General features: G+C 50.5%; 10 protein-coding genes and 1 long non-coding RNA gene across 11 annotated transcripts in view; 7 read left to right on the top strand and 4 right to left on the bottom strand.

The window, feature by feature from the left end:
* Positions 1-9,919: 9,919 nt before the first annotated feature.
* Positions 9,920-11,872, bottom strand: LOC112898843. The gene is made up of 4 exons (XM_025967147.1): positions 11,657-11,872; positions 11,131-11,184; positions 10,942-11,053; positions 9,920-10,260 (listed from the first exon to the last, which is right to left on the bottom strand). The coding sequence occupies exons 1-4, from the start codon at positions 11,870-11,872 to the stop codon at positions 9,920-9,922; spliced, it is 723 nt and encodes a 240-aa protein (XP_025822932.1).
* A 2,809-nt stretch (positions 11,873-14,681) lies between these two features.
* LOC112878989 (histone-lysine N-methyltransferase setd3) lies at positions 14,682-17,958 on the top strand. The gene is made up of 5 exons (XM_025943297.1): positions 14,682-15,131; positions 15,979-16,145; positions 16,221-16,493; positions 16,955-17,218; positions 17,375-17,958. Exons 1-5 carry the CDS (start codon positions 14,750-14,752, stop codon positions 17,741-17,743), a joined length of 1,455 nt encoding a protein of 484 aa, XP_025799082.1. The 5' UTR covers positions 14,682-14,749; the 3' UTR covers positions 17,744-17,958.
* A 222-nt stretch (positions 17,959-18,180) lies between these two features.
* On the bottom strand, positions 18,181-19,121 carry LOC112878990. The gene has a single exon (XM_025943298.1). It carries the CDS (start codon positions 18,842-18,844, stop codon positions 18,605-18,607), a length of 240 nt encoding a protein of 79 aa, XP_025799083.1. The 5' UTR covers positions 18,845-19,121; the 3' UTR covers positions 18,181-18,604.
* A 6,088-nt stretch (positions 19,122-25,209) lies between these two features.
* Positions 25,210-26,211, bottom strand: LOC112875525. Its single transcript, XR_003225195.1, has 2 exons — positions 25,529-26,211; positions 25,210-25,450 (listed from the first exon to the last, which is right to left on the bottom strand). It is a non-coding gene; the product is annotated as an uncharacterized LOC112875525 (long non-coding RNA).
* A 2,321-nt stretch (positions 26,212-28,532) lies between these two features.
* LOC112890203 (nudix hydrolase 18, mitochondrial-like) lies at positions 28,533-29,730 on the top strand. Its single transcript, XM_025957104.1, has 2 exons — positions 28,533-29,049; positions 29,182-29,730. The coding sequence occupies exons 1-2, from the start codon at positions 28,669-28,671 to the stop codon at positions 29,287-29,289; spliced, it is 489 nt and encodes a 162-aa protein (XP_025812889.1). The 5' UTR covers positions 28,533-28,668; the 3' UTR covers positions 29,290-29,730.
* Positions 29,731-35,047: 5,317 nt separating this feature from the next.
* Positions 35,048-39,893, top strand: LOC112898832. Its single transcript, XM_025967137.1, has 12 exons — positions 35,048-35,255; positions 35,409-35,494; positions 35,596-35,696; positions 35,794-35,919; positions 36,047-36,174; positions 37,693-37,838; positions 37,897-38,083; positions 38,181-38,288; positions 38,379-38,464; positions 39,020-39,114; positions 39,216-39,341; positions 39,432-39,893. Exons 1-12 carry the CDS (start codon positions 35,048-35,050, stop codon positions 39,655-39,657), a joined length of 1,623 nt encoding a protein of 540 aa, XP_025822922.1. The 3' UTR covers positions 39,658-39,893.
* Positions 39,894-40,685: 792 nt separating this feature from the next.
* On the top strand, positions 40,686-41,819 carry LOC112890198 (cysteine-rich repeat secretory protein 12-like). Its single transcript, XM_025957091.1, has one exon. The coding sequence runs from the start codon at positions 40,751-40,753 to the stop codon at positions 41,555-41,557; it is 807 nt and encodes a 268-aa protein (XP_025812876.1). The 5' UTR covers positions 40,686-40,750; the 3' UTR covers positions 41,558-41,819.
* Positions 41,820-46,080: 4,261 nt separating this feature from the next.
* Positions 46,081-46,933, top strand: LOC112903451. The gene has a single exon (XM_025972727.1). It carries the CDS (start codon positions 46,176-46,178, stop codon positions 46,572-46,574), a length of 399 nt encoding a protein of 132 aa, XP_025828512.1. The 5' UTR covers positions 46,081-46,175; the 3' UTR covers positions 46,575-46,933.
* Positions 46,934-48,777: 1,844 nt separating this feature from the next.
* Positions 48,778-57,988, top strand: LOC112903435 (mitochondrial metalloendopeptidase OMA1-like). The gene is made up of 3 exons (XM_025972707.1): positions 48,778-49,785; positions 49,876-50,027; positions 57,475-57,988. Exons 1-3 carry the CDS (start codon positions 48,853-48,855, stop codon positions 57,722-57,724), a joined length of 1,335 nt encoding a protein of 444 aa, XP_025828492.1. The 5' UTR covers positions 48,778-48,852; the 3' UTR covers positions 57,725-57,988.
* A 4,372-nt stretch (positions 57,989-62,360) lies between these two features.
* On the bottom strand, positions 62,361-67,579 carry LOC112898822. The gene is made up of 2 exons (XM_025967127.1): positions 66,519-67,579; positions 62,361-62,900 (listed from the first exon to the last, which is right to left on the bottom strand). Exons 1-2 carry the CDS (start codon positions 67,269-67,271, stop codon positions 62,361-62,363), a joined length of 1,293 nt encoding a protein of 430 aa, XP_025822912.1. The 5' UTR covers positions 67,272-67,579.
* Positions 67,580-67,611: 32 nt separating this feature from the next.
* The window catches only part of LOC112903442 (mitochondrial metalloendopeptidase OMA1-like), a 3,689-nt gene continuing 3,196 nt past the window's right edge, over positions 67,612-68,104 (top strand). Inside the window, exon 1 of the mRNA XM_025972718.1 lies at positions 67,612-68,104. This exon is cut by the window's right edge and continues 613 nt beyond it. Coding sequence (XP_025828503.1) covers positions 67,803-68,104 — 302 coding nt within the window. The 5' untranslated portion in view covers positions 67,612-67,802.

Raw genomic sequence — 68,104 nt, 5'->3', positions numbered from 1 at the left:
GGTTTGTCGATTAGAAAACTCTTCCGGATGACGTATTTAATGGAGAAGTTTGATGACATATCAGTACTCATTCCTATGTGGAATAGTCTTATTTTCCCAACAGTTGTTTGTAAAGACGTTGCATGGTCTGCTGCATGTATCTTCATGTTTTGAGAAGCTTGGTATGCATTACGCTCTACTAAATCTTCAGCTATGGAAGAGAAAGCTATTGCTTCTATGCTTCCTGTATCATCTGTAAGTGCAAGAGGAAGCTTGAACCTGCTGTACTGATACAATGTTAGCAATGTGACTAATATGTTGGTTTGGAATTTTTTGAAAACATATTTGAGAAATAAGGAAGTTACATAGGCATGGGCTATGAAGTAGCACAATCACATCTTGGAGTTTCTGAAATGCTGTTGTATCCTATTTTGCAAGTTAGGCAGGCTTTGTAGTACCATTTCATTGACGGTACTATGGCTGTTATCTTTGCGATGCAGCTATATGTAGCACCCCTCTGTTATTTGCATGGAAGAGAAAGGAATGAGAATATGCAGTAGTATAATTTGGTTTAGGACAAACTCATTGTCAGGACAGAATAGTAAAGAAAGAGCAGACTATGTTTGACTAAACAGTAAACAACTCAATGTACGAAAATTAGCTCAAAGTCATTGCTACAGAAGTAAGGTAGCAGTTCCAGAAATCGTTATGTGATGAGGAACATGTAGTGTTACCTGGAAAGAGGAAGGTTGCAGTGCAGTTAGCTGCTCAATCTTGTATATTTGACCAGCTGCTTCAATTGGTGATTTTTGTAGAATTTGAGGTAAATGTCGTTGTAAAGCTGGAGGTTCCCATTGGTAGCTTGAGAAAACATTGGTATGTATGTATTAATTTGTTTGCTATAGTTTTTTGTTTCACTAATATTGGAGATAGACATTTCTAGAAACATACCTTTCACGAAATTTGACGATTTCCTGAAGGTCCGAGTCAATGAATACTTGAGTTGCAGAACTTGATGATGCCTCTATTTGTCCTATAAAGTATGATGGTATTATAGAGGGCATATATGCATAAGGTTAGTTTTGAAAAAGAATTATTTAAATTACTAACCTGAAAAGTTTCCTACAGTTTAGCCTGCAAATATTGCCACCACAATTCCATTTTTGGATTGTTGAATGATGTTGTCCCCATCAAATGATTCACCATGTTCAGACCTGAGGAGCAATTGTTGCGTTTGTTCCCTATCATAGTACAAATATTCATAAGAAGGATAGTGGTCAGGTTGCTAGAAAATCATATCTTTGTGAAGATGCATACTCTAGGTCACAAATTTGGATTTTTCGCAGTTTTTTATTTGATGTAGGGCTAGCAAAGTTATATGGACCAACATCACTGATGACTCCAATTAAATCTGTAAAAAAGGAAGCTTTGTTAAGATATATCGGTACAAACAATTCTAGGTAAAGATAGAAGGGCATGAAATACCTATGAGGGGTTTTGAGCGGATGTTTTTTGATGGAAGTTGATCAAATGGGCATAAATTGAATGCAAATCTGGGGATGGTTCCTCCTCGTGTTTGAAGACGATTAACCGTCGAGGTGTGTTGGAACTGGAGCATGTAGTCCTGATGGTGATATATATATGCCTTTTGTTTTGTATCAATAGCAATGAGGTTTGCAAACATATAGACAGATCCTTGAGTGAGTGAAGGTCGAAACTGTTTTTCAAGTTTTTTGGGGACACTAATGTGAGCCATTTTTCCCTGGATCCAAAAGGAAATGGAGGTTTGATTATGCTTAATCCGTATAAATATGTGCAAATTAGCTGGAAAAAATAAAGTGAGCCAATAGAGAATGTACATCTTCGTCAAGAATGACACCATCAATGCTAATGAGGGGATCCGCAGCTCTAGAGTTCATATTTTTAGAATCCCATAGTCTTGTAATGCGGGCTAAGACCTTGCAGTTTTGCTGCCCTGAAGTAATGTCTGCAAGCTTGGTCATTGAGCTCATGTCTGAGGATCGTCTGAAAGAAGGGCGAAGATAAATTAGAGGAATTTATAATAAAATTACATAACAAAAATAGCAAGCAGCAACTGGGATGTAACTGAAGAAATACCTGTAATAATAGGTTATGATACTGGTCAAATTTGTGAGAAGACTTCACCATATACTATGTTATGAGTTCAATCTTCAAATAAAGGAGGGTTGTTTTCAATTACTATTCGCAAACCCTTAGGTGAAGTTACTCGGGAAAAGGCAACATATAATTGACCATGTGAGAAGACAGGAGATGGTAAATATGCACTGACTGTGTTTAGTGTTTGTCCTTGGCTTTTGTTGATGGTCATAGCATATGAAAGTCGTATCGAGAATTGGCGACGTTTCAATTTGAAGGGCCATTTGAATTGATTTGATGTAGTAATAATGCGAGGAATGTATGCTTTTGAACCCCTGGCTTTTCCTGTGATTATTTCACCTTCAATGACACGAGTTGTAAGCTGAGTGACAATTAGTCTGGTCCCATTGCAAAGGCCTCTGGAGGGATCAAGATTGCGTAGAAGCATTATAGGAACACCAATTTTCAATTTTAGGACATGCTCTGGAAGGCCATTGATTGTAATAGTATTCAGGAATTCAGTCGGGTATAGTGACTCCAAAGTAGAATGGTTGGCTGAGGTGTTGTCTATTAAATCTGAGCTATAGTATGACATCTCATATGTTGTCAGCTGAGAAATCATTTTATTATTTATTTCTGTCACAACTTCATTTGTAGGAGCTAAAATTGCACGATCACAGAAGTAAGATGGTATATCTGTAGGTTGACATCCAGATGAGTAAACAAAAGAAATCAATCCATCAAGATTTCTATAATCTGGGTGCAAAAGAAGCGATTGTGGTATTTGTATGTAAGTACTGCTGGGTTCATTTTGGATCTGAATAAAAGGCTCTGTGCCATTCCCAACACGTAGAAGCCATTCAGAAAACAGCCGAAGGTCTTCTCTGTCAGAGGGTGTAAGGAATGTTGATGTTAGTCTCATATTTTGAGTCAACTGTAGAACCATGCAGTGCCGCCATAAATAAGAATTAACTATGCAAGCTCTTAAGATTTGGTGTTTTGTTGCATTCTGGACAACAAGAAGAGTTTGTCGGAAGTCTCTACCAAGTGCAACAGTTATACCTCCAAATTGTTTATCTTGTGCATTAGGTCTGTTCTCTGAAAGTATATCCCTAAGTGAGCGATCCAATGCCTCAAAAAGATACTTATGGTTAACTGGTGCCTCATCCCACACAATTAGAGATGTTTGCTGAATAAGTTCAGCAAGATGTGTGTTTTTCTTAATATTGCACATAGAATTCTCACGTATGTCCAGAGGAAATTTAAATCGTGAGTGTGGTGTTCGACCACCTGGAAGTAGTAGGGATGCAATTCCTGATGATGCAACAGCTAGAGCCAATTTTCCTTTGCTCCTAACAAAGTTAAGCAAAGTTGTCCATAAGAAAGTTTTTCCTGTACCTCCGTATCCATAAACAAAGAATGTTCTGCCTTCATTATTCATAACAAAACTGGTAATGGCATCAAAGACATCCTTCTGATTGTTATTTAGCTTTGGAATATCATCAGCTACAGATGCTTCCAAGATAGGCATATCATAGCTAAGCTCATCTAATATAAGTCTATTGTCTGAGGATGCAGTACCAATATATTCAGGGATGGGTAAGTTAAAATGAGATAAAGAATATCCAGCATCTTTCAATAACTTATCCAATTCAAATAGGAGGGAAGAAGTAACGAAGGAGTCCAGAACAAAATTATTTGTTTGGGAAGAGTTGCGATTGATCTGGTATAAGATATCTTCACTCATATGTGATGCATGGTCGTCAAAAAGTTTTGAAGGATTTGTTACTTCACAAAATAGCAACAAAGTGACAAAAAGTTGTCGCAATTGTTTAGCTGTGGCCCACTGTGCAGCATCAGTGAGAGCATGGGACCACTCTTGATCATCTCCAAGAAGACCTAAAGCCTCACATGTTGCACAAAATGTAGGGTACTGGTGGCCGCCTATAGTTTGTATTTTAGAGAATGATTTTGCGCCTTTGACTATGTGGAGTAACATGCGCAAATAATAAGTTTCACCCTTTGCAGGATTGACATGTGCTATACGACCAATTTTGTTGGATCTTTTCGTGTATCCCAAAATTTTCCATTTGAATGCCATGTGAAGTACTCAGGAAATTCAATGTATGTGCGTTCTCTTGCTGCTGGGAATTGATTGTTGGCTTCAAACCATGCAGTGAGTTTAGTAATCAAATTGTTTGGATTTTCAATGACTTCTTCAAGATCATCTTCTTCTGTAAAGACAACACTATTTTCAAAAGGCAGGTGGACAGGGAGCCTCTCTACTGATGGATCTGTATGATGGATGTCATATTGAAGCAATCGCCAAGCAGCATCATGTGGTGTCACATAACGACACTCTAGATAATTCTGTTTTTCATTAATAGTGTCATTGGATGAGCCTTGGGTTGAAGAATTGCCATGAAATCCAACTCTAGCACAATCAAATCCTTTTGTTACATACTTGAAAAGGTACTTGTGCATACCATCATGGTTAACTCTCTCTACATTTATGTGAGCTTGATACTTAACTACCAGGTCAACATTGTGAGGAACAATAAATGTATTGTCAATATCAACATTGTTTTTGGTGACAACTAAACCATTTTTAGGGCGGGCATACTGGACAAAACCATTTTCAAGGATGGTTGTCTTCTCACAAAACTGTTTGGGGTAGAATTTGGAGCATTTTCCTTCAAACATGCATGGGGAAGATGTGTTTAGAGCACCGCAAGGACCATGGACCATGTGGGAAGAAACAGCCGCATATCCAATTGGATCAGTTGTAGGATCTGGCAGTTGGGCAGAGATGAAGTTATCTATCATTGCAGCATCAAAGGGCCCTTCTTTTGCTAACCATATAATAATATGCACATGGGGAAGACCACGTTTCTAGAATTCAATTGTGTAAACAACTGCACATAGATATCTTGTTTTTAGAGATAGGGAAATTAAGTAATGTGAACAAAGCATGGGTAGGGAAATTTTTACCTGCATTGATGGGGCCAAAGAATTTTCTCTTCTTTATATCATCCATTAGAATATTAAGTTTCATTTTGAAAATTCGATCGATAATATCTGGTCGGTCAGAAGGTTGGAGGCCTGGAGGTAGAGCCTCCATAATTTCGGGCCAAGCAGGATTAGAAGTAAATGTGATGAACAAATCTGGGCAACCATGCTTTCTGCAAATCCCTATGCAATCTTGGTATTTTTGATAGCGATAAATAGCGATGGCTTCCAGTAAATGAGGCTAGTAGAATAATTCTTTGGCCAACGGAGGAAGCAGATCTAATACCACTTGAAACAGAGTTTGCTAAACTGTTGTATGGTGCTGATCTATATTTTCGCTGGAAACTTGGGGTTCGATAGTGATCAATTCTTTCTCCCTCAACTGAGCAGTAAGCATCCACTTCATATGCTTGGGTTAATCTTCCACACCTTAATGGAGTGTTGAAATCTGATGGCCTATCATGTAGCCTATAAGCAAAGTATTCAGCCATAGTTGCCTTTGAACGCTTGAGAGAGAGAGAGAGCTTCCTATTTGACGATACATAAGTGATTCATGGTAACCATCCTCTCCATATGGAAATAATATTGGATATTGCATGGCCATGAACTTGCAATGTTGTTCATTTATTCGTTGCAACCTTGAAGAGCGATCCTCTATGATGATATCCCTACCAACATCAGTTTGGCCAATATCACCAACTATCAGACCAACAACTTCAGATGCGACTGGAGCACTATAGATATCTCCATGTGCGTCCGCTTTACCAAATAGCCTAATGTGGTACCGATCAGATGAATCACCTAATAATCTTTCTCTTGCTGTTCTAAATAGCTTGACAATTGGATTGTGCATGTCTAACATTTCTATGAGAGAAGCAACAATATTCTGATTGGCGTGAAATGGAGCGCGAGAAGAAGATGAAGCAACATTTATTCGATTGGAGACCTCATGCTCTGTATCAAATATGTAGAGCTGAGCATATTCTGGTCGATGGCCTTCAGATGGCATTAAAGAACCCACTCGATGGCAGACCTGACCACTTATCTTGAAAACATATGGAGCACGGCCATCATTTATGGATTCAATTACTTTAGCTCCCATTGATGTCATTGCAAACATGGTGTTGTACTGTCGGATATGGTCAAAGAAGTGTCTTGTAAGAGGGTTTCCATGTTGCGTTAACAAATCTAGGAGGGGTTGTGGGGGAGGCTGGTATGGTGGAAGAAGGATGCGGCCATCTTTACAACATAAATTATATTTTGGGTTTGGTGTGTTCCTATCACGCCGAAGACGCTCTTCATACCAAAACAAAGCACCACAATGTTGACAGGAACAACGGGGACCTCCAAGATTTAAAGCACTGAAGATTGTTCCTAGGAAAATATGCAGGTTAGAAGAATAAGATGTTGAGGTGTAGTAGGTCACCTAATTGAGTCTGTAATGAGAATTATTACTTTTGTGGTTAAATATTTGATTTGAAGTTGTTGGAATAGACTCTGATGAATGGGAGGCTGTGATGGTACCAATAATACGGTGCTGGGTGTGTGAGGCTGATGTTGATATTGGTGAAGGAGGTGTCCGAAAGGTGTCCAAACTTGTAGTGTTTGATGTTGACATCGTGGAATCTGTAGGCAATTTTATAGAAGATATTTATTTGCATAATGCTAAGGAGCAGATTGGATTGTGCGATGAAGCAAAAAAGGGTTAAGTAGAAAATATCTAGACAGACCTCCTGTTCTCTTAGCATACATAAGCATCCGTCGTTTAAGGCGATTTTGATGAGCAGCTGCAATGTCAGGTTGCGGAACCAAAATTTGTGATGCACGGCGGCGTGGACAGCCACGGGTAACTGGACGTCTTGAAGCACTTGGTCCTTCATCCATTATGAACTGATTTCACATGGTTTTTTTGTATTTGGGAATGAATAAGACTGAGGTAGGAATTTCTTTTTTTAAAAAAAAGCAAAGTAGCAGAATAACACTAAGTATAATATTTCAATTTCATCAAAGGTGTCACTGCAGTGTACACGAAGTAGTACTAACCTGATTGCATATGTTTTTTAGTATTTGGGAATGCATAAGACTCAGGTAGAAATTTTTTTGATTAAAATAAAGGAAAGTAGCAACATAAGACTGAGCACAATATTTAATCAGAGGAATGACTGCATTGTAAATGAACGATTACCAACCTGAGGCTTGCATATCCACGATCAGGAAGAGGTGGTGCACCTGTCCCAAAATGAGATCTAGAATGGTAGAGTAAACTAAATTAGAATGCAGTTAGAAATAATCAGAGAAATCATTAGTACGGTAGCAAGAATGGTTTATACATCAGTAATAACCTAAACCAAATAGGAAAATGTTGGATATGCTAGCTAAACATTTCAGCAAACATTTAAGAAGCATCAAAGCAAATAAAGAAGAACATTAGCAATTTAATGTATCGAGAAGGCAGGATTCAAAGAGACTGAACAAAAAGGAATAAGGGAAGGAATATGTCCCTGCTAGAGGCTGACAAAACGGAGGGGGATCTGTAGGCGGAAATGAAGACCAAGCCAGCACAACAGCCAATAGTAGAACACTCGTGGGAGCAGCAAGCTGGGAGTCGCGGCGGCAGCACAGAGGAAGAAGAGAATATCGACATAACGGAGGAAGAATAGAAGAATCGCAAAAGTAATTGCATCAATTGTTTGGGGGCTGGGTGCCGGGGTTGGAAAAGGGGTGCGGGTTTGGAGGGAGGCCGCGGCTAGCGGTCGGCAGTCGGCCCGACGGAGGCGAGAGCGTGGTTGCCATCCGGCAGGCGCTGGAGGTCGAGGCCGCGGCCGCGGCCGGCAGTTAGCCCGACGAGGGCGAGACAGCGGCCGACAGTTAGCCTGAACGGCGTGGGTGCCGTCTGCCGTCCGGCAGGCGCTGGATGCCGGTAGGGGCAAGGGTGCCAGCCGCCAGGCGCTGGATGCCGGTGGGGGTGGGGTAGGAGGAGGGCGAGCAACTAAATAGGGTCGGCATAGGAGGTAGCCTGAGCAAGTGGTGCAAGTGGTCGGCCCCGACGCTCGACGACGGTGCCGGCGGCGGGGGCATTGGCGGCGAGTAGGCGGTGGAAGTGGTCGGCTGCGACAGTGCCGTCGGCCCGCGACGCCCGGTAACGGTGCCAGCGGCCTAGGTGTTGGCGGCGAGGTGAAAAAATAAAGGGAATCAAAACAAAAGAAGAATCATCATCTCTTACCTCAACACACAGTAGACGGAGGAGACATATTGCTACACTGCCGGTAGCAGGAAAAAATGCAGGGGAACAGGAAGGATCCAGATGCGCTGGGGAAGAGAAATAGAGTAGTAAAATCTGTTGGGGAAATAAATGAATCATAATTTTGCATGAACAAACTCTTGGGCTCCTGGTAGATGAATGGCTTTTGCATGAACAAACTCTTGGGCTCGTGGTAGATGAATGGCCTTGTGTGAGATGGTGGATTAACGTACAGCAAAATAGACGTACAGGGTAACAGGGAGGATGAAATCAGACGGTGTAGACTTAATTGATGACGTGGCTTGATGTGGTTGCAGCAAAATAAGAGTTAATGATGTTTAGTGGGTTCCATCTATATAAGATATATAGATTCCTGCCTTAATTGGTCAGGTTGGCGACACCATTATACAGTTAGGTGGCCGAATACAACTCCACAAGCGGGCTTTGGCAGGCCCACTACCACCCACTTACTGTAGAGATACGGCCCATGACAGATGAGGATAAAAACGGGTGGGCAATCGATGGGCCGAAAGGCCCCAAAAAAATCGATGGGCCAAAATAATGGAGGGAAGAGAAAAGGCCCAAGGTGATCACGTGTTTATTTAGGGTCTGATTGGTTTGCACTTAGGCGCTTAAGTTCAGTTCCAATAAATCTTTAAAGTGCCAAACATGGTCATTTATTGGGACTAAAGGTTCATAAGTCCATAAATTCTAAAGTTGTAGCATATGGGAGCTAAAAGATGCTTTTGATAGGGTATCCTTCTTTCATTTATTGCTGCCTCAGTCCCCCCTCGCTCCGCACCCACGCTAAATGATCAGGGGTATAAGGATCTTTGCACAACTACATTAAATGACTTTAGTCCCTGCAACTAAATATGGTGGAACTTAAATTTAGTCTCTAGAGGAACCTAACAGAACCAAATAGAGCCTTACATTCTAGAGTGTGATTGGATGGTTGCATCAGTTTTCTCAACCAGGCTTTGGTGAGACAGGCCGGCTTGAGCCAAAAGTGTAAAAGTTTGTTATGTTTGGTTGCACGCATTAGTTGAGCCAGGTTCGAGGCATGCATGAAACCAAACGCCTGCAAAACTAAAGATGCTGCATGTGTAAAGAGTGAAGGGTGAGTGAAGGATGAAGATTGACCCATAGGTAAGTAGTGCTTCGAGTCCCGCGCTAGCCTGGCCCGAGAGAAACGGCCTCCATCTGCGTTTCTCTGCAGCATGTCGTGAGCCTGGCCGAGACCCATCCAACCAACCAATCAACCCTAGTTACAATCCGCCGCTCCTCTGCACCACTGCGGAAAAAAAAAATTGGTGGGGACGGTCCCCAAATCCCTCACGGTGAGGACCCGCCTTAGATTCTTGCCGCGTGGCCACAGAGCTGATCCGACGACTGACGTCTTCTGCTTGGGCGGGTGTTCCTCCAGCGACTCCTCTCGGCTCTCTCCAACAGCCAGCTCAACATGCGGCTCGGCTCCCAAACGAGGCGATGTGCGCATCTCGGCTCCCAGAGCAGAAACGCAGCCTTACCCACTCGTTAGCGCCGCCTCGGTCGCCTGCGCCGTCATCTCCCTCAACCACCAAAGAAAAACTTGGCACCCACAATTGGTGATACATAATAACATTTCGGTTTATCTGCAATAACCGGTAAATCTGATGATATAGGGATGCTCTGACCATCCTGGTCAACAAACTGAAGGTTGGCCATGGATGCTGCGCTTGGTGATGGTAAGAATCCACTGCCCATTGGAGGAGTTGGAAGGCTTCTCCTGGCACGTGCTTCACCACCAAAAGCAATGCCACTAGCCTTTTCTGCTAATCCTGAAAACAGGTTTCCAGGATAGTAGCCAACTGCTGTCGGGGTGTTATTGTCCATGCCGTAGTACACCCACCAATTTTTACTTGACCGATCTCCTGTCGTTAAAAGAAATAAAATTTAAGCGCACATGAGAAGGAGCAAACTATGCAGCTAAAATGATGGATCAGAGAAGGATAAAAAAAAGTCTATTCGAGCTATTAGAAAAACAAAAGCAAGGAATTGGCAATATAATTTTACTAGCATGTATGGTTCTCTTCTTGAGACACGGTTTAATAAGGTGCAATGATAATTTCTAAGAAAGCACAGGCGCTCTTGCGAACCATAGGCTACTGGAGCTCACTCTCAAGTAGCTGACTCGGATTTGAGAGTCGAGACCTGTGTTCTTCTTAATTAAAAACGGGGGAGCGGTTTGCCCCTTCTGTCTCATCTTTGATAATGTCTAAGAAAACCTACACATAGTTAAACACAAACCAGGCACATTGTTTTGTATTTGCTCATGTTTTCGGTGCAACAAACTTGTTGGTGAGGCAATAAGTAATTCTTACTAGAGGCAATAATTAATTAAAATATATAAAAGGAATTTGTTTCACATATAAGTTATCCTAAAGATAATTGTTACCAACTCCGTCTTAAATATATGATGTCTTACTAATTAGTTCAAAATAAACTAATGTGCTTGTCCTCAGAGGGAGTACTGAGCATGGAGATGAATAGACAACATGGTAGTTCAATTCATACCTTGAACAATTTGACTGTAATTGTGTGATGGGACCTACCCGTAGTTGGAGCCTTAGCTGTGATAGCACCCGGAGCTACTTTTGATCCCTGTTCCAATTGGAAACCGGGGCATTCCATGTTGTAGCACCCCTTTCTCCCATATCCATCTCCCTATTTATAATTATAATTTGAAGATATTATGAAACGGAAACTGTAATTTAGATGCTACTGAATATTAGGAAACATACATTCCAATGAGTATAGACGTGAGCATATGAATCACCGTATAGTTCAGGAGATACCTATGACACAAAAGCACAAAACAACTATATATTATCAGAGAAAAGAAAGTTATAGATATTTAATGAACTCTCTGCCACTAAAAAAATTTAAAATATCTGTCCTTGAAAGCTCACTGCGAAATGGACACTTCATGTAAGAATAGTATGCACACATGAAGCCATAATTGTCCCAGTGGCTAGATCCATGGAGCGACATCAAATCAGCCATATGTACGGTGGTCATTGCATATTGTATATTGGAGAGTGATGGTATATGGGATGAGGGTAGAGGACGAAGAATAGGGCAAAGTGGGTAATGAATTTGTCCAGAGAGGTGTAACGGAGTTTATGTTAATAGTATAGGGGGCCAAGGTTTATGAATATTGCTTCTGTGCATGGAAGTGGCCTTACAAATATCTCATAACTTATAGTAGCATATAAAAACCTTTTGCAGGTGAGAAATGTTACTATGCAAATGGGGATGTTTATATACCATCCAGCCGACACGAATAGAATTGTACGTTTCTTTTGACCCATCACCAAGGTTCACAACCATAATTGAAGACGCACTCATTTGGCCATGACGAATATTATGACCATACACATCTATGGTTGCAACAATTCCAAAGTTTTCATTATAAGGCTTTCTAGGAACTGATGCGTGCGCCGCAAACTGCAATGAAGCATAAGAACTATGAAGTCGTTCCATGTACTACGAGGATCATATACATTAAAAATGCTTCAGCATACAACTCCTCTGGTATTTAACTCTTTCATTGTGATATATTCCATCAAATCCACTTGGTTCAGACAACTTTAATTCTTCTTCAACAATGAAGAAAAATGAAAGAATAGATCTACTTTAATATCATTTAATAATGGAGAATATCAAATAGGCATGTGAGAAAGTTTAGTTAAATGGTTGGTATTGCATATTTGAACTATTAGAAATTTTATGTATTATTAGTCACAGGAAATTTCAAATATATCCGAACGATCTCAAAATGTTATGACCGATAAATACAAAGTACTGGCATAGCCTGCATGGTTTTTTTATAGATATTGTGAAAGGATGGATATAGATATACGTTAATTCATATATATGTTCATTGTTTACTCACAAGATAATGGTTAGTTGCCTTAATGTAGAATAGACTACTAGTAAACTTTATCAATTACACTTTTAGGAAAAAAGTATCCAATACTTTATTTATACTTTATTTATAATGTCACAGTAAATGAGCAATTCTTCGTCAATGTTATATGCAATAGTTTTTTTATAAAATATGTTTGCAACAAGTAGCTATGCAAAGTTTATAAGAAATCAATATCATAGAAAGCATAATTAGATCAAGTAGTGAAACTCACATAGGCCACATCATCAGTACCACCATTTATATGCACATCTAAAAGTGTTATTTTGTCACTTAGTTATGTGTCATTTTTCTTTAGTGAAGGTGCGACAAGTAACAACTTGCGGGCTTGAGAGACTCCATCATTTATCTTCAATGAAAAGAATGAACATAAAAAAGTTAGTTAGTTTAGTAAATTTATATGAACATTGAAAGATCTTTTTAAAATGCTAATTTACAGCATGCAGTAAATAAATTACTTAATATCTTAAATATGGTATTTCACTAAATTGTGGTTTTATTTCAATACAATAAGACAACTTTTTTTTTGAAAAACTACAATAAGACAAATTTTGCAATCCAAATATAAAAGAACACAAAAATAAAGATCCTTTTTAAGGAAATACAAACATATGTAATGTTTTTATTTGACTTTTTACTTTACTTTGTAGGTATGACAAGTGTATGCATAAAGTCATAGGTTTGCAACATGTCTACCATTTTATTTTTTACACCTAGATTTGCAACATGCATAATATTTTATTTTTTACACCAAGGTTATCTTCATTATATACTCATAGGACACCTTTCAACATACAATTTCCCATTTCCCTTTGCACGGTCTCCATCTAGAAGAATATACTTAGTACAATCTAATGACGAATCACAAACTTTGCCAAGGCATTATGAATCAACATTAGATAAACCATTTTTTGGAATTGTAGCATAGTTTAGACTCACCTCCTTAGTTGTACAACAATGTTCGCATCCTTCATACTTCTGAGGGAGAAATGCAACAATGAGAAGCACTGCAGAAACCAAATGAAGTCTTGACATCATAGAATGTGCAAACACAAATGTGGATATTTCTTTACATATATGCTCGCTCTCTCTCTCTCTCTCTCTCTCTATATATATATATATATATGTGTGTGTGTGTGTGTGTGTGTGTGTGTGTGTCTACTGAAAACCTGCAATAAGATATGTTATGGCTAGGATCATTTATTATTTGAGAAATGTTATGGCTAGGATCATTTATTATTTGAGAACGCAATACAACAAAAGATATCGAAGGGGCAAATCTTTTATATACTTGATATTAATGTGGATGATGATTCAAAAGGATATCTTAGAAAATAAAATATGTGTGACCCAGATCAACTTTGGAGGAAATTAATGATGTGATGAAAATTTGCATAAATGACATGTTTTCATGCTAATTACATATGTTATCTATATATTGAATTGTATAGGAAGTATGCAAAGAGATATGCCATGATAAGAATTTTTTTTCAAGGAGTATAATCCAAAGGGAAAGATATGGAAGACAATCATTTCCACATCACAAATTAATGATGAGAATTCAAAAAGATATGTTAAGAATGTACGTTTGGACCGCTGTTTTGGATGAAAGCAAATAAAGATATTTTACATGAGATCTTCACATAAACCATGCCTCTTATTTATGTTCTTGGCACGTGTTCTCCATATATGAAAATCTGAAGGAAATGAGAAAAGAGATATGCCATTGAAAAGGATCATTTATGTAGAGAGCATAACCCAGAAGAAAAGATATGGGAAGATATTATCTTTAGAGTAGAATTTAATTTGTATTAAAAATATACATAGAAAGCATAGATGTGTACCTAATCAATTTTTCACATGTAAAGAGTTCAATCGGTCCTGGAGAGAATTAATGCCGTTATAAAATATGAAGATATTTTAAAGTAAAGTGATGGGAGGATTAAAATTCATAAAACCCCTGCTTACTAAATTATGAGCAACTTTAAATTGATAACAACTCATACGAAATTTAATCACGAACATCACATGGTTAACAAATTTCGCTAATTTTCACAGGGTCATCACAAACTCTTCTAAATCTGGATTAGCCACCCTTCATTTGACCGTTGCACACCTTTGCACCCATTTTCCATCTTTAAAAAGTCCATCTGCACTCAAAAATTCTCAGTTCTTCCTCGTCAGAGACTCATGCAAAATTGATCCACGGGCTAGGAAATCAAAATGGTACTACTCCATAACACGGCCCATCTACGATAGGACGGCCGGATCCTCCTCCGAAAAAAAAAGACATAGCAGTTGGAGCCGACAGCCCAGATCATGTCGCAGCTCGCAACAGACCGGCCCGACCCAAACCTCGCTTATCCTGCATTCGTTCCGACGCACCGCAGAGATCTCCGCACCGCATCCATCCTGCTCAGTGCTCACCTCCCATGGCGGCCGCCGTAGCCGGGGCCACGCCGGCGACTGCGAGGAAGACCCTCTTCACCACCACCGCCACCCTCCTTTCGTCCTCACTCAAACGCGGCAGCCGCGGCCTCTCCTGCTCGGCCGCGGCCGCCGCCGCCCCGCGCCTCGCGCCGCAGCCTCCGGACCTGGTCCGGTGGTTGCAGCGCGAGGGCGGGTTCGTCCACCCGGCCCTCCGCGTCACGGACCACCCGGAACACGGACTCGGGGTCTCTGCCGCCGCGGCCGACGGCGACATCCCACCTGGGGACGTCCTCATCACGCTCCCGGGCCGCCTCCCGCTACGACTCCGCCACCCCACCGGCGCTGCGGACGACCTGCTCGTGCAGCTAGCCCAACAAGTACCGGGTAATGGCCTCTCTGATTCGGTTACTTGTGCGGCATTGTATGCTTGTAAATTTGAGCCTGTGAACGCTCAAACGTTAAGTACATTAGTGGCCGTACTGCTTTGAGCCTCAATATTGATTCTTATACGTGACTGAAATGATAATTTTAATTTGTGTCGATCACGATTGGCTTTCTCACTTAATCACTTAGGAGCATCGATAAGCGAATGCCATTCTTTCTGTTTTCTTAGTAGGATAGTACTGTTATAGTACCATTAAAAGGTCAATCTGGACATATGTTCTAGAGTTTGTTCTGAATTGTTGGTGTTCCGTATTGGGAGCTATCAGATGTGAAATCACTAAATGAAAGCTTGTGCTTACACTATTGCTGTGGAGCTGGAGAGATTATGTCAAAAAAATGATTGAAGTGAGATCAAAGTTGTGTTGAGACTAAAGGCCCCTATTTAGTATACATGATTATATTGGATAGTGTTACATACATCTGCAGTGTGTACTCTTTCAATTGAATCATCTTAGGAATTTATTTTCAGCGTTTAGATTATTTTAATAAATAATATACTCCTGTTGCTCAATGTAGAATTACAGGCATCTTAGGAATTTATTTTCAGCGTTTAGATTATCTTTCCTGAGATGGTATATTGATTTGAACAAGCTTGTATCCATGTTTTCCTGCTATTGAATCGTTCGATAATCTATCTGTGTAACTGTCTAACTGATATTATCATGTGTTTGAGTTTATACATGCTTAGAATGTCCCAGTTTTAGTACAACCACTCTGTTAGTTATAAGGGGATTTCTATCTTGCAAAGTGAACACGGAGTAAATTTAATCATGTGAGTATATTACAGATGAACTATGGGCTATGAAGTTGGGCTTGAGGTTGCTTCAAGAAAGGGCCAAACCTGATTCATTTTGGTGGCCGTATATTGCCAATTTGCCAGAGACATTTACTGTTCCAATCTTCTTTCCTGGGGATGACATTAAAAACTTGCAGTATGCCCCTCTCCTCCACCAGGTTGTTAAAAACATATGGTCATATCTAGTGCAGGCTTATCACTCCCCCTTTCTTTTCTGACTGTTTCTATTCCAGGTCAACAAAAGATGTCGTTTTCTTCTTGAGTTTGAGAAAGAGGTGCGACAGAAGCTTGATACCGTGCCCTTGATTGATCATCCTTTTTATGGACAAGATTTAAATTCATCTTCCCTTGGATGGGCTATGTCAGCTGCGTCTTCTCGTGCATTCCGTTTGCATGGGGAAACCCCAATGCTGTTGCCTCTGATTGATATGTGTAACCATAGTTTCAACCCAAATGCTAGGATTGTCCAGGAAGGAAGTGTAAACAGCTCAGACATGTCAGTTAAGGCAAGTATCCTGAGATGTTCTTCCACTTCTGAATTTTCCATATATACACTCCTGAAAATTTTGTTCGAATCAAGCTATCATTTCCCCCCCTCCACTTATCGCTTGGCAAACTGTGAAGATATTATTTTATATTTTATTAGTATCGGAACATCTGTCGTTCACCAATTTCTGCTTTGATCTCTGCTCGGTATCTGATACACTCACTGGTAACATCTCTGTGCCATTTGTAACTTTCACGTGTCTGCAAAAATTATTGAGAAATATTCTCAGTCCTGGGCCGATAGGCTATATGCAATTAATGTTCTTTGATTACTGGTTTGCACAGATTTGGCACGCTGAAATGCACTTAATCAACTGATTTTATGGTTACATGTCATTTAGAGTCTTTAATTTCCTTGCTTATGGAAGACACAAATAAATTCACTACTTATCTTCATGTTGCGCTGTGCTTCTATGCACAGGTTGTTGCTGAGACGAAGATTGAGCAAAATGCAGCAATAACACTGAATTATGGTTGCCACCCCAATGATTTCTTTCTTCTCGATTATGGATTTGTGATAACACCAAACCCTTATGATCAAGTGGAACTGAGCTATGATGGAACCCTTCTTGATGCTGCTAGCATGGCAGCAGGGGCCTCTTCTCCCAACTTTTCAGCACCAGCCAAGTGGCAAGAAGATATCTTGTCACAGCTAAACCTGCATGGAGAGGGCGCCATTTTGAAGGTTTTCCCCCACATTCATAACCTGCTTTTATAAGTTGTGATACATTGTTGAGTCCACATATACATATTATCAAATGTAGTATTCATGTATTAACCTGTTAAGCTTAAGCTTAATTAATCTTACACTTGTACCACCAATACGTGGGTTTCCTTTCAGGTAAGCTTAGGAGGCCCAGATATAGTGGATGGACGCTTGTTAGCTGCTCTAAGGGTGCTTCTTGCAGCTGATCCAGAGGCTGTGCACAAGCATGACCTGAAAACTTTGATGTCCCTTGATGCGCAAGCTCCTTTAGGCCCAACTGTTGAAGCCTCAGCACTCCGAACAGTTCTTGCACTTTGTGCGATTGCTCTCCAACACTTCCACACGAAGATAATGGAAGACGAAGCCATTCTAAAAGGGGAACTGCCTCTTACCACTGAACTGGCCATCCAGTTCAGATTGCAGAAGAAGTTTATGATCGTTGATGTGATGCAGAATATCAGCCGGAGAATCAAGACGTTATCGCCACAGAAATCCACTGCGTAGTTCTTTGGTTTCTTCGTCATACAATCAATTACCATTCTGTACTGCTTACTGCATATAAATACAAGCCCCAATTTTGATTCTGTACCATATCTGCATTTAGAAGTTACATGTGCATGAATCAAAGGGTGTGCATTAGTTATGGAGTTCCTTGTGGAGATTACTTTCATGTACTGATTATTGCGGATAATGATAAATCCCCATTTTTGACTCTGCAATCTCCATGTCTTGCCACTTCCGGTGCCTTATATCTGCTCAGTTCAAACGGTGTGCCTCTGCGTAACAGCATTTAATACTAGATTGGGTAGTCTTCAAGCTGCCGAAACAAAAAATGTTGTGCTAAGTTGCAAGTGATGTCTACATAAACACTTCGAACAATTAAGGGAAATGAAGCAGAACAATGTTGAAATTCCTTTTCTTCTGATTAACTTGTTCTTCACAGAAAGAAATGTTTTCACCAGACAGACCAACTATAAGTAATCTTTCCAAGAAAATTGTAACAGTCGCCCTACAAAGAGAAATCTTTTCATATTTTCTCCCCAAAGCTGCAGCGACGAGAGAAATTCATATCATCCTAAGTCGACAAAAATGCAAAAAAAAATGTATTTACATGATCCATCCAGACAGGAGCATCATCATGACCCTAGAAACAACAGAAAATTTTCCAACTCAACGACCACGTACTCTGACCATGCCAATAAGACGGCGATCATCATCAAACGAAAATCCTAACGGCGATCGACCCAGTCGATTGATCGATCCTAGCACCTGACGACGACGACGGAACGCACGGGTGGAGACGACGATCGGCCGCCGCCTTCTCTCCCCGAGGCGGGCACCGGTGTGCCGGCTGGCCGGGGACGATCAGGAGTCGCCGCCGATGGAGATGGCGCCTGGGCGCCCGGCGCGGCCGAGCGGCGAGCGCGAGCGCTGCCTGGCGAGGTCCCGGCGGAGGACGAGGCGCATCTCGGCGACGTGGTGCTGGTACGTCTCATGCACCTTGACCTTCTCGTCCTCCTCCTGCTTGATCCGCCGCACCTGGCTGTGCACCACCCCCGCCGCCGCCGCCTGCTGCCCTTCCTGCGCCTGCTTCTCCATCATCATCCTCGCAGCGCCCGCCGGTCGCAGCCTTCTTCCCGATAGGATTGGATTAGGATGAGGATTAGGATTGCCTCTTATCCAGACGAGTAGCGGCCTAGGAGGAGATCTCCACCATTCCGATGGACGCTCCGCGGCGGTGCATGGGCGAGGAGACTGGAGACCCGGCCGTATAAATAGGGGCCGGGGGCCACGCGGAGCACCGAGGACCGGTTCCTGCCCCGGCCGGCCGAGCGGAGGCCCGGAGCGGCGCACACGTGGCCCCCCTCCCCGGACCCCGGCCGTTTACCAGATCCGCGCCCGGGGCCTCGCCGTGTCGTCTCGCGTGATCCGATCGGCTCCATCGTCCACGGGTTTTTCCCGGCGTCGGCTCTCGCGTTCGGCCGTGCGTGCAGCGCTGCGCATGCGCACACACGATGGCGAGAGGGACGGCACGAGTGTGATCGGGGCCGTGTCCGGCGTGCGTGTTCGCAGCGTTCGGCTCGGCGAGGGAAACGTTTGCCATGCGCGCGTCGCGGGTGGCGGAGAGGGGAAAAGGGGCGCGTCGGCTTGTAGCGGATTGGATGGACGTGTGGGGTGGGGTGAGGTGAAGCCGAGGAGCACAGAAAGAAAAAAAATGGCGCGACGCGAGTCAAGCGGCGTGGGGCGCGAGGACAACGTGCGTGGAGCGAGGGAACGTACGGCCGCGCCTGGATCGCGGTCGACCGACCTGAGCAATGGTGGTGGTGGTGGCGGCGGCGGCGGAGGACGATCATGACGTCCTGCGGGGCAAAGGCGAGCCGAGCCGGTTGGTGCGAAGCGGAACGTGCCGGATGAGTCGATCTATTTGTTAATGTTTCTGGCGAAACGTGTTGAATGAGTTCGTGCGTGGCGCACTCGTATTTCGGAGGGGAACTTTATTTGTTAAAGAGGATTTTTGGCATGTCCTCATACAAAGCAATGTCTTTTCTGGGACGCGAATAAAGCGAATCTTTGCAAAATCGGTGCTCAAATATAGACGGCGAAAGAAAAGGAAAAACGAAGAGCTTTTCAGGCCCGTCTATTTCCCACGACGCTAGTAGCTGTAAAGCCCATGCTTATAATCCATGGGCCAGGCCTGCTCCTATCTATTTCTACGGGCTTTCCAAAGGCCCGCGTGCAGCCCACATACAGATCGCCCGCTCGGACGAAATCACGCTCGACCCATCTCGTCGACCCGGCTCCTCTCGCGCGCCCTCACACGAGTCGTCCGCATGCATGACCGCATCCCTGGCGTGTCGTCGTCTCCAACAGAATTATCATCAGTCGCCTCCATCCACACCACGCCTTTATCCGCGCCACGAAGTCCACCAGCCTTCATCTGCTTATCTGCAAAGCGCTCCTCCCGAGCCGCTAAGGATTCCCAAAACGCCCACCCACCACCACAGGACAAGCCGCTCCGCTCGCCATGAATCCGGCTCCGATTTCGCTTCGCAGGAGAAGCAGGCCGATCGAAGAAGCAACAGGACGGGATCCCGAGACGGATCAGGAACAGTTCCAACCGCGCCGCTGCGCTGGTAGCGACTGCAGGATTTGTCCCTCTCCGGATCCGCGCCCACAGTGCTAGGCTGCTGGCTGGTTCCTGCTTGTCCCGAGGCTAACCGGGTAGTAGCTAGCTACCGGTAGTTGCTCACGGCTCCTTGCGAGTGGCCCGCCGCGTCGCGTCGCGCGTGGAGGTGACATGGACTCCACGGGGCCGTCACATGCGGCGAGCTGGGGACGGGGGAGGAAAGAGATCGTGGGAATGCCGTGGAAGCCGGCGCGGCCACGTGAGCTCGCCGGGAGCCACGGGATCGTGTGTTGGCCGGCGAGCTCCGACACGCGTAGAAATAGCCAGCGGCGGACGAGAATATTCATTCATTCACCCAATCGCCCTCGATCACGGCCTGCGAATAACCTTCAGCTGGTGCTGGTCGCTGCTCGTATCAGGAACGGTTCGCCGTCATTTTCCTCTTTTATTTTCGTGGCAGAAATAATCGTAGAGAGGAGCAGTGATTAATAGCACCAAAAAGAGCATCACGTCGATCGGTGTCCATCCATCCTTCTCGATCGAGCTTTGGGCGGCCACGACAGCGATCTCGATCGGGTGACGGGTCCTGCTCGATCGCTGCAGATCGATCGATTTTCAGCGAGGCGTGTCGATCTGGTTTTACTGCCAGATGTGTGGTTGCTGAGGAGATGGGCTCCGCCGTTTGGACATGTCACTGTCCTCCCTCCGTTTCAGACACACTCTGGTGATGACAGCGACTCGTCCCATATCCGATGTCCCATTTCTTCCTTCCCCCAATCACGATGATCATCTGCATCTAGGATGCTCCGATCCACAGTTGTGTTGTGTTGGCCTACCGGAACTGAAGCAGCTAGCAAGCTAGCTAGCTATATACGCTGCCCTCATGCTTCGGCAAACTAGAAATTCGAGGGTTGTCAAACGATGCATGTGCAGGATATTGTCTATCACCCAACATGCATCGTTGTGGCCAATTCTTGCCTTCTCGATGAACACCGAAGATTAAGGGGTTATTTGGATCCACGGACTAATTTTTAGTCCGGATCACATTGAATGTTTGGATGCCAATTAGAAAAATTAAATATAAAACTAATAGCGCAAATGGAGACTAATTCACGAGATGAATCTGTTAAGCCTAATTAATCCATCATTAGCATATATTTACTTAGTACAATATGGTCAAATCATGGACTAATTAGGCTTAATGGATTCGTCTCATGAATTAGCCTCCATTTATGCAATAGATTTTATAATTAGTCTAAATTTAATACTCCTAATTAGTGTCTAAACATTCGATATGACGGGACTAAAATTCAGTCCGGAGGAACCAATCGCCCCCTAACACTAACCTTCCGGATGCATGGCTATGTGCTGGTTCAGAGTTCGCGTTACTGAATGATTATTTCAGTATGGAAGAACTAGCATGTGTTTGGTTCATGGGTCTAAATGGGTTGGGTTGAACCCATTTTCAGAAGTGTTTGGTTTAGAATAGAGATGGGCTGGGTTCATTTCTGAGGGGAATATTCCCCTTAGATGCGGGTCGACTTCGTCCGCCCAAATCGAGCTGACGAGTCCAACCCATTTGGGACGCCGTCGGGGCTCCGTCCCTCGAGGTAGCGGGAGCCAGAGCAGAGCCGCGCCTAGCTCAGGCGTGGGGCCGGCGTGGAAGCCGGCAGTGCGGGGGCGAGCGGCGGCGTGGGGTGGGCGGAGCTAAGCGACAGCGTGGGGCGAGCGGAGGATGCCGGCGCTGGGCGGGCGGGCGAGGCCGGCGCGAGGTGGGCGGAGGAGGCCGGCGCCGGTCGGGCGGGGCTGAGTGCCGAGCTCGATGAAGTTCGACGAGGAAGAAAAGGATGGAAGAGAAAAAAAATAGAGAGGGTGACATGTGGGCTCATAGATGACTAGCCAACCTATTTTTGTACAACTCTCTAATCAAACAAAAAATTAGATTAGATCTAACCCTCTCAACCAAACATCAGATGGGTTGGACCCAACAAAAAATAGAGATGGACCTAATCCATCCCCAAACCAAACACAAACACATGCATAATAAAGTGCCGGGACCGGAGCGAACCCATCGGCTAGTCTAGTCCAGAAATGCGGCAGAAAGTACACAGAACTCAGCTTAGATAAATCTGAGAGAGTCTTCACTGTGTGTGAGTATCACCAGCTAGTAGGCTGAACCACACCTGCCACTGCATGTATGCCAGTGAGAAATTCAGAGAGGGGCACCTATACAACTGCGTGGGAAATATTCTGTAGCTTTTCAGATCGGTGTGAATAATCAGAACGGTCAAGATCTGCACAGTTTCCATCTGAAGACCGAACTGCATGAACGCATACTATATTGTGCAGGGCAGCTCAATGTGCTTCCGAGGGCCATGTACTGGTAAAGGAACAAAGCCATCACCTTCCAAGTAACTCGCATGCGTCGCTACACTATCAGTCAATCAGATCAGATTGTGATACCTGACTATCTGAGACTCCGAAGACGATCGACCATAACGCATGTTACTCGCTGAACGATACAATATCGATTGCACATGCCCATGTCGACGCGATCATCATAAAGGAAAATATTTGTGTCAACATGAAGAGAGTATACTAGCTCCATCGATCGATCGCCTTCGTCACATCACGTTGACCTGGACTCCAAGTTGCAAATTATCGCGGAGGTCATGACGCATCATGAGCTCAGCCTCGCAGTTTCATGGAAAATCACCAGCTACCATGCCAAGTTCTTGAAATAGTTTCTGCTCCATGAAGAACACCCAAGTTAATCGCCCTAATTTGTTTTGTGGTTTTATAGCATAGTTGTGGGTGGAGCTTCTTTTTTTCTTGTTGATTTTCCTCCGGACCCATTTTTCTTGTTCTCTTGTAGTCGTCTTATACCTGGGATGGCTTCAGTCGCACGGAGATTTGTAGTCGTCTTAAACCTGGGATGGCTGCAGTCGCATGGAGATTTGAAGTTGTTTGTATTTTCTTAAACTTTTTCTTCTAATAAAATTTATGGCAAATCTTTTGCCGTTCCCTGGAAAAAACACCCAAGTTACGTAAGACATTCTATCAACGCCACGGGAACGGAATCCCTCCAGCTCTGGACAAATAAGAATAAATGGGGTAAAAGACCATCTTAGCCTATTAGCAGTAATGGGCCAAACTGAGTCGCCTCGTAAAGGATCCGAGACCGCGGGAGGCCGAAGCACCTCCTCTAGACGGGGCGGTTGCTTTGTGGGGAAGGGATCGCCTGACAGCGCATTTAGTGCGCCCGCGCTGCTACAACCGGACGAGGCCCGAGGGCGGCGCGCCTTCCCCGTAAAACCACATGATTACGGGGGAGGCGTGCTCTCAGACGGCGTGGCGGTCGGGACAGAGGGATCCTCCCCTCTCAGGTCACGTCGCGTCATCTGGCGATGGGCAGTGGGGTGGTCCCTGCCAGTCACACCTCCCATAATATGATTACCATTGCGGCCTCGGGCAACATAGAGCGATGCACAAAGCTTGAGAGAGACCTTGGAGCATCCTGGGATCCCTCGAGAAAGACCCCGGTGACGACAGTTCTGGCCCACGGCGCAGGATCCTGCCTGGCGAGCGGGTGCCACTTGCAGGCCGGCGCCCCTCATGAGGCGCCGCATTCACGCTTCAGGTGGTAAATCTCTTCCCAGAGCCCACGGAAAATGCTATAAATAGAATAGATGGGCAACGTGTAAAGGGGATCGAATCAGATCGACCCGAACTCAGATTTAGGTGAATACCACCACCAGCTCCACAGAGGACGTAGGGTGTTATGCTTACGGCGGCCCGAGCCTGTCTAAAGCACCTTGTCTCCCGACCGTCACACGGTTGGAATCGTAGTACTTTATGTTACACCTCTGGCCAAATCTCTAAACGAGACTTCCCACGAATCCCTGCTTGCGGTACTCACCCACCATCATAGTCAATCCGGATTCCTAACCCATGTGCACTAGGAAGAACAGTACACGGGACAGTAGGAGATGCTACTACGTGATCATTCAGAAATTTCAGACAATCATCATGTATATACTAATGCTAGCATGCAAACATTTCCTTGTTTTATACACTGGATGTTGACAGGCTCGACCGTAGCATATGCCAGGAACATGAAAGGTATGAGGAGCAGTTAAGGTTCCCCTCCGGCGTCTGCTGCTGATGTTTAAGAATTCAGGAGTAGTCGACGGAGGGTGTCTGACCGAATCTCACTTATGCAGGGCTACTGCCGATGCATTCATCATTAGGGATCGTTAGTTCGCGCGAATCCGTCGCAAATCATGGACGATTAGCTAGCTTAAAACAATCAGTTCGCGCATACCGCATAGGCATTTTGGGTGGTTATACCTCCCTAACGACCTGCTGCGCGCTGAGATTCTCAAGAAAATTAGAATAAGGCTTCATTTTTTTTACAAATCTCATCCTTCAGACTAATCAAGATTCTCCAAAGAAAAAGAAAATGTGTTTTCAATGGCGAGCTAGGGTCCGGACTCGGACCAATCATTGAAACGGCCGGATCGAGCCAAGTAAGCCAGCCAGACTGATTCTAATTAGCAGTGTTGCCGTAGTTTGGAACTGGCAAACTGATCCAATCATAAGCAAACCCGAGCACCTACCAGTCACGCAGCTGCTGTTAGAAATGTTCGTGCATGCCCTTGTTTCAAACATCGCTGATGAACAACCCAGCCACTAGTACATTTCGCTGGTCAGCAGGACTACGCATGCATGCGTCGAGAACAATCAGCACGGAGGAATAGGACTAACTAAGACTGACCGTCGTCGTCGGAGAACTTTCACGGCAATGGAAGGTTCGGTGCGAAACCGAACAAACAGAAGATAATACGGTGAGGGAAAAAAAAGGCAGCTGAAAGCCTGAAACCAACAACAATCCTAGTACCCTACCCTGCCTATTGCCCATGGATCGAGCTAGCTCGAGATAAAGAACATCGAGCGTGCTGCTGTACATGCGAGGCAATTTCGAGCAGGACTTTCAGTTTCAGACTCTCTGTTGGTGGCTCGATGCATGTCAGAACACTTGCCACGAACTGGACTGTCAGCGTCATAACAAAACGCAGTTGTATCTGCAGGCCTGCAAATCAGTATGGATGTCGAGATCTGAACTCACATATACTACTACTGGTCGTGTGCGGAATGCATACATGTCGTCGCGTTTACACGCCCGGCGCCGACGTACCAACCACCGTGGGGACGGCACGGCCTTTCTCTGTCCTCGTCAGTCCTCGTCTACTCGATCGTCTCGTTGCATCACCCCCAACCACTCCTTGCACGCAAATAGCAACTGCACGAAGTGAAATCCTAGCTCTCGATCATGGCGTGGGACCTCTCATCTTTTGATCATGAGAATGGAAAGGGAGGAAGAAACAAGCGCACGGGCGAGGCATGGCCCGGGACGGCCGGAAGGAAACAAAGCGGAGATACACACCCCCAACAGGTGAGCAGCTGCACCTGCACGCACGCCGCCGGTGGCCCCTGCAGCAGCCACCGGCCGGGCGGCCGTCCTGTCCGGCCACCCATCCCGGTCGCCTCCATCAATGCGTGCCCGCGGTGGCGGAGACCGCGCACGACACCACCTGGCCCAGCCCGGCATGGCTGGCCGGACGCGAGCAACGTTTGGCGCCCATGCATGAATGAATGGCCTGTCGGAGCGCGCCGGCGGGGCGTCGATTGGTCGCCGCGGCGACGGCGGTGTTTAGTTCGGTTCCGGTGGGTGGAGCTGCAGGCCGCGGGAGTAAAGGCAAAAAAAGGCTAGTGCTGCTAGCTACCAGTGAATTCAGCAAGTATTTCAGGTCGTCGGTGGATCCAATCGTGTGCTTGGTGAAGATTTGGCTCGATTATTGCAGCTTCCGAGCCATTTACGGCCAGAAATCTGTTGGAACCAACCAAGGACGACTGGACGAGGAAGAGGCCCGACTGCTACCAACCACCTGTCGGGAAACTCCGACGATTGCCTTTGCCAGCGCCTTTTGGAACCTGGCTGCAACATAGCCAGTTTCCGGTGGCTGCGTGCGTACGCGCACCACACACGATTTTCCACTCGATTTCACGTCGGTGACAACGCCAGAAATGACGATCCGTTAAGTAAGGCTTCCCATTTCGTCAAGCAGTATAGTAAGGCTTCCCATTTCGTCAATCAGCACGTGCGTCTCATCGGTGACGACGGCCTTTCACATGACTTCCGGCCGGGGAGGGACGTCACACGGCGGCTGGGGTTACATTACACACGGTGGTATTTCGTCACGTGGCCCCAACAAAATTGTATCGATCGCCAAAGAGTTGTGGATTGTGGATTGTGGATTGCATGGTTCTTGCATTGCGCCATTGCTAGCTCTTGAGATCGATCTGTTTGGACCAGCTGAAGGGGCTGCGACGAAAGGGAAGAACGGCCGCAGCCCGTGCGTGTGAATCCTCACAATCAGCCGGCTGCGCAAAGTGCCCTGGTCATCTTCTACATCACAAGTAAGATAGGGAAGAACTGGCCACAGCACGTACAACACGAACACATGCAGTGTATGAACACGTACGGCAGACATAACTAATGATGCTACTTGCTTGCCAAGCATGATCACTGCTGAGATGCACAAATGGTTTACTTGCATCACGCATAAAGAAGGCGTTGTCCCCGGCGACACGGAGCAGCAGCGACGTCACTGGCAACGCCGACGGATGTCATAGACAAAGGAATGAGGTGATGCGAGCGCCCATGGAAAAGATGGACTTGGCCATGCGCCAGGCCGATGGACTCGATCTCAGGTTGTCAACTAGGGCAAGGAAGCGCCATGCCGACCGATACGCAGGTGAGGAGGGCAGCAGCCGGGGAGGCGCGTACGCGCCGGCGCGGCCGACGATGGAGGGCCGCGGGAGAAGCAGCGGCGAAGGACGGGTGGTTCGCGCGGGCGGGCGGGCGGGCGTACTTCGCCTGCTGATACGCGGTTTTGCTCGCTATCATCTCCTCGCCTCTCAGGCCTCAGGGGGGCATGGGCATCTTCTGCGCTCTGACTTGGGTTTGGGTGGACACGGTCTATGGGCCAGCAATGTCGACAAGATTAATTGGCTATTTGGCTGTTGATGGTGATGCTTCCTCTGGGTGGAGGTTATGTGTCTTCGTTTTTTCTTCAGTTTTCTTTTGGCATGATTACGAGCTGCCTTGACATGCCTAGAGTTTGCTGTGTTGTCTTAATGGACTGTAACAATGTTTGCTGCATGTGAACTGGGACAAACTTTGTAGAATTTTTTGCATACGCATCGGCTACTCATGAGAATTTCAACCGGAAAAGGACATGTTTTAGACCGACCAGTTCACACGGCAATTCAATAATAATCTCTCATCTAGAAGACAAACCGAAAGGGTCCCACCCCTTTTAGGAGTGATACCCCAAAGTAGTTTTGGTAATGGTAGATCTCTTATGTATGCTCCACATGATCATTTTTGTGTGAAAACTATTACACCTTTGGAGTAGTGGTGGGTTATTTGATTATTTCATCCACAAGGGCTCAAATTCTCATGTTCATACATTACAAAAGAAAAAACATTGCGGTCTGTGGCTAGGTGATGTGGATGCTGCGATATTAAAAAGAAAAAAAAACAAGTAGATGGGGGTGTGAAGAAGACAGCATCCAAATCTGAAGTTGGAAAATGATGATACAAAATCTAATTTCTTGCAAGTAAATACTTTGACTATTATCCCCCTTATGTACACACATCATGCAACATTAATGGCTTGCCTAAGGTGATCTTTTGCATTATCTATATTGAATCACCACTGATAACAACACAAAGTCCAGTAAAACAAGACACTGCTTCTAGAGAAATCTAGAATGCTTGTCAGCATAGCTACTTTCCACAAAAGTCAAAAAAATCCAGCAAGCTAACTAAACCTTGTACGAAAACTGAAACTATCTGATTCAGACTTAGGAGGCATCCATCTCTGAATCTCCTTGATTGGAGCGAACCTCCCCTGACCAACCAGAGGCTGAGACGACGGCAGCTACATCTGCCACAGAAGATCCGCCCAGCGCCGTCCACGTCCCCAGCCAGTCCTCTCTCGTCCATACTCCAGGCCCATGCATGTTACCCGGTTGTTCACTCGGCTCCTACACACCAACACCTACAGCCTTCCATTGACTTGAAGCGCTATAAAATCCCGCCATCCCCAGCTCCATGGCCGCAAGCCAGAAGCTGCTGGAGCATCCATCCATCCTTCCCATCCTGCTCTCGAGCTCCAAGCCTCCAACCCGACCGCGCCTGCTCAGCTAGCCGGGGACGAACCGAGCAGCATCCATGGCCGTGTTGGTGGCGAGGCAGGGGCGCGAGCTGCAGCGCTACAGCCAGCGCACCGGCGGGCGCATCGTGGTGGGCTGCATCCCGTACCGCGTGCGGTGCGACGGCGAGCTGGAGGTGCTGGTGATCACATCGCAGAAGGGGCACGGCATGATGTTCCCCAAGGGCGGGTGGGAGGAGGACGAGTCCATGGACGAGGCCGCCCGGCGCGAGGCCCTCGAGGAGGCCGGCGTCCTCGGCGACACCGAGCCGGTGCTCGGCTTCTGGCACTACAAGAGCCGCCGCTACGTCGACCAGACCTACGAGGGCTTCATGTTCCCGCTCCGCGTCGCCGACGAGCTCCACCAGTGGCCCGAGATGGCCTCCCGCAAGCGCACCTGGGTGAGTAGTTGAGGCCACAACTGTCAGCACCATCTCGATTCGTTCGCTCGCGGCACGCGCTGCCCAATGCAATTCCACCCCCAAAACCAATGCAACGGGCATGTCATCTGACCTCTCGATTGGATGGAACAGGCAACGGTGAACCAGGTGATGGACGGGTGCTCGCACTGGTGGATGCGGGAGGCGCTCGAGAAGCTCGTCGCCCGGCACGCCATGGCCATGCTGCAGTCCGCTCTCTGATCCGGAGAGGACCACGCCGCCGGCGTACTCCCGCAAGAAAGGATCGGCAGCACCAACCCCCACGCTGGGGCGCGCGCGCGCGTCGTCACGCCTCCCTCGGTGCAGCGGCAGGCCGGCCGGCGCTCCGGCGCTCGGATTTGGTCGCCCTCACCGGAGAGACGGCGGCGCGCCGCGCGGGTGGATGCTGGCGGTGCTTTCTTGACTCCTCCTGGGACGCGGAGTCGTCGCTGCGGCAGATTTTAAAATAATCTTAGCGAGCAAATGATTGGACGAAATGTGAACAACACCAAACAGGACACATCATAGAGAGCAGCAGCGCATGGGAAAAAAATCGCGATTCTTTGCAGTAACAGAACAAAGTGTAAATTAGTGCTAGTAACTTCGTTTCTTGGTGCCAGAATTGAATGAAACAGCTGTTCAAAAGAAACTTTCCACACTTAATTACCCGCCGGTACTACTCAATTAAGCGGTAAAGTTGTTCAGAGACAACAGCGAGTCAGCGACACCTGAAGCTCGTAGTTCGTCCTCCGTATGCACGTGCTCTACAACTAGCAGCTTCGCTGCCTGGCTGGCGCCTGCCTATCTAGCAAGCTTAGAACATGGATCCTCTCTAAACTTGGGAGGTACTCCACCTTGACTGGTCACCTCTGAATCAGATTATCAGAGGAACACTCCCTGCGATTCGTTGGGTGATGATAGCCAGGTAGGATCCATCCAGTGCGCAGGAGCCAAGCCGAGAACAAGCCGTTCCAGAAACTGACCTGTCGATCCGGTCCCGGAGCAGCGACGGTTCCGGGTCCCCTGAGGCCCCGACTCGGCGTGGCAGTGCCCATCACGCCGCTGCGCGCCGGGACGTCGCGCTCGCCGTTTTTCCCTAAAGCGTTGGCCCGCCGATAAGAACGGGACGGGCAATGAGTAAACAAACAACTCAACCCCCCCTCGCCGGCCGCCGCGACGTGCCGACGGCGACCCCTGCACTTTCATCCCCGGCCCGGCGCCCGCCGATGACCCTACGATTCTTTTTTTTTACCGGGGCTGACTTGACCCGGGGCGATGCGGATGCGAGCAGTTTTGTCCTGGACGGTAAAAAACTATGGCGACAGGTCGGCATTGCTGACGAAGCGATCGCGGCGATGATTAGTCTGGAAGCCACCGGTTGCGGGCCACGTACGCGCGGGGCGCCCCTTCGTCAAAGCGTTAGGTGACGCGCGCCGGGGTGCAGACGTGAGCCGTGAAACCAGTGACAAGTCGTCGCCGGACGGAGAGGGTCGGATAAAAAAACCGGCCGTCCGCCGCGGAATTTTCGGCCGCTCGAGCGAGACGGCGAGGAGCCGAGGACGGGGACGGGACGGCGCCCGCCTCGGCCGCTCGCCTCGCCTTGCTGCTCTCCTGGACTCGAGCTCTTGTTGGGTAGGCGGGGGCTAGCGTTTGTTCTCGCGCGGCGGTGGATTTTGCGCGACCCGCGGTGAATTTTCCTGCACGGGATGCGCCGCTACCCGCGATCACGGGGTGCGCTGCTGACGGATGCGCGAACGCGGCAGCAACGGGACAGAAGGGTCGCGCCACCGGAGATGGTGAATTTTTTTTTCTTTTTCGGGTTGGTGGCAGAGGTAAGAAGGATCCTCCGAGGTTATCTATCTTCCGTCTGCATCCCGGCAACCTCGCTTTCAGTTTCAGCCTCTGGTTGGTTTAGCATTGTTCGTCCGGGTTGTTCATCATAAGATGATGTGCAGATGTGTACTCCAGCAGCTTGGCTGTCAGATCAGTCTTCCTTCTCCTGGCGGTGGCGTAGAGCTGCGAGCTAGATGTACGAAATGTTCGCTGGTTGCAGTCAGCAATGTGCCCCGGCACTTGAACGGGCTGGTTCAATCCGCAGCGGAGCGCCAGAAACCGTCGTCGTCGTTGGGTCCGGCGAACGGAACGAGCCTGTTCAAGCTAAGGCAGCTGGGCCTCGGCGTGCGGCTGGTTCCTCCGGCTGGCCGGGGCCAGTTCGGGCGGTCCCGGTCCTAGTCTACAGGCCACTTGACATGTTCAAGTCCCGGAGAATCAACGCGAAGCTACAGGACAAGTAGAGTAGGACGGCGTCCTTGGCGGCGACGGCGGCGGCGGCGGCGCGGTCGGTGCGCGAGGCACGTGCGACAGCGACGGGCCCACTGCTGGAGTGCTGGGCCTAGCCCGCTGCCCGCTGCCCGCTGCCCGCTCTCATGCTTTGGATTTGGAAATAGGCCTATTTGGGGTCGTGGGCTAGGGGGCACCTGGACTGAAATGGCTGGCTCCAAATGGGTTGTGTGTGTGTTTTCTCGCGGGCCGAATGGTTCAGCCTGATATCTTATGCCTAACAGGCCATTAGGCCGATGCAAAGGAATCGGGGCCAACAATAAGCACGTTCTACGAGCAGCCGAGCAGGCCTGGGCCAGTGTACTCGGTGGAATACGACCACAAACTGAGCGCGAGAGAGGAGTCGTGTGTGTCTCTGTGTGCGCGCCTGCTGTGCCTATTCTCAGCCCGCACGCGAATAGTGGCCGCGTGCACACGAAATGTGTGCGCGGTAGGCCCCCTTCTTGCATTTGCCGGGACGCAAGAAATCATGTCATCACCAAACTGTGGAAAGCAGCGCCACACGAACGAAACAGCCATCTCGCCATCTCGGCGACGACCATGTGGCCCGTGTAGCCGGAACAAGCTACCTCCTGGCACCTCCTGCTGTTCCTCGGCAACACCTGGTGCTGCTTCTCCCTGTCCCGGTGTTCATGGAGAAAATTCACGCACAGGAATTTGCTGCACCGGGATGAATAAATGCGGACGTATCAGTGTACCAAGTACATAGAAAAAAATAAGTATTTAATAATTTTTTTAGATAACAAATATAAGTCCCAATCTTGCGCTCCATAATTTGCTGGGTCGACTTCGGCGATGTGGTCTTCTGGTTCCCGGAGCCTCGGAAAGCACCCAATTAATTACTTCCGCAAGTCTAGCTTGCCGGAGTACCTCCGATTCTACTGTTGTGGTCGTCGTCTTCGATCTTCTCTACTGTTCTCCATGCATGTGTGGTGGTGGCAGTGTAGATATCGTCGGCCTCATCCATGACCTCGTCGGTCCATGAGCCGGTGTAGCGCAGCTGGGACATCAATGGCATCCGCCTATATCGTCCGGCCTCATCGGTCTTTGAACGGCGTCGTAGTTGTTGTAGAGGTATGTCGGCGATGCATGGCGGGGAGTTGAATCGATGAGATGTCGTAGCAGCTGCTCGTAGATGGGCGAAAAAGTCCCATAGGAAGACCTCGTCCGCAGGGAGCTCCATCATCTTGTAGTGGTAAGGCATCTGTACGTAGATGGCTTGCTCTTGTGTGGCGCACCGCGCACGTACGTCTTCATGCATGCCCAGCCCTGTGCATGCACTGTAGCTCGCTAGCTTCTCGTACATGTGCACTTGTGCGTGCGGCAACGCGTGCATGGGCTTGCATGCGAGCGCATGTCCAGGCGCCGAGGTGCAGATCAACTCCGCGGCTTCGCGCGGCTTCTCGGGTCGTCGGCGGGCTTCGGGCGGCTTCTCGGGTCGTCGGCGCGACGGCGTCTTGCGACGGCCCTCCATAACGGCCTCGTCAGGTCGCGCTTCGGCATCTTCGCAGCAGCGTCGTCATCGGTTCGGTGCCGGGCTTGAACGTGAAGCGCCTCCGTCATCAGCATGGCTTCTCCGTCATCCACGCACTCACGCAGCACCACGGCAACACGGATGGACGACGACTCGGCGAGCGCCACGGCGAGCGTCAGTGAACGTGCATGCGTGCGATCTGTAAAAGAAGGTGAGAGAAGACAAAAGATCAACCTGCCGCGCCTCCGAAGACGAACAAGGGCGCCATGGCTTTCTTCCTCCTTCCAAACTTGCTCCTTGGGCCTTGCCCGGTGCCAACGCGAGTGCCAACTCCTGGCTGTTAGTGCTAAACAGGATCTCTAGAAGTAGGTCAAATGGATTCTTAGTGAGATAAACCATAAGGTTTAGGCCTAGGTTATACCAACAGAGAGATATAGAGGGAGATTGACCTTCGGGCTCGGTGGAGGAGCTCGTCATGGCGATGGTGACGGTGTTGTGGTGGCGGGAGCGACATCGGTTGGTCGAGGATGCAGGAGTAGCGGCACAGACGTGAATGACGATGGCGGCATGGTGCAGAAGGTGGCGAGCTTCCCACCACTTCAGCGTTCCCCAGTAGATCGGTTAGAATTTTGTCGGTGGAATTTTGGAGCATGGTGAACCTTGGCGTACGTGCCCCAACGGGCCTCCGCTCTTCTATATAGCGCTGCGCAATAGGACGCTGCAAAACAGGGGTCCACCAACCACATCTCGGTTGGGCGCCCCCGATCAGAACGCGATCAAGGACTCCGACTCGATTGTTGGATCGAGTCGGATGAGATCAATCCTAACGCTGTCTCCTTATCGATGGTTGATGACGAGCTCGAAGATGATGAGGCCGAAGGCCGCCGCCGGCGTGGTGCAGACTTGGCGGATGCAGATCGGCAAGTGAAGGTACAAGCGTGACTTCGGCTCCTCCTTTGCCTCTGCTCTCCTTGCACCCACGCTGATCCGAAGAACCTTTGCACATGAGACGCCCCGGCCTTTATATAGGCAGGGCTCAGGGTTACGTGTTGCCCTGGTCTCCCGTCCGGCGCCGCCTTTAGTTTGTTGAGTAAAAATCCGCAGGTTTGTTTATCTGTTGCCGTGTAAAACGGAGCCGCACATATCTGTAACTCTTAACGGAACGGGATAAGTATCCAGCCGGCCGGCCGGCCTGACTCGCTGCATTGTGGGCCTGATCAAGGAGGCTCTCTAGCACCGGTACAGGTTTTGATGAGTACGGTCGTGCGCGCATGGAACCCTGCACGTTCTTGATTTGCTTGGGGCTTCACATGCTAGGTCCCGCGACGTCCATGCAACTAATGTTTAGTTAGTTGCTTTTCCTTTCTTCTCTTAGTTCTTGTTCGCATTTAGCGCATACAATTCATAAGATTGTTTTCTAAATTCATTGCACAAAATCCCGTCAAACACCCGGAGCGGGGAGTGGCTGATCTTCTCATCCACCACCAACGGCAAATTTTGGGCCCAATTATAGGCTCTATTTGGTTCCGGAGGGCTAAACTTTAGCACCATCACATCAAAATAAATTTTACCATTTAGAAGTATTAAATAAATCTGATAATAAAATTTTTCACCGATGGGTGCTAATTCGCAAGATGAATTTAATAAGTCTAATTAATCCATGATTTACAGCAGCTATGCTACAGTAACCATCCGCTAATTATAGATTAACATTCGTCTCGCGAATTAGACTAAGAATTCTATAATTAGTTTTGTAATTATACTTTATTTAATACTTCTAGATAATAAAAAAAGTTATAGAAAGGACTAAAATTTAGCTCTCCAAAACCGAATAACCCCACAGTTTTGGCGAGGCATGCATGCTTTCCACGGAAAGATTCTACCTTTGCCAACCACAGCTGCGTTGGCGTATGACGCTCAATCCAGCACTGAGATGCTAGTGATAAATGAGAGGACATCTCATTTGGAAAAATAAATAAATAAATGAGAGGATATCACGGATGCTATTAGCCTATTACTGCGGTGCCAAGCCGGCAGGCCCGACCTACAAATGCGGTGCGAGTCCTGACAGATCCGGTGCACGTGCACAGACACACACACCTCCGAGGAGAACGCGGCGTCAGGAGAACCAGCTGTCAGCGCGCGAGGCAAGGCCGAGCCGGAGGCATGGGTGCTCGGCGACGACCGCGGCCGGGGGCGGCCGCGGCGCTCCTGCTCCTCCTGGCGGTGTCCCTCGGTTTCGGTACGTGCTACGCCGCTGCGGCCGGCGTCGCCCCGAACTCGGGCGCCGGCGGCATGACGGAGCTGCAGAAGCATGTGGCGTTCTTCGACCGCGACCGCGACGGCATCGTCACCTTCGACGAGACGTACCAGGGTGAGGCTACCTAGTCTCGCCACGTTCCGTTCGTTCGTTTCGTGCCACGCCGTTCCTCGCGGCGACGCGGCCTCCTAATAATTCCGGCGAGCCGTGCCGCGTGTTTGGCGTGTGCTGACGCGCGTCGTTCTGTTGATGGTGGCGCGCACGCAGGTCTGCGGGACGTCGGGCTCGGAGCCGTCGCGGCCAAGGCCAGCGCCGCGCTGATCAACGCCGCCATTGGCCCCAAGACCAGACCTGTACGTACTGCATCTTCATCACTGAACAACACCACATTACAAAATGCTACGCTGATATTGTTCAAGATTTTGACTGTGTTTTAACTTTCAAATGCATGCAGGACAATGCAAACTCCTCGTCGTCGCGCATGGATATCTACATCCAGAACATCCAGAAAGGGAAGCACGGAAGCGACACGGGCGCCTATGACGCTCAAGGAAGGTCTGCAACGCAGACGGTTTCAGCTCGCTGGTCATTGCATTTTGCAACGTGTGATCTACTGGATGTTCTAACGCTTCTAAGATGACCTTGATTACAGGTTCGTTCCTGCGAGGTTGGACGAGATGTTCGCCAAGCACGCCAAGACCGCGCCGAACGCCATGACGAAGGACGAGCTGGACGAGATGCTCAAGGCCAACCGAGAGAGCAATGACGTCAACGGATGGTAAATTTGTAATCTGAACTTTTTTTTAGAAAAATGGTATGCGCAGGCAGACAGTCTCTGCTTCGTTTCCCCCGTCCTCACCGGCGCTGTTCTTGTCCTGCCCTGGCACCAATTCGCGACGACGCAGGGTTGCGGCCAAGGCGGAGTGGGAGATGCTGTACGATCTCGCCAAGGACAAGGACGGGCGCCTGCAGAAGGACACCGCGAGGGCCGTCTACGACGGGGCTCTCTTCTACCAGTTGGCGGGGAAGAAGGGCTGATTCTCTTTTTTTTTTTCCATTTCGTTTCAGCGACAGTCAAGCATGCTTAATTTGGTTATGTGTAAGAAAGCCAGTCAGTAAGAAGCAACATTTCTCCTTTTTAAAATGGTTGCCTGCATCAGAAAGCCAGTCGAGTCAATACCAGGCAACAGTTTTTTTTCTCTATCAGTCGGACAGTCTGTTCAACCTAGTGGCATGTATTGTTTCTGTTCATCTCAAGTCGGTTCCTCGCTTGTGGGCTGCAATCAGCCTACCCAGCGACTCCGTGCCCCCTCACCTCAGTTCTTCTTCGTCCAATCGGCCTGCCCAGAAAAACAAGCCACAAATGCGGGCACTTAAAAACTTGCGTACAAAAAACTTTGGAAAAAAAAAACTCGTGTTCGATCGAAACTCCTGATGGCAGACAGTCGATTAGGCCGAGTTCGTCAGCATCCTCACGCAGGCAGGCAGGATCGATTACTACTTTCGCCAGCCACTTGCCACCGTCGCCGCCGTTCGCTGCCACATGTAGCATTCTAGCCGCATGCATGTTCGCCGTCCTATCGTGGAAGAACCAGAATACCAGATGCGTGGGACAGGGTGGCCTCGACCGAACTCACTGGCCTCTGCTCGGACCGTCTTCTCATGGCGCGCGCACACGCTCCGGTTGCCGGGCGCCTCCGAGCTGGACGAGGTGATCAACAGGTCAAGGCTAACCGAGACAGATGCAGGGAGGCTTGGAGCCAGTCAGCAAAATCAGGGCGGGAGACGGCGCCGTATGCCTCCTAGGGCCCGTGTATTAGAGGGGCTAACGGATGATGGCTCCGGTAATCTTTTCACCATCTAACTTTTCACCATCTAACTTGGTTGTTATTAATTTTTAGTTTAAAATTATATAAAATTTAAAATTATATGAAATTAGAGGGCCGGTTCTTAGATTATCTAGGTAAAATTTCAGAGCACTCTATTCTTACCCGTGGTACATGCTGGACCCTACAACTGTACAAGATCGCGGAGGACGAGCGCGGGCGTCTGCGCGAGGACGCCGCCTGCGCTGTGATAGTGCGATGTCATGAGTACGGGAAGAAGGGTCTAATTTAATTCTTTTGGAGACGGTCATGATTTGGTTGCCGTAAGAAAAACCAATCAATAATGAGCACATATTTTTTTTCATTTTTTTCTGAATCGACCAACAAGCGGTCATGCTTGTCTGCCGCTTTACAGTCGCATGGATTGTCAATAATAAGCATATCAGGTTTTTTTTTTCTTTCTAAAATTTTCATTTTTTTTCTTGGATCTAGACTTGTGGAGTTGATCGCACGGATACCACTACCACCCTATGCTCTAGCATGTTTTTTCCCCTCATCATCAGAATCAAAGTTACTATTGTTACGGCCTACGTTTGCTCCAGGTATTAATTTCCTGCTCCGTTTGGTAAGTATTCCACACGCATGGTAAATATCTGCCTTTTCCCCAACCACTCAACGACGCTCCTCTGTCCAAAAATCGCCTAATTTTCACCTAATCAAACCAGATTTTGTGGACAGAGTGCCGTCGATTGATCCAACTGGTTCGCTGCCGGAGGGCTCGAGGCCGCCACCCGCCGCCGCCCGCCACGGCACACGGCACGCTTCTGTTGTGCAGGAGTGCGGGTCTAGCCTTCAGTTACCTGCGGATCAAGTCCGGCCTGGCCACCTGTATTTAAGCGGAGTGGGGGCGCCACCGCACCAGGCACTAGTACCAGCTGCGCCGCGAAAGCCGAGCGGAACAAACTGCGGGAAGGGGAGGGAAGGGAAGGAGAGAGCAGTTCAGCGCGCGGGGGACGGACAGCGTCGAGAGGGAATCGCCGGGGATGGGCGGCGCTCCGCGACGACCGGCGGCGGTGGCTGGGCCTTCTGCGCTGCTCCTGCTCGCCGTGCTCTTTGGTGAGTCACTCTGCCTCCGGTCTCCCGCCGTCTCTGATTTCCCCCCTGCAACTTGTTCGCTGAATTTGTGCGCGTTCCTGGTTCCGCGACGGCGAAGTGGGCCGGGCGGCGGCAGTCGGCGACTGCCCGACGGCGCTGCACAGGCACGCGGCGTTCTTCGACCGCGACGGCGACGGGATCGTCACCCTATCGGAGACGTACGGCGGTGAGCTCCTTGTCCCCCTGCTTCGCTACGGCTGCATTCGTGCCGCTGTGCCCGTTATTCTCGCACTAAATCCGGTCGTTGCATCGGCAGCTTTCCGGGCTCTCGGATTTGGATTCGGCGTGTCAACCGTCAGCGCGGCCTTCATCAACAGCGCCCTTGGCAGCAAGTGCAGACCTGTAAGACACCCTCCCCTCCCCTCATTTCTCCTGTAATCTACTCTCTGTGCTTGTGCTCAGCTAAGAAAAATATAAAAGATAGTAATTCTTGTACCACTTCGTATATCATACGTTTTGTCCTTTTAGTATTTCGCCAGGGTTTAAGGTCCCCAGGTTTAGCTGTTGACTAACTCGCACAAAAGCCTTACTTTACTGAGAATGAAACGTAGATCATGTCCTTTTTATGCTAGCCTAGCGACCCCATCAAAGATCGGACACGAGTGCAGTATCACTGCAAATTAATCAAGGAGTCTGACAAAGATGCGGGTCAAATCACCAAATGCCTCAAGATTCTTGGGTAAATTCCAGTTGCAGATTGCGACAGCAGACACAGCAGCGCCTGTTGTGTGCTGGCTTAATGGAGATGATTCAGCTAGCTGGCCGCCTACAATACGAAACGCACTGCCTTTTATGGACTCTTGTTTCATAGTATTATACTATTAGTACTACTACTTGCTTCGCAAAAACAAATAAAAAAATAAAAATGGGGTGTTAAAAGGCTGAGCACAAATGCAGGAGAATGCAACGTCATCGAATATGGACATCTACATAGAGAACATCCAGAAAGGGAAGCATGGAAGTGATACTGGCTCCTATGACACCGAGGGAAGGTAAGCAGCTGATTCACTGACAGCTAGTTCGAGTTTCGTTTCTGAGCAATAGGTCGAATGATCCATCAGTACGTAGGTTCGCTTAGACTGCAATTCTGCAGGTTCGTTCCAGAGAAGTTCGAGGAGATATTCGCCAAGCACGCCAAGACCGTCCCTGACGCCCTGACGTCGGACGAGGTCGACCAGCTGGTCCAAGCCAACAGACAGCCCGGGGACTACGCAGGGTGGTAACTTCCCAGCCCGAAATCAACAACATTCGCCATCGCTCCTGCAGTCCCAGTCCTCACTCCTCCCCTGTCCTTGCGCAAAAACAACAGGGCTGGCGCAGAAGCGGAGTGGAGGATCCTGTACAGCCTCGGCAAGGACAAGGACGGCCTCCTCCACAAGGACGTCGTGCGGAGCGTCTACGACGGGAGCCTCTTCCACAGGCTCGCGCCCAACTGGAGTTCCCCCGAGAAGGAGAAGCAGCTGAGCCGGGAGGAGGGGAGCATGCCGTCCGCGTTCTCTCGCGTTACCTGCCGGTACAAGCAAAAGTCCGATTAGGATGAGGGCCGGACGACTCTGATGAATATGCTGTCAAGCAACATGTATTAGCGGTGTGAACGGGTGTGAACACTTTAAGATTGAAAGGAGGTGTGTGTGAGCAGAATCTGCTGACAGGACGACGGGTGGTTCCGTGTGGTCTGTCTGTCTGTCTGTCTGTATCCTGTGAGTACGATGGTTCTGGTTCTGTACGTGCGAGTGGCTGACAATGGATTTGCATATAGTACTTGGCATTTCTTGCCCGTGAGGCCGTGACCCTTGTCGCTGTCTTTGTTGCGATCAGAGTATCGAACCCGTTCTGTTCGCTGGAAGACAGATAGGTCTGTACTCTGTAGCAATATCTTGCCTTTTTTTTAAAAGGTTTATCTTGCCTGTCTGCTGAGGGATCTGCACGTAGTCAGTACTGTTCGTAATCGTCTGTGATCCTGCGCTGTTAACTGGTTGCATTTGTTGGTATTAGCTGGCTAATCGCATGAATCAAGACAATGAAGGTACTAATGATGGCACCAAGCTGTGCTTCTACACACGGTAGTTGTTTAATCAGCGTGGCTGGCGGGTTCTCTTCTGTCGATGCCACTGATCACTACTGACACCAGAAAGAGAGAAAGAAGGTTTCTGGTTTGCTTCATCTTCTTCTTTTTGAGAGAGAGGAACCTGATTTGTTTGTTTGTTCTTTTTTTGAGGGAAGAAACCTGATTTGCAGTACCAGTTCATCCATTTGAGGCTTTGAGCAATGAGCAGACTGAACTGAACACGGAGGAGAAACGAAATCACAGGTACGGGCCCATCACACACTAAAACAGGTGCGTGTACTACTAACTTGGGCCATAATAAGTAAATGTAACTTCTAGGCCTAGCCCACGCAGCACTGGCCTACCCTTTTCCTTCATTTTGCCCGTCTCTCTCTGTCAGCCCATTCAGCAGCCCACTAAGCCCAACCCACTCTTCCTCCATTCCACGAACGTGCACGCGGCACGCTTCTTGTAAAACCTCAGCTCGACCGCTCGGTTCGCTCGTCTTCCCGAATTCTCCCGCAAAGTTCACTCCGAATCCTGAACGAGAGCGCAGGCCAAGCAGGCGAACAAAGCAAAGCATGGCCACGCGCGTCGCGGCAGCAACGCTCCTCCCCGTCCTCTCGCTGCTGCTCCTGCTGCGCACGGGCTCCTGCTCCGACGACTACTCGGCGTTCGTGTACGCCGGGTGCTCGCAGGGGCGCTACGCAGCCGATTCCCAGTACGCGTCGGGGGTGGACTCCGTGCTCACCTCGGTTGCCAACAGCGCGCCCTACGCCTCCTACGCCAACTTCACCGCGCCGTCCGACTCCTCCCTGGTCGGCCTCTACCAGTGCCGCTCCGACCTCCCGGCCTCCGTCTGCACCGGCTGCGTCCGCTCCGCCATCTCCAGGCTCTCCTCGCTCTGCGCCTGGTCCGCTGGTGGCGCGGTGCAGCTGCGCGCCTGCTTCGTGCGCTACGGCAACGACTCGTTCCTGGGGAAGCCGGACACGACCGTGCTGTTCAAGAAGTGCGGCGGCACGCCCGGGGACTCCGGCGGGGTGGCCATGCGTGACTCGGCGCTCGGCGCGCTCGTGGCCGCGGCGGCGCCGGAGGGCGGAGGGTACCGCGCCGGTGGCTCGGGCGCCGTGCAGGCCATGTCGCAGTGCGTGGGGGACCTCGGCGCCAAGGCGTGCTCCGACTGCGTCTCGGCCGCGACCACGCAGCTCAAGGCCGGGTGCGGCTACGCCACGGCGGGCGAGGTGTACCTCGGCAAGTGCTACGCGCGCTTCTGGGTCAACGGCGGCGGAGGATTCAGCAGCGGCGCCGGGCGGCATGGATTCGGGCTAGGCCACGCGGTCGCCACCGGTTTCTTTGCTTCTTTGGCCTATGTCTCGCTTGCCACATAGGTTTAGTTCACTAGTTGCATCATGATGTTGAAGACTTGAGTAGTAGCTATGCTGTGTTTTATCATCTTGTATGATAATTGTGCAGTGCAGTTTTTGCTCTTGTGCTTAAGGTAAGATGAGGTTCTCGTAGGTTAACTGGGTCTGTTTCTCAAGTGTGTAACTGTAAAGTTCTCGTGTTGTATTGTAAGCATGTAACTACATATGCTGAACCCAAAAACATAGGTACGGTTTTTGTTACAATCTACCATCATCAATCTGATCATCAGTTGTGTTGTGCAGAAGTTCATGTCATTATGTCAGTCACTATTAAGTGGTTAGCTAGCCTCCTCATAGGAAGCTCCTGCCCATTGGCGGAACGTGGAGCTAAAACAAGCGGGGCCAGTTGAGCTCACTCTCATGGATTTGTGCTCGTAGAATCACCTGAACAAGCACACATGCAGACTTACAGTGGAGCAGCGCGTGGAGGAAGTAGGAGCGGGGGGTGCCCAGTTTCGCTTCCACGACGTTCCGCCCCTGCTCCTGCCAACATCTGTAAAGACAGCATTTGCAGCGAATTTGGCTATCCTTCATAGATTGTCAATGATGTAATAGGCAACACCACACTACTAAAAAACAACGATTTGTAGCAACATCTTCATTTTTTCTAGGGACGGGTCAAAATATAACCCATTACTGCTACAAAGGGAGCGGGGTTACTGTAGTAACCGATCCGCCCTTAAAAATGCATTCCTAGGACCTCACTCGCCCCTAAAAATAGCCGCCATCATTTTTAGGAGCTGGTGATGGCTCTAAAAGTTGATTTTTAGGGTGGGTGATGGCCACCACCCGCCCCTGAAAATGCATTTTTAGGGGCGGGTGATGGCATGACCCGCCCTTACAAATGGTGTCACGCAAAAAAAATCATAACTTCTTCATAAGATTTTGTATGAAGATAAACTTTATACCAAAAATGTAGAGCTTGACGAGATTTACAATTTTATAGTTGATAACCTTTTCATTTAAAATAATTTAATAGTTAAAAAAACTATTATAAGTTCTCTAGTTTTAAAATCTATTGGTTTCGATCTGTTTTCAAACAACCCTCGTATGTAGATTAGTTCCCTATTAAAGTTGCAGCGGTATAATCTAAAATTTTGTATTTTATATATTATTCATTTAAGACCATTTATGATCACAAGATCATTTACAAGTTGTGCCCTACATATGACTATGACTGTATAGTATCTCATGCAACTCAAATTATATTTTTCAAGTTCCACAATCTTAACCCTTTCTATACACTGAAATATATTTGGCATATTTTTTCTATATCTATAATTCACAATAATTATAGTGTAGAAGTTTCACTTTTCTAATTTATTCTTCTATATTTAAATATTTAAATAAATTTTTAGAATAAAATAGAAAATTATCTTCAAGGTCGGGTGGTAACGTCACCCGTCCCTAAAAATCAGGCCCATGAGATCGCCCGCGCTCCTGGATCCGGCGCGCATCCACATCATTGATTCGCGCCCCCTCAACCTCCGCCAATTGCGCGCCGCCGCAGCTACTACATCACACAGTTCCTTTCTCTATCTCTGGTCCTTCCCTCTCCCTCTTATCCCCTCTCCTCGTCTGTCGATCCCCTCCTCTCTCACTGCGTCACCCCTCCCTTCTCTTCCCCTCCAGCCTACTCGTTGCGCCTGCTAGCCGCATCGGCCGCCGCAGCCTCGCAAATCTACACCCGGGTGTTGGCCGCCTCGAGCCGCGTCGCTGCCGGCCCCCACCTACGCGTCGCGCCGCCGTTCCGGCCTGCCGCCGAGCCGTCGCTCCGCTCCTCGCACCGGCCACAAGGGAAGACAATGGAGGGCCGACGTCGATGCAGTCCGGACGAAGCGCCGTGCCGCGATGAGCACTTCCAGGGTGACGCGGAGGTGCAGCGCCGCCGCGGAAAGGTGGTCCTCCGAGCTGCCCTCACCGCGGACCGCGCGCACGACGGCGGCGTATTGGAGCTCGCCCAGGAGGCGGTACACGACCACCAAGCCCGGGTGCACGAGCATGAGGTCATGGCACAGGTAAGCGACGCGTCCATGTCGCTGTCGTGGTCAGCGAGCATAATCTCCGCAGCCTCCGCGCGGACGGCCTCCGCCTCAGTGGCCGCGCCAGCGTTGGCCATCGCACGCGAGGTGCTCGGGGAAATGCCGCGGCGAGGCGGGGGGCAGCGGAGCTCGGGGGTTCTGGAAGCTCTACCACGCGCCGCCCTTGCTCGGCATCCTCTGCAACTCTGCCCAAGGGCGCGCCTCGTCCCCGCATCCGCCTTCCGCCTGCCTGGGCTCCGTGCCGATGTCCTCCTCCACTGGGATCCAGCCTGCGACGCCGCCCTTTGGCAGGCCCCGCGCTTGTCGTCTGGACCTGTGGACGTCGTACTCATACAACTGGAATGCCACGGACCGCGGTGCTCTTTTACTTTTTTTTTTAAAATCGGTTTCTAGGGGCGGGCTAGGGTGTGACCCGCCCCTACAAATAGGTTTTCAGGGGCGGTCGCGTTACCCACCCCTGCAAACAGCATCTTTGGCTGCGAGAACTAGAGGCGGGTATCACATACATACTTAAAAATACATTTTTACCCGTCCTTGAAAACCGTTTTCGTAGTTACTACGAAATGTCGAGTCTGAAAACATTCACAGTTACTACCAGTAACATGAGTAAGCTTCGCATTGTGACTGCCCCCACCAAAAATAATCCATAACGCAAATGGCGCATGCAAATCTTAACAAAATTCAGTGGCTAGAGAAAGCAAGCATACGCGCAGTTGCTTATAATGGCTTGCAATGCCAATAATTTGAGCGCAAGGCGGCCATAGTGATCCTGGTCTAAACGACTCATCATGCATGCTGTGTTCAAAGGCACTATGTGACAGGAGGCGGCACGAGTGATGAAAAGAGCTTTAGTTTTGCCTGCCTTTATCTTTGCTCCGAGCTTTTGATGTGGACTCGCTTTACTTAATTAATTGGTGTCACTAAGTCCAGCTGAGCTTTAGTATATCTGGGAGTGGATTCAAATGATTCTGCTTCCGCGTGATTAGGATTTGAAATGAAGGGATATCTCTCTGGTCCACCGTACGACAGCAGCGTGTTGTGCTAGCTTTTTGTAAGCTTTTGGGGGTAGCATTTAGCCTCTTTCGCTAGTTACTAGGCTTGATGCTAGTACTTTGGAAAAAGTTAAGAGTTAATCGCACCATTTGTCATCATGTTTAAGTCCCATAGTGCTCTCTCATTCCCTGCTTGAATTTGGAAATTTGAAGTGAGCACAATGGAAGAGGTACTCCCTACAATGAGCGATGCCATGGTACCCAGTAGTAGCTCATCTAGTCTACCTCCTGATTCTCATCCTCCAGAAATCAGAAGAGATGGTCTTCTCCGAGGTAGGATTTTCCTGCACTCTGATTTCTGATCGTCACTCACTCAGTTGCAGTGCAGGAGTGCAGCTGCACGTAAAGGCTGGCTGCAAGATTTAGCGCGGCAGTTTGTTATGATTGGATCAACCGGCCAGCGGCTTTTGCTCGGACGCCGCCTTTGCTTTGCCCGTCGTTGCTCTTATCATCCAGGGCCCCGCTCCCTTTGGGTGTCGTTGTTGGTCAAAAGAATGGGCACCAGCGACGTGCTTCGCCAGGACAAGCTAAAAAGATTGCACGCCGCGGTGCTCCTTGCCAAGAGATCCCGGCGTGACAGCGTCCATTCTGCTCGTGGGCGGGCAGGCCCAGCAGAGGGGTTGAGCTTTCTCGGCCCGGTCCAACGCACCGGCGCCAGCAGCATTCAGCCCGGCCTACATCAGTAGCACAGTGTACTAGTAGCAAACAATTTGATGAACTACTAACCATCGTCTCATTATTTTTTGCGAAGATGGCTAACCAGTAACCACCATCTTCAAGCTCTTCCCATACGGTTGGGCATGGCAGCTGCCATAATTTTCGTCACATCAAAAGATGACCAGCACTCTCATTCCATGTCCTGCAACAGTGACGCGAGGGGGGTTCTAGAAGCATCGAAGGGAAACTGCGAGCTGGTCCGGTCCGGTCGCCGCGCCTCGATTCCAACCTTCGCAGCGAAGAAAACCTCCCTTTTTCCAAAGAAGAAAACCTTCCCTTTTTCTTTGCTTCGTTTGTTCCTCTACACGACTCGTCGTCTCGGACGAAAGGAGACAAAATAATTTCTCCTTCCAAGCTCCAAAACCTCCACGTGTCACGGGAGGCGCGCTCTGACCGCAGATCAGGCCCGTCCACGACGATCTCAGTGGTCGGCACCACATGTCGCGTGCCCACCTGCGCATCCGCCCCTTCCCGTACACCCATGACTCAGCCACCGGCTTCCTCGAACGTGTCGTCCGTCGAGTACGCATCCAACCTGCCTACACCGCGTCCACGAGAACCTCCACTGGCCCTTGGCTTCCCTTGGCACCTCCAGCCTGTAGACCCATTCCACGCGGCGACTCACCGATCCACCGCCCTCCTCTCCGCTCCCCTCGCTAAAGCCGACGAAAAATCCCCCCACCCATCGCCCACGCACACGCTCGCCCGATCTGTCCCCAACCTCTCTTCCCCAAACCCTCTCCCCTCCTGCACCCAGATCGGAATCCATCCATGGCGCTGGAGTGGGTGGTGCTGGGCTACGCGGCGGGCGCGGAGGCGGTCATGCTGCTGCTGCTGACGCTCCCGGGCCTCGACGGCCTCCGCCGGGGCATGGTCTCCGTGGTGCGGAGCGCGCTCAAGCCGATGATGTCGGTGGTGCCCTTCTGCCTCTTCCTGCTCATGGACATCTACTGGAAGTACGAGACGCGCCCCACCTGCGACGACGAGCACGCCTGCACACCATCCGAGCACCTCCGCCACCAGAAGTCCATCATGAAGTCGCAGCGGAACGCGCTCCTCATCGCCGCCGCGCTGCTCCTCTACTGGGTCCTCTTCTCCGTCACCCAGCTCGTCGTCAGGCTCGAGCAGATGCAGCAGCGTGTCGACAAGCTCAAGAAGCGCAACGACTGATCCGCGCCCGCTGCCGCATCCCCGTCTTGTTTGCTGATCTCGCGGTTCTTCATTCCTCCCCTTACGAGTTTCTGTTCCTAGAAGGCACACTTTATCAGTGGACTTGCCTGGGTTGGTTCCTGGTTTATTTTGTAGCTTGGATATTTGAGATCTCAATCGGAACATGAGACAGCATGGTAGTAGTTTCTGCTGCAGATCCTATCTTGAGTAAATTCCCTGCCTCTATGACATAAACGAGTTAAAACTCTCTTGGGAAAATGCTGTTGGAAATGCTAATGCTTTAGGCTGTTTTGATTGTGTGATCATAATCAACTTGTTTACCCATGAATTGGTGTTTATCTATTGGAGTTCCGGTGTGATTTGAATTGCATGTCTGAGAAATTCACCTCAGAGGAAATATAATTGGTTGTGTCTAGTAGCTGTATTATCATGGTGATCTATGTTTCTTCAGGGAAAAAAAATCCGACACTTGAAATTTGCCCTTGATATCTCGTTGGATGTAGAGATTTCGTCTGTTTGTTTGACTGTTACATCATGTTTAAGCTTATTAGGACTTGTACCTGGTTCCCCATATTGTTTAGTTGATAAATGGATTTCAGTCACAAAAGAAGAGTGCCATTTTCTAGTTCCTCATAGTGTGGAGTACCTAAGTGTATTTCAGTCTAGAAATTAGAATACCTGTATGACTGTATCCAGTTTTTTGTGTGCTTGGGGAAGCTGGTACCCAGGATTAACTGATTGTAAACAAGAATGTTCCTGTCCTGGATAGGGGTGCTATACAAGTACGGCAATGAACAAGATGAACTAGGGGTGATCATGATACAAGTTGACTCATGCTAGTTTGTTAAATCTGGATACACCTTTCCTTTTTATCAGACTTGATTTTTGGTTGGAACTGTGAATTAGTTCTACTCAAGCTGAGGTTCTGGAGATGCCTGTTTCGATAATGATTTATATTGCTAGTGTTCCTGAGAAAGAGTGAATTCATGCCTTGCAATTCTACATTAACTGCTGCAGTGGATGGACGTGCCAATTCTTGATCCATGTCTTTCAACCTGCATGTGTCTAGTTTTTGCCATCCTATGTTTGCATTTGCATCAACAGTTTGACAGTGCTATATGGTCTGTTTGGCAGCGCAGTAAATAGGGTGATATTCAAGAAGTTTGAAACGAGTGGGTATTTGTTAAGTTATTTATTTACTTTGTGGAAAAAATTGATTTAGCCTTGGGGCCACCAGCTTTTCTGCATCTTAATTCGCCTATTCCAGCCTGGAAGCATTCGTTTTTACTACAGTCGACTTGCTATACCATTTGATCTCTCGCATTTCATTTCTGCCATCTTGTCCTGAAGCGTTGGCTTTTTCTGTTGGATGATAATCGTGTGAATTCATGCGAAAAGTGAGTCCGATGGTGATATGTTGCGAAATTAGACCTGGCAAAAGGTATTAGGACACGCCTTCCTTGAAGCCCCTGGAAGGCAGGAATGATCAATTCTGCGAACGGACGGAGATCTCTTTAGTTTGGTGCTTCAGCATGTTATGTCCTCTTTGAACCCTGCTAGACCTGTTTGCAGTCTTGTTCTGAGCGCCTGTTCACCGTGTCTAGAGCTGCAGCCACCATGCTGAGTTGGCATGATTGACTACGGACATTTGGAGACATGATGCTTCGTTCGTGCGACACCGCCGGCATCTCAAGCCGCTGGTATCGCTGCGGCGCTGCCCCCGTCGCCGTTTTTCACGACAACCATGAACGTGTGAACTGTGTTGGGGAAGCGGCCTGCATCTACGCGCCTGCACAACAATGGTGTGGCCCCAGATCGCCGTATTGCTGTCGTTCTGAGCGCAGCGGCTTGAGATGCCGCGGCCGCTCGTCACGAGCCATGGCCGGCCGATCGTCTCGACTGGAGGTGCGTGGAGGCGTTGCTGAAGAGCTGAAGACAGGAGAACTTCTGCGCCGTGATATCACTAGTGGGCCGGACCAGTCCTTCACCATCCAAAGCCGGGCCCAATTAGGCCTACTAATAATATGTGCACGTCCATCTCCAAACGTTAAGTGCTGTGGAGCGTGGGCCATGCATCTCAAAAAGGTAAGTATGGGCCTTGCGGAAGTTTCTCAAGGAGTCCAGAGGCGACCCGTGACGCGTCGCGCTCGCTCGCCGCCCGCCGCCTGCTGCTGTGCGGCCATCTGGTAGCTTCTGCAAATCCCAATTCCAAATCACCCGCAGCAATCGAACGCCACCCCGAAAAATCCCCCCAAAAAGAAGGGGAAAATAACACAGCATGAACTGCTTGAGGAACTCGCGCTCCGTCCTCTCGCGACTCCTCCGCCACAGGCCCCACGTAGCCGCGCCGCCTGCTCCGCCGACGGCGCCGCAGTCTCCAGCATCCCGGTACTACTCTTTCTACGCCTCTCGCGTTCTCCGCAGCAAGCCCGCCGTCTCCCCACCACCGCCGCCGCCGCCGCAGTTGCCCGGCCCTAGGCACTACTACACCTCCGGGCGGCAGGAGCTCATCCACTTCACCCGCCGCCGCGGCGGGTCCCGATGGTACCACGACCAGCGGAAGCTCACCGCGGCGGTCTTCATCACCGGGGGCGGGGCGGTCGCCTTCTACTTCGGCCACCTCGAGGCCGTGCCCTACACCAACCGCTCCCACTTCATCATCCTCTCGCCCAAGCTCGAGCGCCAGCTCGGCGAGTCCCAGTTCGCCGAACTCAAGAAGGAGTTCGGGCCCAAGATCCTGCCCCCGCTCCACCCCGACAGCATCCGCGTCCGCCTCATCGCCTCGGAGATCGTCCGCGCCGTGCACCGTGGCCTCGCCGGCCACCAGCGCTACGACGCCTCGTACAGAGAGGACGCCTCGTATGGGTATGGCGACATCTCCGACGACCACACCATCAAGAATCGCGATGCCGACGCTACTGCCGCGATGCTTGGTGGGTCCCCTCGCAAGAACGCGACAGCGGCTGCTGCGGCCCAGCGAGACGACGAGGTTCTGGATGACAGGTGGGTCACTGAGTGCCGGAACCGTGGTAAGGCGAAGGGGGCGCAGCCGCAGACGGGTCACCTTGACGGGCTCAATTGGGAGGTGATTGTTGTCAGAGACGACATCGTCAATGCAATGTGCCTGCCCGGTGGCAAGATTGTAGTCTTCACTGGGCTGCTTGACAAATTCAGGGCGGATGCTGAGGTTGCCACTGTGCTTGGGCATGAGGTATGATTCCTGGATTCCAGGCTCATTGTGATTTTGGATGATCACAGAGACGCAGAGGATTGGAACTAATATTGCAGGCCATTTTTGTAGGTTGGGCACGCCATTGCAAGGCACGTCGCAGAGCAGATCACAAAGAACATGTGGGTGGCAATCCTGCAGATTGTCGTCCTGCAGTTTATCTACATGCCCGACCTGATAAATACAATGTCAACGTTACTCCTTAGACTGCCCTTTTCACGGAGGTATGCCTTCCGCGTTTCATCTTGCTCATTGTGATGCACATTCTGCATAAGCTGCAATGTCACTAGATGAGGTATTCACGATGTCGGTACATCCGGACAGGGGTACCTCCTGTTAGGGTGTACAGATCCTTAGCGTCTCGCTGTCGCCTCACAGAAGAGCGCAACAATCCGTCAGAGAGTCTCCTGACAGGGTGACCACCCAGGAGAGAGTAGGTTATCCGTAACCTCCCTTCGCCCTCCGGGTGACGTGGCATACGGTCCGGGCCTGACAGCTGGGACTATGATCTCCGGACCAACCCCGTGCTCTTAGAGGTCCGGTGTCTCCACATCCCCGTAAAGGCAGGAGAGCCCTCGGGTAGCCCCCGCAGATCCGGACCTCTCAGGGAGGTCCGGGGCCGCCACGTGTGATGGTCAGACCATCACGGGTCTGGCCGCTCCAACCGGCCTCGGGTCTGGCCGCTCCAACCGGCCTCGGGAAGGGGTCCGGTGCTGCCACGTGCCGCCCCTGCGATGGGCGTGGGGCTGGTCCTGCCACGTGCCCCTGGCAGGAGGTCATTCACGGGTCTCCAATCCACCTACCAGCATTTAATGTGGTAGATGGGCCTGGCGCGTCCAGGTCAAAAGGTGTGGCCTGCCACTGACACACGGGGCAGGTAGGCTGACACTACGGTAAATCCGTCTGTTTCCAAGGCGGCGCGTCGTGTCACCGTATACTGTGCGCAAACGGCGTACAGTCCCGTCACAGCGCCGTGCGCGTGCGTGATGATGATCTGCAATGCGTGATGATCAAGGCCTTTGCTAGCCAGACCGGGACCTCGTGGGGACGTCTACTGAACGTCGATCCTAAGTCATGTGCAGGACCTCGGTTTTATGGCAATCAGGAGAACAGCTAAGTTTTTCGCAAAAAGTAGACGCGCAAATACTTAAATGCATTATTAATAATGTACATGGAACTATATTGCATCGCATCACAAAGTTATATTACAAAAACAACAACAAAAATACTAATCCTATTGCCCTGGAGGTCCGGAGGCGTCGGGACGGCGTCGGATGCGGGACGCCACCATGTCGGCCGCCTCCTGCACACCCTCCTTCGCGGCGGCCGCCGTTGCCCGGATGGGACCAACCAGGACGGGAGTTAGTTGGACGGCGGGGTCGTGGCTCCGGAAGCAGGTGAGGATGTACTCAGCCGTTCCCCGGGCAACAGCTCTCCCTTCTGTCTCCAGGAGGTCGAGCATGCCGGACTACAGGCCTTGTAGCCGCTCGGCGGTGGAGTCCAGCACCTGGAGGGCGACGCCAAGTGAAGAAGGAGCCTCTGCCACCCTGATGGGGTTTGCTCCGAGAGCTCCCAGGGAGGAGTTCACCTCACCGGCCCATCTTACGATCCGGCCGATGCTGGCGCTCTGCTCCGCTTGGAACTCCTCCACCTTCGCCTCCCTCTCCTGGAGGGCCACCTCGAGCTCCCGGAGCCTCCAGGTCCCGGCCGCCAACTCCTTCTCCACGGCCGCCTCCCGCTCCTGGAGCTCCTCGAGCCGGGCCACCTCCTCTGCTTCGCGGGCGGCAAGCCTTTCTTCCCTCCTTGCCGCGGCTGCCGCCAGTTCTGCAAGAGTGGCCTCCTGCGCCGCGGTCATCTCCACCACCTTCTTGGCCTGGTTGGCCAACTCCAGGGCGGTCTGCTCCCTGTCCGCCGCCGCTTGCACCTTCTTCTCCGCCGCGAGCTCCCGCTCGAGGGCACGCGTCTGCTGCCGTGCGGCCGCTCTCTCCCGTTGGGCGGCTGCTGCCTCTCGGTCGAGAGCCCGCTGCAGCTGCTCCTGCAGGAGTTCGCGCTCCAGCACGAGCTTGGCGCGCTCATCAGCGTAGCGGGCGGTGACAGACTTGATGCGGTCCTCCAGGCGTTGCTCCCAGTTGAGGAGCCGGTGGCGCTCCGCCTCCAGCCTATCCCACTCCCGCCGGATCCCTGCCTCCAGTTCCTCATGAACCTGCAGGCTTTTGGCAAAAAGGCGGGGAAGCGGGACCTCTGCTGGACTTGGTAGAAGGCGCCTCCCTGGCACCACTTCCGGCTCCTCCTCTTGCGCGGGTGGAGTGGTGGTGCTGACGGCCTCTGCGACCTCCGGCGCCTCTGCTGCCTCCGGCGCCGCCTCCTCCGGCACCGCCGCTGCCTCCGGCGCTACTGCCTCGGCTGCCGCGGCTGACTCAGCTGGTGGAGGCTCCACCACGGCGTCCGCGGCTGCTGCTGCTGCTGTTGCTGGCGCCTCGGTCGGCGCAGCAGGTCCGGTGGCCTCCTCCCCCGGGGTGGGTTCGGGCCTTGGGGGTGTGGCGACCTCCGGTTCCGGACCACTGGGTCCGGCCGCTGCTGGTGCTGACTGGGGGCCGGACCCCCAGATGTGGCGGCTCTAGCGGACGTGCTTGTGGCGTCCGATGTGAGGGACCTGTCAGATCACCAACAAGGTAAGGGTCCCAGGAAACAAATTGGGATAACAGAAAATTCCGAGGGAGACTACTTACTCAAAATCGAACCATTCCCAACTGCCCCGCACTTTTGGGGGGACCACCTTCTCTGCCGAAGGACCACCGGACATTTGGCGGATGTCCCCGGCCACTGGTGCTTCTGGCGGCGAGGGTGGGGTTTGCGGCCTTGGCTGGGGCGGTGCTGGTGGCGTCGCTGATCGCCGCGTCGGCGGTGGCGGCGGAGGAGTCTGCTGCCTCAGAAAAGGCCGCCGCGCCTCCTCCGGTCTCCTCTCCGGCTGCCGGCGCTGAGGCGGAGGCGGTGGAGCTCCGCTCTGCCTCTCCGCCTCCGCCGTTCTCTAGCGTTTGAGGGCCGGTTCCCGCACCAAGGAGCCGTCGCCACGCTGGAGCCTCCGGGACTTGCTCCCTTCGGCTTGGCTGCTCCGCGTGGGCGCCGCCCCCTGGGCCTCGTCACTCCTTCGAGCCGGGGCGGCACCTTCTCTTTTCCTTTCCCGGCGGGGCCGGACCTCCGGGTCCTGGCTCCCCGGGACCCTGGCTGGTGCGCCACTGGCGGTCCGGTGAGGCACCGGGGATGTGGAGCCCGCGATTGGGGTCGCCTCCCAACTGCCGGACCGCCAGGCCAGCCTCGTCCAGGGTCGGCATCGATGCCAGGACTGACGACCGCAACGCCTGGTCCTCGCACAGGGCCTTGACCCCGCTCGGGAGGACCAGGGACTCTGGGCTGAGCGCTTCGCCGGTCATCGCCCGGAGCGCTACCTCCAGCTCCGCCCTGGTGAAGTCGGTGCCGGGCCCGCGCGCGATCCTGCAGCAATCATTTGGCCTCGTGTACATGTAGGCCATTCTTGTTCGCTGCTGCAGGGGTGCGATTCGCCGCTTCAGGAAGTCGCCCAGCACCATCATGGACGTTAGGCCGCTCCTTGAGAGATTCTTGACCCGATTAAGGACCGGGCCGAGCTCCTCCGGTATCGTCGGCTTGGCCTTCCAGGTGCTCCGCTCGCTCTGGGGTCCCTCTGTTGGCAGCTCCAGACGGTCGTGGGGGTCGGCCTCGGCGATGATCTAGCCTTCATGCCAGTCCTCCCACTTGGAGCTGGGGAAAGCGCTAATGTAGGAGTTCGCCATCCCGTGCCGAAGCTGGAAGTAGTAGGCGCCGACCTCGCGTCTGCTCCTCCCAGTTCCGACCAAGGCATAGAAATGCCTGAAGATGGTGGTGCAGGGGCGCACCCCACGAACATCTCCATGAAGTGGGCGAAGACCGCCACGAGGAGGACGGAGTGGGGGGTGAGATGATGAAGTTGGAGACCGAACTCCTCCAGGAGCAGGAGGAAGAAGGAGGAGATCGGGGGAACCAACCCGCACATGGCGTACGAGTTGAAGAGGATGAACTCCCCCGCGGCAAGGTCGTGGAGGGGGATTTTGCCGGCCCTAATCTTCCCGGCTTGCGTTGGTGCGGTCCATCCCAGAAGGCGGCGCACCGCGTCCAGCTGCGTCTGACTCTAGAAGCGGCGTGGGGAAGGAAGCGAAGCCATGGTAATGGCGTTGAGCTTGCTATGGATGGATCGCAAAGGAGCAGGAAAGAGGAGGATGCCGATCGCAAGGAAGCTGATTGCAAGGAATGAGCTAAGTCGAAGGGGCGTTACGGCGTCTGTTGATGGCAGGAGCGAAAAGGTAGCCGGCCTCTCCGGAGCCTACCTTTTATCTAAAAACTGTTCGCCCTCTCGAGCTCCGCAGCGATCGAGGAAAATCCGAACGGTTGCCTGCACCAGGCCCCCTCTCTCACACCCAATGACTGGTGGGCCCGGGCCCGGCAGTCAAAGGTGTGGCCGCTGGAAGAAGGGGGGAAGGCGGAATCCGAACCGCCCGAGCCACAGGACGGGCTCGAATAAGACAAGAATTTGAACCGCCAGACGCGCACGGCGCGGGCGGGGGACGGGCCCCTCGGGGATCCCGCTATGGGGGAAAGGACATCCGTGCCCTTCCCCGGTGGGAGCAAGCTGTCCACCCGGCGCAATGCTGGGATCTGGCCCCACCTGCGGGTTCATCCCTCACCCGAGGTGGGCCCGAGGGCCTCTGTCGGTACATCCGGACAGGGGTAGCTCCTGCTAGGGTGTACAGATTCTTAGCGTCTCGCTGTCGCCTCACAGGAGAGCGCAACAACCCGTCAGAGAGTCTCCTGACAGGGTGACCACCAAGGAGACAGTAGGTTATCCGTAACCTCCCCTTCGCCCTCCGGGTGACGTGGCATACGGTCTGGGCCTGACAGCTGGGACCATGGTCTCCAGACCAACCCCGTGCTCTTACAGGCCCGGGGCCTCCACATCCCCATGAACGCAGGAGAGCTCTCGGGTAGCCCTCGCGGACCCGGACCTCCCAAGGAGGTCCGGGACCGCCACGTGTGATGGCCAGACCATCACGGGCCTGGCCGCTCCAACCGGCCTCGGGGGGGCCCGGACCCCCCCTCCCCCCGGGAAGCGGTCCGGTGCTGCCACGTGCCGCCCCTGCGGTGGGCGTGGGGCTGGCCCTGCCACGTGCCCGTGGCAGGAGGTCCTTCACGGGTCTCCAACCCACCTACCAGCATTTAATGTGGTAGATGGATCGGGCGCGCCCAGGTCAAAAGGTGTGGCCTGCCACTGACACACGGGGCAGGTAGGCTGACACCACGGTCTGTTTCCAAGGCGGCGCGTCGTGTCACCGTATACTGTGCGCAAGCGGCGTACAGTCCCATCACGGCGCTGCGCGCGTGCGTGATGATGACCTGCAACGGGTGAGCCGAGGCGCGCACTGCAACAGTGCGCGCGGAGGTAACGGCGCGATGGGTCAGCACTGCTTCACCGCCTGACAGAAGGTTCCATCCCAACAGTGACGACACGGCTTCACTGTTGGACAACACTGACAGCAGTCACTGTGCAAGACAAGGCTGCACACGGCCATATCCTGGCTGTAGATACGCACATCAACTTCCCGATCGAGAGGACTACGGAGAGGAGCTCGAGAGGATGATCTCCATATCTCTCGTAGAATAGGCTCCTGTTGGCCGGGCCCACCTATCGGGGCCCCGCTCAGTGTAAGCACCTCCCTTGGACTATAAAAGGGAGAGTGCAAACAGGTTCAAGAGACACCGCTAGGGGTACTACACTCATCTCAAGTTCCATCTAGGTCAAGCAATACACACACAAGTGGACGTAGGGTATTACGCTTCGGCGGCCCGAACCACTCTAAATCCCTGTGTCCTTCCAGCGTTCATCCGCCTTTTGATCAAGCGCTTCTAAGTCTCCTCCAAGCCCATCCTTAACTAGGATTAGACGGGTGCATTCCGCCACCCGACTGGAGATTTCCTCCGACACACAATCTCCTAAGAGTTAGTAAAACGCAAAATTGAGCTTTATAAGTAGATCTCAATATGTGGCATGCCTTAGGGTCCAAACTCCTTAGAGTAGACACACAAAAACTAATTGCGGCCATCTTATTCTGTCAGTTCATTGTATGACTGGTCAATTAGCATCTAGGCAAATGTATCAGAAACTTCACGAAGTCCTGTTATTGTTACCGACATCAGCTGTGTAGATACAATAGTCAGATTAGTATCAGTTGCCACTTGACATGGCTGATGTTTTAAATTTTCAAGAACAGTGTAAACCGTAACCGTGGTTTGTCAAGCATGGCTTTTTATGGATTGGCAGAGGGCATAGCACATAAAAATTTTCAGATGCATTTTTCCTGGTCCTAGATACACATACTATTTATGTTTCTAAGAACTACCAGTCTTGTTATTAGTATAACTCCTTGTGCTTGACACTTACAAATGAGTTCATGACTGCTAATTGTTGCCCCAAGCAGGATGTTGGAGAGAAGCCCATCTCTCAGTTTCACTTCTTTTTATGGATACTCCGTATTGTGTTTTCACACAAATCCTCTTAACGTGTGCCTTCCCTTTTTATTTTGGAAAGTAGCTTCAGTACGCCTGCCAGTACTCAGGTGCTTGCATTGGCATGGTATTGCTTCCAGCCTAACAAAACTGTCTACAATGATATACTTTTGGCACAACCACTAGGCCTTTATCACATAGGTCTTTATAATATATAGTGTGACAGGTGAATTGTCCATAAATCTTTTCTTATTGCTCATCGCTTTAGAAATTTTTGAAGGATGCGAAAATTGGCCATTTGAAAGATGGGACTAGTAAAGATCCAACCTAGGTGTTTTTTTTAATTAAGAAGAACTAGGCTCCCAAATTCAAGTTGAAGATGGTTGGGACGCACAGCCACACCTTTCAAACCGACCAGTTGCACTAGCCTCACTTCCTAAGATGGAACGAGTCTATAGTTGCGAATTGAGATGCATGGCATTTATTAATAACAGCAATAGGTTGGCCCTGTTTACTTAAGGTTATGATCAGTGATCATGTCATACGATCAGTGACCATGCTAAGTTCATCATGTTCCACTTTAAGCATCGGTGAATTGGAATCTTTGTGAGAGGAGGCACAACATGTCACTGTTAATAAATGATTTTGACCTCTCCATCCTTTAGTAAATGAGGAAGTCATTTGCAGAAGTAAATTTTAGATGATGTGCTTTTTTCATAAATTATGGAACTTAGTCAAAGGACAGTTGCTTCTTTTCGTTTGGTTACTTTTGCAGTTCATCTGTTGCATAGTTTGGTTACCTAAGTACAGCTGATGTGTTGCATCATATGAGTACTGATATGTTTATTGAGGTATCTTGGAACAATGCTTCTTCGTCGCTAGGAGTTAGCCACCTTTTTCCATGTGACTTGCAGGAGCAAGTCCTGTCTATTATCCTCTATTATCCAATCTTCAGTAGAAGCCTTAGTAATTTGTGTCATTTAGAAATAACTGGCCACTAAGGCAGTTGACCAAGTTCCATTAGAAGAGTCAAGTCCTGAGTTTGTCTGCTGTTCATTGATCTACCTTGTTGCTTGTTAGAAACTCTTCTGATCTTGTTTGCTACTCATGTTCTTTTAGGATGGAGATAGAGGCTGACCACATTGGACTCCTGCTACTTGGTGCTGCTGGTTATGATCCACGAGTAGCCCCGTCAGTCTTTGAGAAACTAGCAAAGATAGGAGGAGATTCAGCACTGAACAATTATCTCTCAACTCATCCTTCGAGTAAGAAGAGAGCGGAGCTTCTCTCGCGAGCTAATGTCATGAACGAGGCACTGGAATTATACAGGGAAGTTAGTGTCGGCCAAAGCACTGGAGGTTTCCTCTAGATTCTGGGATTTACTCCTGCTTGTTTCAAATGCTTGAGAAGGTTGGTCATCCTAGCACCACTAGTGGACAGTGGTGGCCTGTGCCTTTAAGATGAAAATATCTTTTCTGTCCCTTGCTACTTCAGATGTTGTCTGGCTGAATGGGCCTCCGTTTCAGCCCAAACTGGAGCTTAGCTGCTTTAATTGTGACCAGGAAAAAGGAAACCAAGTTGTCCATAGTGTCAATAATTGTTGGGAAAATTTTCTGAAAGACCCTCAAGCAAATGACGTTTCCTTCTATAATCCTGGAAAACTGAGACGCCCTTCTGTGGCCTCCAGTTTATTTTTGTTCCCTTCCATGGTCCTCCCGTTAGATCCGTTAGACCATTCTGTTAGGGTTTAAGTTTTGAGGTGAGAAGAAAACTATCTTGGTCTGAACTGCCCCTGCTACTCCCACACATGCCCCCGACCCCATCTCCCCCATCCATCCCGTGAGCGGCGTGCGGCGGGCGGCGGGCGGGCGGCGCCGGGTGCCGGGCGGCGGGCGCCGGGCTGCGCGCGGCGGGCGGCGGGCTGCGGGCGCCGGGCGGAGGGCTGCGGGCGGCGCGCGGCGGGCGTCGAGCTGCGCGTGGCGGGCGGCGGGCTGCGGGCGCCGGGTGGAGGGCTGCGGGCGCCGGGCGGCGAGCAGCGCGCGGCGGGCGGCGCGCGGCGGGTGGTGGGCTGCGGGTGGCGCGCAGCGGTCAAATAAGGAAGTTGCAGTTTTGCAGGGCCATAGAAGGAAGCGTGATTTGTTTGAGAGCCTTGTAGGGGATTTCCTCCAAGGGTATGGTTTTTTCACAGTCACTTAACTGGGATTTAACTGCAACGGGAGGGCCATGGAAGGGAATGAAAATAAAAAGAAGGTCACAGAAAGGCGTCTCAGTTTTCCAGGGCCACAGGGCCATAGAAGGAAGTGTCATTTACTTGAGGGTCTTCCAGGGAAGTTGACAGCAGCTCCTGGTTCCAATGTCGTTTGGTCCATTCGTGCTGATGGCTCAACCTTTCTTTTGGAAAAGCATGGCTCAACTTTGAATGATTGATCTTTAGCACGAAATCGCCACACATGCATTTTTATGCATTTTTAAAAAAATTTCAAATCGGCACCCTTTTTCGAATTTATTTTTTTAACCTTTTTTTAAAGAAAACTCTCCATCTCCAAATGTTAAGTGCTGTGGAGCGTGGGCCAGGCATCTCAAAAAGGTAAGTATGGGCCTTGCGGAAGTTTCTCAAGGAGTCCAGAGGCAACCCGTGACGCGTCGCGCTCGCTCGCCGCCCGCCGCTTGTGTCGGAATTCCCGCTGTCACCGGCGAACTCCGAACACCGGCGCTCTCAGAATCACTGAAAACAGAGAACAAGGAACACAGGGTCTTTGGAGCTGCAAAAATGGCTGCGTTTATCATCTGTAATTGCTGAATAGAAAGGGATTACATGACTCCCTAATCGTGGCCACCAACGGCCCTACATGCGCGGCATGCCGCTGGACTCGGCCGTGCCATCCCACAGCCACGCACCACACCGCGCACTAACCCTGATCTTCAGGACGCGCTTGCATGCCCTGAGCTCCTACAGACCCGCTCAACCCATCTACAGGTTGACTTATTCAGCTAAGCCACACACACATGCATCAGGTTTACACTAACATTCTCCTCCTAAGCCTGATGCTGAAGCTTGATGTTGACAACGCCAATCCGATCGCGCAGTTCCTGAAACTTCACACGAGTGAGTGACTTCGTCATGATGTCTGCGAGCTGATCACCGGTAGAAACCTGCTCCAGACTGATCTTCCCGTCCTCCACACTCTTCCTGATGTAGTGAAATTTAGTCTCTACGTGTTTGCTCCTTTCATGGTGGACGGGGTTTTTAGCCAGATCAATGGCAGACTTGTTGTCTACCCTGAGAGTTGGTACTCCAAGCTTTCCTCCACTCAAATCCTTCAGCAACCGAGCCAGCCAAACTCCCTGACATGCACCATAAGCAGCTGCTATACTCAGCTTCACATGAAGACAATGCCACCACCTTCTGCTTCCCAGAATTCCAGGTGATTGGGCTCTCTCCAAGGCAGTATAGCATCCCACTGGTGCTCTTCCTATCATCAACATCACCAGCATAATCACTATCACATAGCCAATCAGCCGATGATTTCCTCTCTTCCACCTTTTGTAGAACACACCATGTGATCCTCCTTTGGCTTTTCCAGAAACCTGCTCACATAATTGACTGCAAAGGTTATATCAGGCCATGTGTTTATCAGATAGCGGAGTCCTCCCACAAGGCTCCTGTACTCCGTAGCATCCACCAGAGGGCTCTCACTCTCCTTGCTCAGCTTCAGTCTTGGTTCCAAAGGTACTGCACAAGCATTGCAGTTGGACAAGCCACTCCTCTCTACAAGTTTTGCTGCATAAGCAGCTTGTCCAACTCTGATCCCCTCCTCTGTCTGCTGAACCTCGAGACCAAGATAATAAGAAAGTAGTCCTAAATCACTCATCTTGAACTACTTCATCTCAGCCTTGAACTTGTCGATCCCTGAGTGCCCTGTGATGATCAGATCATCAACATACACTCCAACAACGAGTCTTGCCTCTCCTGTTCCACGGGTATACACTCCATGCTCTACCTTGCTCTTCTGGAAACCAAGTGACAGCAGACAGCTATCCAACTTGACATTCCAGGCACTGGGTGCCTGTCGTAGACCGTAGAGTGCCTTCTTGAGCTTCAGAACCATGTGCTCTGCACCTTCTACAACAAATCCTGCAGGCTGCGCTACATACACTTCCTCCTGCAGGTCTCCATTCAGAAACGCGCTCTTCACGTCCATGTGATGAACTTCCCACCCCTCGTGCGCCACCACTGCTAGCAACATCCTCACAGACTCCAGGCGCGCAACAGGGGTAAAAACTTCATCAAAATCGATACCTGGACGTTGCACGTATCCCTTGGCCACCAGGCGCTCCTTGTGCTTGACGATCGTGCCGTGTTCGTCCCTCTTGACTTTGAACACCCACTTCAAGCCGATGGGTTTGTGGCCGGGCAGTAGATCGACGAGACTCCACGTCTTGTTTTCCTCGATTGATTGCATCTCCGCCTCCATTGCTCTTCTCCAGCACTCCTCCTGCTCAGCCTCCTTGAACGTTGTTGGCACCTCTGCTGAGACAAATAGCAGTTCTCCGCCGCCGAGCACCCGTGGCGCCATCCCCGGCGGAGATTCCGGTCCCAGCACGTCATCGAGCCCGCGGAACCATGCTGGAACGTCGTCGTCGTGCTCAGCGTCCAGCATGTCGTCGATATCGCTTGGTGGTGACACGAACTTGATCGGTGCGGATGACGTCACGGGCGCGCGGGGCGTCGTGGGCGTGCTCTGTGTTGCACCCGGCATCGTGGGCGCGCTCTTCGTTGCACCCGGCGTCGTGGGCGCGCTCGGCGTTGCGCCCGGCATCGTGGTCGCAGGCGGGGAGTTCTCAGCTGTAGGGCTCCTCCCTGCTGGCTCACCCCCCACGACCTGCTCGGAGAAGACCAGGCACTCGGCGACGAACTCATCCGCACCGCCGGTCCTGCCTCCTTCACCAGCCACGCCCCAGTCCCACTGGGCATCTTCATCAAACACCGCGTCGCGCGTCACATTCACACACCCATCCACAGGGTTGTACACCCTGTAGGCCTTCGAGCCCGCTTCGTACCCGACGAAAATCATTGGTGTGCTCCGGTCATCCAGCTTATGCCAGGCCTCGTAGGGCGCCTTGCCGTCGAGACTGCGTGTCGGCGACCTGTTGAGGATGTACACCGCCGTGTTGACAGCCTCGCCCCAAAACACCCTTGGGAGTCCCTTCGCCTTGATCATGCTCCTAGCCATGCCCACCATAGTTTGATTTCAGCGCTCCACAACCCCGTTCTGTTGTGGCGAATACGGGGCCGTGAGCTGCCGCTGAACACCTTCTTCCGCGCAGTACGCCCCGAATTCCACCGAGGTAAACTCTCCACCCCGGTCTGTGCGCAAAACTTTGAGCTTGTGTCCCGACTCCAGCTCCGCCGCCGCCTTGAATCGCCGGATCGCCGTCGGGGCTTGGTCCTTGCTCGCGAGAAGACAGAGCCACATGTAGCGGCTCATGTCGTCTACCAGCAGCAAGAAGTAGTGATTGCCGCTCGGTGTCATCGGCGTGATGGGCCCGCAGATGTCCCCGTGCACTAGCTCGAGCACGCCTCCCGCCCTGCGCCGTGCCTGCGCCGGGAACAGGCTCCTCCTCTGCTTCCCGGCCAGGCAGCTGTCGCACAGTTGATCTACATGATCGATGTGCGGCAGTCCCCGTGCCATGTTGCCGCTCTGGAGCTTATGCAGCGCTTGGAAGCTGATGTGCCCGAACCGCTGGTGCCAGCGCCACGCCTCATCCGCTTTCCGCGCCGTCAGACACATCGGGCGCGCGATGTCAAGACGGATGGTGTACAGGCGGCTGGGGGAACGCCGCACCCGAGCAAGAAGACAGCTCTGCTCATCGCGGATCCTCATCACCCCAGCCTTGATGTGGATGTCGTAGCCCTCCTCGTCCAGCTGCCCGACGCTGATGAGGTTGGTGTTGAGGCGCGGGATGAAGTAGACGGCGTTGAGCCGGCGGTGTTCCCCATTCTTTCAGGAGAACACAACTGTCCCGCGCCCCTTGATCTTGACCACCGAGCCGTCCCCGAACCGCACCGTCCCGACGATGCCGCGGTCGAGCTCGAAGAAGATGGCACGCGACCCGGACATGTGGTTGGTCGCGCCCTTGTCGAGGTGCCAGAGCCCACCGTCGTCGGAGCTACCGCCGTCGAACTGCGCGAAGACTTTCTCCTCCACCAGCTCCACTGGGCTCCCATCTTCTGGCCTCTCCGCCACCATCGGCACCGTCGCCGGTGCCGAGTTGACCTGCGCTGCAGTGGGGGAGGGTGAGATCTGAATCGAGCTCACCCTAGTCATCAGCAACGTCACCTCTTCATTCTCCCACTGGGCCAGGTGGGCCGCCTGGTTCTTGGGCTTCGTCGGACACTCCCGAGCCCAGTGGCCCGTCTTCTTGCACCGGTAGCATTGATCCGCCGCCACCTTCTGGCCCGGCCCAGCGTCAGAGCCGCCGTCGGACGGAGCGTGCCGCGCGCGTCCCTGGCGTGCGCCGGACTTCGATCCGCCGGAGGAAGCTATGGCAGAACCAACCTGAATTACACCGGCTCAAGTACGCGAGTCCACTCCAGAGGGCTCCAACGTGCTTCAAACGGTATAATCCCTTGGCCTGTCGGGTAACGTCCCGATTAACCACCGATACACAGGATCAAATAAGGTTACCTCACACGAAGGTGAGTCCAGAGATACATTCACCATCACATTTTACATCACAGGGAATTACATTACAAGGGTTTCCAAAAAGAGGTACGAAGTTTCAGATTCAAGAAAAGATTACATATATTAAAAACTATGGTTTTTAGCAGCGGAAAACATACGCGATGATTACAACTCGTCGATAAGACGCATGTCATGCTAAGCCCGAGCACGATATCGCTCGATATCACCAGTGCTGGCCGGGGACGGATTCCATTCCACGGGCCAACCTTCTGAAAGAGCAAAGGGCCAGGGCAAGGGAAGAGTAGGGTCTTCAAGACATTACCTGCAAAACATATAACTAGCAAGGCTGAGTATTCTAATACTCAGCAAGGCTTACCCGAGATTGGGTATACTTAGCCCATAACTAGACTTATGAAAGCTTATAATGGTTCTGGATTTAGTTTCAGCTGAAAAGCAACAAGAGTAGATCCTTAATTTCAAGTTTTAGCTTTCAGATTCTAGTTAATTATCCATTCTAGGTAAGCACCTATAACTAAGCAAGCATGGTGTAATCTTTGATCAAGCATCATCCTTGATAACCATAATATTGCTCTTGTTACTCTATGTGGTAAAGGGATCAAGCAGTCTCAATCTTCGTGAGAAGCGGATGATTCAGAATCGAATTTTCAACCTTGCAAGGTAAACCTAACTCACACGCTTGGAACATCCAACGATAGTTTCGAAGCAACCGTTTGCCTTTCATTCCGACTCGTGGACAGGTCCACCACAAGCGACTGCAGGAACATACGCACATCACTCGTGCAGGACATACGTCTGTAGCGCGACTACAAAACCCGTATTCCTGGTTGCCCTTGCAACACGTATTTCCCCAATCGAACCAAGTAACCAAAAGAACCAAATACATGTGGTGGGAGGTATGTCCACTCCTCGGGCCGATTGGCTACTAGGCTTACCGCTTACCCATAACTCACGGCATGTGGCTAGTACTTTCCAACGCTTAACCCGCACTACCACACACTGCGACCTTATCAGATTCATCAACACAGACGGGGTATCATCTCGACCATGATACCGTACAAAACTCCCGTCCGGCATCCTTATAGTGGTAATCAGGAATGTAAACATTACAATTCCTATATCGCGCGAGTGACAGGAAATCACCCGACTTCTACCGGCCCTATTAGCAGAGCATCTAGTCGATATGACCTCAAGTGCAATACATTGGTTCCTAGGATTTATGCATCTAGGGTTTCAAGCAATTCCTAAGAACTTAATGCATAGAATACATAAATAGATATAAATTGCAGTGTAATAAAATAATAGGTTATGTCCGGGGCTTGCCTTTACTGGTGGGGCTGGGGTTAGTCAAGTTAATAACGTCCGAACTTTGATTCGGGCCTTCCGAGAGTTCCTTGACGAAGTTCTTGAGGTCTTCAGAACAACCTTCTTCTGGTTCCAGGATCTGTAAGAATTTCCACGGCTTGGTCCACGATCAGCTGATAATCACCTCCAGCGAGAATAGTCGGATCTATATGATATGCAAAAATATAGAATTAAGGGATGCATAGTCTTTTTATTTTATTTCACAATACGTTGCAGTCCAAAATATTAACACCCAAGAATTCATGGTGCAAAAGAAACTTAAATTTTGAATCATAACTATTCAACTTACGACTATAACATTAATTTAATTGGAAACAGGAATTAAAATACTTAAATTTAAATTTAAGATTGAAAGTAAACCCTAAATAATTAGGGTTATAAAGTTTTGAAAACTTAAACACAGATCAATTGCATATTTAAAAATTTTGATCAAAAGATTTAATTAAATAAGCTTTACTGAAAAGGCTTTAGCTAATTTTTATATAAAACAAATGGAATTGATTAATCTTATAAGAATTGAATTATAAACAAGATTAGGTTTAAAAAGTCCACATTATTACATACTTGATCTATGGAGATTGTATATTACAAATCATGATCACCAAGTTAACATGTAGGAATAGAATTTGGAACTATGAATACTATACTCTTATGTCAAATATTTAACATAGGTTCAAAAGTATTTGGTTTCACATCAAACCCACTTAATAGAAATTGTAGAGTTCAAAACCTAGTTTCAAACAAAACTGGTTTTGTAATTTTTGAAATTTCCTACAATTTTCTATTGAATTTACAAGTCAAAAATATCACCCACATGAAATAACAAACATCCCTTCACTTCTATTTTAAACACAGCACAAACCATCTACTTTCATAACATGGTCACAAAACAAAAGTGATAGGGTTTAAAATGAGGATTCAAATCCAACTGGTTTCACATTTTTTTGAATTTTCTACGATTTTCTAGGAGTTTTCAAAGTCCAGCACCTAGGAAAAGGGAAAGAAACCAAGATTTTTCATTTAGACCCTTGGAAAGAGTTCAATCTTCGTGAACAGGTCCCTCTGCCATGGATGGCCGGTGGAGCTCGGTTCCATCTCGAATTCCGGCGATGTAGCGATTAATTAACAAGAGGAATAGGATGGGGAGAAAGAGGGCACCCGGGCGCACCTAATGGTGTTCTTGGGAGGAGGAAGAACGGCCGGAGGTGGGCCGCCGGCGAGAGGCAGAAGCCGCGACGGCACGGTGGCGCGGGGGAACTGGGTTGCAGCGTGGAAGGGGTGCAACGGAGTGGGGGAACGGCTTCTATAGGTCCCGGGGGTGCTATTTATAGGAAAGGGAAGGGGAGAGAGGGGCGCACGGCCGGGGAACGACAACGGCATGGAGGAGGCGGTACTGGTGGCGCCCAGGCGGCCGGTGGCGCGCGTGTGGCAGAGCAGGGAGGGGCCACGGAGGCGGGCTAAGGCGGCGGGCAGGGCTAGGGGCGGCGCACGAGGGTGAGAGGGCAGGGGGGCTGCACTACAGTGACTGGAGACCGAGGAATGGCGGCGGCGCAGTAAAAATAGAGGAGCAGAGGAAAAACGGCCAGAGGTAGAAGAAAGGTAGGAGAGCGCCAAGGACCTGTTTGCAATTTGTAAAAACTTCAAGGGCCCAGAAGTAAAACTAAATTTCCCACTGATACAGGGCTCTAATGGAGAAATGACCAAAATGAAAGTTGTACAACTTTTCAAGCTCTACAACTTTACTTTAGGGTTTGAACTCCAAAACTCGTGGTATGCAACTTTATTTTGAAACTTTGGACTATCTTTAAGTTTTATAAGATTTCGTCCTTGCTACATATTTACACACAAAATTTTGGGCCTTAATGCAAGTTTCCAGGTAAGTCATGATTACTTGCATTCTTATAATTTGGCCCCTAGTAACTTTTGAAAATTACTTTTGTAACTCATGCATTTTGCACAAAAGGACTCGTATTTTTATAAAATTACACATAGGGTCTTATTGCTACAAATACAGCCAACCTTATACAAATCAACACATACATTACATTTCATGCATATTATGGTACAATTTGACACCTAGGGTGTCACAGAAGCCTCCCCCTTCTGCTGCCGTGCCTGCGCTTCCCACTGCTCTCGCGTGAGATACAGCTTGCCGTTGGCCCGCGGCGGCGGTGCTTCATCATCCTCGGCGTCTGCCTCCTGCGCCGCGCGCAGCCGCCCGCTGGCGTCTTCCAGCGTCAGCGTGGCGAGGTCCGTCGAGACTTGAATCGCGATGGCCACCTGGCGCAAGGACTTGGGGACGACGCGGAGGAGCTTCTCCACCATCCTCCGTCGCGAAACCGTCTCACCTACGGTCTCGAGCTCGGCGGTGAGGTTCTGCAGACGGATCGTGAAATCATCGACGCTTTCGCCGGCGATGAACTTGATGTTCTCGAACTCGCGGAGGAGGCGCTGCGCCTCCGTCTTCTGGACCTGGTCGCTGCCGATGCGCCTGGCCTTCACTGCGTTCCACGCCTCCAGCGTGGAGTCCTTAGCCGCCAGGGCCGCCACCATCTCCGGTGGTACGGCGCTGGTGATCGCGTCGAGCGCCATGCGGTCCTTCTGGAACGAGACGCCGCCGGGCTCTATTACCTCCCACAGGTTGCGAGCCTGCATCTTCACCTTCATCACCAACGCCCAGTGAGTGTAGTTGGTCTTCGTGAGCTTCGGCCAATTTGGCGCAACGTCGACGATCTCCCGCACAACACGCACGGTCTCACCGCTCCCGCCGGTGCCGTCACCCTTGCCTGGTTTCTTCGGCGACCCGGAAAGGGTCTCGACCTTCTGCTTGTCCCCATCACCCACCATGAGCGCCCAGCGGATCGCCGGAGCACGATGCCAGCGGCAGTACCTCACCACGATCCATTCCCTCGGCTCCTCCTCCCGGCTCTAATGCCAAATGTCGGAATTCCGGCTGTCACCGGCGAACTCCGAACACCAGCGCTCTCAGAATCACTGAAAACAGAGAACAAGGAACACAGGGTCTTTGGAGCTGCAAAAATGGCTGCGTTTATCATCTGTAATTGCTGAATAGAAAGGGATTACATGACTCCCTAATCGTGGCCACCAACGGCCCTACATGCGCGGCATGCCGCTGGACTCGGCCGTGCCATCCCACAGCCACGCACCACACCGCGCACTAACCCTGATCTCCAGGACGCGCTTGCATGCCCTGAGCTCCTACAGACCCGCTCAACCCATCTACAGGTTGAGCCACACACACACATGCATCAGGTTTACACTAACAGCCTGCTGCTGCGCGGCCATCTGGTAGCTTCTGCAAATCCCAATTCCAAATCACCCGTAGCAATCGAACGCCACCCCGAAAAATAACACAGCATGAACTGCTTGAGGAACTCGCGCTCCGTCCTCTCGCGACTCCTCCGCCACAGGCCCCACGTAGCCGCGCCGCCGGCTCCGCCGCCGGCGCCGCAGTCTCCAGCATCCCGGTACTACTCTTTCTACGCCTCTCGCGTTCTCCGCAGCAAGCCCGCCGTCTCCCCACCACCGCCGCCGCCGCCGCAGTTGCCCGGCCCTAGGCACTACTACACCTCCGGGCGGCAGGAGCTCATCCACTTCACCCGCCGCCGCGGCGGGTCCCGGTGGTACCACGACCAGCGGAAGCTCACCGCGGCGGTCTT

The sequence above is a fragment of the Panicum hallii genome, chromosome 1 (genome assembly GCF_002211085.1).
Source record: "Panicum hallii strain FIL2 chromosome 1, PHallii_v3.1, whole genome shotgun sequence".
NCBI lineage: Eukaryota > Viridiplantae > Streptophyta > Magnoliopsida > Poales > Poaceae > Panicum > Panicum hallii.
Note: the sequence above shows the minus strand (reverse complement) of the source record. Positions and strands in the feature narration are given on the sequence as shown.

Excerpts from the sequence above, each read along its gene's own strand:
- LOC112890203 (XM_025957104.1), top strand. The coding sequence starts at position 28,669 with ATGGCCGTGTTGGTGGCGAGGCAGGGGCGCGAGCTGCAGCGCTACAGC. Across the intron at positions 29,050-29,181 it reads CCTCCCGCAAGCGCACCTGG|GCAACGGTGAACCAGGTGAT; the intron begins GTGAGTAGTTGA and ends TGGATGGAACAG.
- LOC112903435 (XM_025972707.1), top strand. The coding sequence starts at position 48,853 with ATGAACTGCTTGAGGAACTCGCGCTCCGTCCTCTCGCGACTCCTCCGC. Across the intron at positions 49,786-49,875 it reads CCACTGTGCTTGGGCATGAG|GTTGGGCACGCCATTGCAAG; the intron begins GTATGATTCCTG and ends CCATTTTTGTAG. Across the intron at positions 50,028-57,474 it reads AGACTGCCCTTTTCACGGAG|GATGGAGATAGAGGCTGACC; the intron begins GTATGCCTTCCG and ends ATGTTCTTTTAG.
- LOC112898832 (XM_025967137.1), top strand. The coding sequence starts at position 35,048 with ATGGGTGCTCGGCGACGACCGCGGCCGGGGGCGGCCGCGGCGCTCCTG. Across the intron at positions 35,256-35,408 it reads CTTCGACGAGACGTACCAGG|GTCTGCGGGACGTCGGGCTC; the intron begins GTGAGGCTACCT and ends GCGCGCACGCAG. Across the intron at positions 35,697-35,793 it reads GCCTATGACGCTCAAGGAAG|GTTCGTTCCTGCGAGGTTGG; the intron begins GTCTGCAACGCA and ends CCTTGATTACAG.
- LOC112898822 (XM_025967127.1), bottom strand. The coding sequence starts at position 67,271 with ATGGTGGGTGATGGGGACAAGCAGAAGGTCGAGACCCTTTCCGGGTCG. Across the intron at positions 62,901-66,518 it reads CACGGCAGCAGAAGGGGGAG|GCTTCCTCCGGCGGATCGAA; the intron begins GCTTCTGTGACA and ends GGTTCTGCCATA.
- LOC112898843 (XM_025967147.1), bottom strand. The coding sequence starts at position 11,872 with ATGGAACGACTTCATAGTTCTTATGCTTCATTGCAGTTTGCGGCGCAC. Across the intron at positions 11,185-11,656 it reads CTATTCGTGTCGGCTGGATG|GTATCTCCTGAACTATACGG; the intron begins GTATATAAACAT and ends TTTGTGTCATAG. Across the intron at positions 11,054-11,130 it reads ACGTCTATACTCATTGGAAT|GGAGATGGATATGGGAGAAA; the intron begins GTATGTTTCCTA and ends AATTATAAATAG.
- LOC112878990 (XM_025943298.1), bottom strand. The coding sequence starts at position 18,844 with ATGATGATGGAGAAGCAGGCGCAGGAAGGGCAGCAGGCGGCGGCGGCG.
- LOC112878989 (XM_025943297.1), top strand. The coding sequence starts at position 14,750 with ATGGCGGCCGCCGTAGCCGGGGCCACGCCGGCGACTGCGAGGAAGACC. Across the intron at positions 16,146-16,220 it reads ATGCCCCTCTCCTCCACCAG|GTCAACAAAAGATGTCGTTT; the intron begins GTTGTTAAAAAC and ends TTTCTATTCCAG. Across the intron at positions 17,219-17,374 it reads GAGAGGGCGCCATTTTGAAG|GTAAGCTTAGGAGGCCCAGA; the intron begins GTTTTCCCCCAC and ends GTTTCCTTTCAG.
- LOC112890198 (XM_025957091.1), top strand. The coding sequence starts at position 40,751 with ATGGCCACGCGCGTCGCGGCAGCAACGCTCCTCCCCGTCCTCTCGCTG.
- LOC112903451 (XM_025972727.1), top strand. The coding sequence starts at position 46,176 with ATGGCGCTGGAGTGGGTGGTGCTGGGCTACGCGGCGGGCGCGGAGGCG.